Source organism: Pelobates fuscus, chromosome 13, assembly GCF_036172605.1.
Source record: "Pelobates fuscus isolate aPelFus1 chromosome 13, aPelFus1.pri, whole genome shotgun sequence".
In the NCBI taxonomy this organism is placed as follows: domain Eukaryota; kingdom Metazoa; phylum Chordata; class Amphibia; order Anura; family Pelobatidae; genus Pelobates; species Pelobates fuscus.
Genome location: NC_086329.1, coordinates 87,253,614 through 87,325,702, shown reverse-complemented (window position 1 = coordinate 87,325,702; position 72,089 = coordinate 87,253,614). Strand labels below are relative to the sequence as shown.

The 72,089-nt window shown below is 42.7% G+C and overlaps 1 protein-coding gene and 1 pseudogene across 1 annotated transcript; one reads left to right on the top strand and one right to left on the bottom strand.

Moving 5' to 3' along the window:
• Positions 1-10,578: 10,578 nt before the first annotated feature.
• LOC134582640 (eukaryotic translation initiation factor 4 gamma 1-like) lies at positions 10,579-12,721 on the bottom strand (annotated as a pseudogene).
• Positions 12,722-27,897: 15,176 nt separating this feature from the next.
• SELENBP1 (selenium binding protein 1) lies at positions 27,898-60,863 on the top strand. Its single transcript, XM_063440055.1, has 12 exons — positions 27,898-27,980; positions 54,714-54,767; positions 55,140-55,252; positions 55,526-55,711; positions 57,127-57,247; positions 57,411-57,593; positions 57,677-57,858; positions 58,141-58,219; positions 58,387-58,508; positions 60,045-60,137; positions 60,274-60,392; positions 60,591-60,863. Exons 1-12 carry the CDS (start codon positions 27,977-27,979, stop codon positions 60,766-60,768), a joined length of 1,434 nt encoding a protein of 477 aa, XP_063296125.1. The 5' UTR covers positions 27,898-27,976; the 3' UTR covers positions 60,769-60,863.
• Positions 60,864-72,089: the final 11,226 nt, after the last annotated feature.

The following is a 72,089-nucleotide window of genomic DNA, read 5'->3' as shown; positions in this document are numbered from 1 at the left end:
ACAAGTGTCATAACACAAACGTGGATGAGTTTAGTTCATGGATAAATTCAGCTTTCGATCTGATTGAAATCCAGTCCAAATTCTTGCCCATTCGGGGCCTGAATTGCAAAATCTGGACATTGATGTATAGTTTATATAATTTCTGGATTTTACCTTCTGAATGGCCCTTTATATGGGGCTATTGCGACTCTAGTAAATAATCCCAAAATGTTCGACTGAACTGTTTTTGGTTTTGTATAGACAAAATCTTGAAATATAATTTTCTCAAAATTGATAACTTTTTCACATTGACCCCAGTCTACCAAAGCACTATTTCAATTAGTTGCTCCATTACACTTCAGATATGTACTTCTTGTTTAGACAGACAAGATTTCATCCAATGATACATCAGTAGGTTTACCGTCTTTAAAACTCCACCATGAAGACCAACTTAGCACATAACATTTTGACAACTGTTACATAGTTACATAGCTGAAACTGATGGATTTTAAACCGTTTATTTGCCTTATGGCAGTTTCTGAATCCCCTATTGATAAAAAGGACGGTAACAAAATCAAAATGCTGCATAACCTGAAGGGCTAATTATTGTCCACTTATATTTTTCATACGCAGCGGATTGAAAACCTTTTTAATTAATATTATTCCTAGGAAGCATACTCAATTTAAGCTGATAATGACCTTTCGATAATTGAGCCTGGTGTTCTAATCTATTTTTTGTAATTTCGCAGACTGGGTCATGCTTTGGAATGTTTGATGGCATGGAATAAAAACTACATTCAACTGAAACCGCAGGCAAACTTTGTTTCTGTTGGTCATTGTTGCACACTGGAGCTAGTACCAGTAGTATTGTCATTGTCATTGACGCTGTTAACTGAGGAGGCCGAGATATTTATGATACCAGCCCTTCATTGTCATTCTGTTTGTCTGATTTTTCCACTTTACCCACAGATACAAACAGTGACACATACAGATACACAGACATACTGATACATGCAGTGACTCATATACAGATACACACAGTGACACACATACAAATACACAGACGCACAAATTCACATACTGACACATACAGATACACACACTAACACATAGACACACATGCTGGTCAAAATGTACACTTTTTAAGCCACCCTCCAGCTTCCTACCTTCTGGGTGCAGGAGGGTGACTTCCTTGGGGTTCAATCTGCTGGCTGAGGCTGTTGGGTGATAGGGTCTGGCTCTTGCAGTCTGCGCCCCCTCCTGTCTGCTTTCTCCTCTGTCCTCCTGTCTCTGTGGTTACATGTCGGTAAGCTTGGAGGAAGTGATCGGCTCTTATTAAAGTGGCCTGGTCGTGCTGTAAATGCGCTGCAATGCACAACTGGGCCCTGGATGGCACATGCCCACCTGGTGGCACTAAGTGCATGGGTCACCCAATCGGCCCCCTCATGGCCCCCCGGTGCTGCTTCCGCAGCTGTCCAAATATATCCCCCTTTCCTTGGGGGTTATCAAGGCCTGTCGTGATCTCATGATTCCCAGTGTTAAGAGGTATGCTTTTTATTAAGGCCAAGGTACAGTAAGAAATTTCCAAGGACCACCACTTTGCCACTTGCTAGCAGTGAGTGATTTAATAGACTGCCTCTCCATGAAAACAAGGGTTGGAAGAAATCAGAAGCAGCTGAGTAGATTCATTTACAGTGTTAATATGAATTAGAGTGTATTAAGATGATATATTCATACACTTTTAATTTACATATTTATTATAAATTATTAGAGTGCATATGTAATCACAGACACTGAGCCTAGAAGTAAATGGACAGCGGGCATTGATATTTTTAGTTGTAAAATATTCTCCTAATAAAATAAGAAAACAATACTTTAGCAGCTTACAGACGTGAAAAGAGAATACAGGCCAGACTGCCTGCCAATCACGTTGGGTTAGTCCACTGAGGGCATACCCTGCAGGGAGCACTGATTCATCCGAACTTGAATCATAGCTGACTTGGAGAATTTTAACAGTTTCATTATTTGTGCCTTAATTTGAATTCATTTGAATTCATTTTCAGGGTTGTTCACTAAAGTCCGAAAGGCTCCATACCACTTGGGGTAAAATAATCGGGTGATGTACATGACTGGGGTGTCACTAATGAAGAGACCCAAATGTGAGGACTTGAAGCCTCTGATCTTTTTGTCCTGGCAGGCTGCACTGCTCTCCGTGCCCCCTATCATTAGTTAGGAGTTGGCCATGAGCAAGGTTGTACCTGTCTTTGCTTTTCACTGTCTGTGCTTGTTTTCACAATTCTTTCCTGTTTGTATCTGTCTGTCTGACTTGCCTGTGTGTATCTGAGTGTAAGAAATAAATAATTCGTAATAATAATAGTAGTTCTTTCTTAGGGCAGCAGTAATTTTAAAGACGCATAACCCTTTAATCAGTCTTAGAAATGGGAAAGACACAAATTGAAAATTTAAAAAATAAAAAGAAAGAGTTGTGCCCTGATTAGATGCAGCCAATGGGAAAATTGAAAAAATAATTTTAAGATCCTCTTAGTATAGTATTTTATGATATATCTTTTTGGCCCCTAGTCCTAGATGACACGCAAATGCTCAAAGAAATGGGCTGATGGGATATTGGTTCACAGTGCAATATACAGATCTTAAAAATAACCACATGATGGCGCCAAATACTTGCTTAAGTGTCATTGGAGTCTTGTATGATAATCTTGCTATTTGATCTCAAGTTTTAAAGACCCAGAAACAGAAAGCATAGTATAGACCAGGGGTTGTCAACCTGGTCTTCCTAATGTACTGAATACCACAGCTACATATGATTAAATATATCAATCGGGTGGTGCTGCAGTTCACCAGTGCATTGGTTTTGATAGTGATTTTTGACTGTGTCGATGTAGTGGATTTTGAAGGGTGATAAAATTACAAGCCTTGCAGTGGCCACATCTATAAGTGCCCTTGGTGTTTGTAAGCCAGTTGGATTTTGATGGAATAGGAGCCGAATAGCTATGCACTAGAAGATCTTTCAAATTGTTTGATCTTCGAGTTGTAATTGATGGATAAGTAGGTAATGTCTGCTTAAGTGTAGAATTAGGCAGTAATATGGGACAATGTTGGGAAAAGGTCTGTGTCATCGTAGTCCAGCCACTATCAAAAGTGGCTATACATCTGGGAGTCAGAAATTACAAAAACATCGAACATTTCTGACAAAATCTAAAAGTAAAGAAACACACTAAATTCCAAAGGGATTTCAAAGATTTTAAAGACGGTGATATTTTTCGCAATAAACGCAAATTTCGCAGACGTATAAACAATCAAATTGGCTCTACATCTGCAGACACTGAGTGGTTTGACTCAGATACAGGTTCTTCTAAGTCAGGACAAAGACACTACACGAACAGCAACTACAACAGCGATTCTGCCTCTAACCATTCACCTAGTAGGAGCATTCTAAAGAGCACTGATAAATCAGTTTCCTTTTTGACACTCCAATTCCATCTGATACAAACAACTCCATTGCTTCTAAAACTTTTTTAGGACAGGATCCCCCTTGCGAACAGAGGGGGAGATTGAGGGACACAGATCGCTGGGCGTACAAGAGACAGGGAAGAGGTCAGAGATCTTAACGTTAAATAAAATCATCAACCTTTCTGACTATCCTCTTCAACCACGTCACATCTCTTTGCTGAATAAAGGTCTCTCATATGTACCAACCCCTAGGTACAATAAATTAAATTGGTCCAAGGACATAAACCTCTTTGGCAGGAAACTGGCCCTCAATTTAATGCAATCTAAAAAAGATCTCCAAATGGCAAATGAGCTTGGTCTATCTGTGGAGGATTATGAATTCTCTAAAGTATTAACTGATCTATTGGACGAACAGAATCCCTCCAATTTGACCAATTTGAAGTCCCAAAGTTGGTTTACTCCTAATTTTAAGGATAATCCGCATGTTGACCTCTCTGTGGAAATGACCACTAGTGAACTGGAAAATAGTCACTTTTTTTTTTAAATTCTTTATTTTTGTTGCGCAGGTGTGTACAGTATCAATGACAAACGCCACAACAGCGTACATTAGCATATGAAATAGGTTTTACAGTGGCAATGATGAGAGCGCATTTTTTAATTTATGAATACAGGCTTAGTTTAAGGATGCACTTACAACGCTTAGAGGTGCGTCTAGGCATGATGCTAGATGCAGTCGCCATCTGTATAATAACTGACAAACAGGTATATCAGGCATAGTATTGCACAAGATTAAACAAAACTTTTTAGGTAGTTAAGAGGGCGTCATACCTGTGGGTTAGATATCACATAGGACACTAAAGTTTAGTAGCATATTGCATGAGCAACCACTTGTGTTAAAGGAAAAGATCTATGCAACATGTTGTACGTTATACAAAGAGTAACATAGGCAGCATCAAATATATACAAAGGCTTTGTTTAAATGAAAGAGTCAACATACATATACCATCACTAGTGTGTCGTATAAACTAGCCTGGCATGTAAACGTTATGGCAAGCAATGTGGTAGGCTCTCTGTGGTCGTGCAGGTAATGGCAGGTGACACCAAGGTCGGATTGTAAGTCCAGCCTCATGATCAGCCGATCCCCGTCAGCGGTGGTGATGGTATTTGGCAGGTTAAGGTGCTCCGTGTGTGCGGCTGATGGAGGGAAGCAATACTCTTGGGGACCCCCACCTCGAGCGGGTAATTAGCGTGGGAAGCAGGCATATCCAGCTTAGTGAGTCCATGCTGCGAGGCCACTTCTCTGCGGGGCAGGGGATTACCGGTGTTCCCATTGCGACGTCGCCGCCGGCGGTGTTTTCCCTGCCAGCGCGGCCATTGTCGGGTCGGTGGCTTGAAGGCTGTAGATCTGCCCGGTGCAGAGCGTCCCTTCTCCCTGCTCTCGCCTCCTCTCTTGCACCCTGCCCGCTCGTATTGTGGAGCCTTACTTGTTTCCCCATGAGGGTGTCGCGTCTTACTCGAATCTGACAGGATTCGCTGGGGTGCGTGCATCCGCTCATACAGGTTGCGCCAGAACAGATTGAAGGCAGCCTCAATACGTTGCAGAGCTGCATCGTGGGTCTCAGCTGTGGGCGCACTGTGTAGCTTGCATGGTGTGTCCGCTGCCGCCATTTTGGGTGCTCCACGTGCTCTGCTGCCCTTGAGTTGAGGCATAGCAAGCTGAATGGTCCGCTTGTGGCTGCCCCTCTTGTTACTAGTTGTGGACCGAGATGACCCCCATCGGTCCAGAGGGGGGGAGGGGTAGGAGATGGTGACCCCAAGGAATCCGTGTCCAGGTCAGTCAGCGCAGGGAGCGGCCGTCTCCCCGCTGCTCGATCTCCGGCAGGCCTCAGGGTGCGTTGTCGGGTCCCCAGGGGGTCACAGGCTCCGTTTTGGTGTCGGGTGATTCCCCCGGGTGGCCCTGTCATTGTGGCTCTGCTCCAGTGGGCGATTGTGCCAGTTTTGGGGGAATTACCCCCCGAAAATGTCGATTAGAGCAGGAGCTGAAGTACAGCACAACCGCTCAGTCTGGATGTCAGGCTCCGCCCCCGAAAATAGTCACTTTGAATATCCACTCACTAATAATCTCACCTACAATGAACATAAAGCCCTTAACAAATTGAAAATGCTGGATAATGTTATTATAAAACCAGTGGATAAGGGAGGAAATATTGTTTTACTGAATCGTGACAGATACATAGAAATGTGCATGTCATGTCTCAATGACCAGTCCTGTTACAGTGTCCTCCCCTCTGATCCCAAATTACATTCAGCACCACACAATTGATATATTTAATCACATGAAGCTGTGGTATTCAGTACATTGGGAAGACTTTTCAACAATTACGCCGTAGGATCCTTCAACATGTGGGCTCTATTAAAAACACTTTAACACCAACACCAGTATTTCGAAGATCTTTTAACAAAAACACTAGAAAAAAAGGTAATCAACTCTGACGAGTTCAAGTATCTATTGCCTCACAAACATCCAACAATAGCTATTCTCTATTGTTTGCCAAAAGTGCATAAAAATATAAGGGCACCCCCTGGGAGACCGATCATTTCTGGGAACAACTGCTTAACAGAAAGCACAAGCAAATGTGAAACTGTTTGAAATGACAAGTGAAGATAAAATATAGTAAACATAAAGATAACGAAAATGACGTCAAAATAGCCACCAGGAAAAGTTAACTCTTTCCTGGATAGGTATGTTTATTGGGACAAGACTGCCATCTAGAGTCCAAATACTAAAATGGTTATCTAGAAAGGAACCACACCCACAGTGTTCCCATTGGGTTATTAGCCAGTGACGAACAGAGAATCTGTCCCTTTAAAAGTTAAGACAAAGGGAAGAAAGGGAGATTCAAAGAAATTCAATCAGTAATCAAGGATCGGCATTCAAAGGGTATGCAAAGGACAATGCAGAGAGGCCTATGACACTCAGAAACTCTTACACTCCATGCAGAGAAAGAGACCCATGACAAACAAGTTCCTGAGACTACCTACCAATCTTCATTTAAATGAATTAATATTTTCTAGTAGCATGATATATGACTGGATAAATCACGTTCAGATCTCGATATTTAGAAATCTTAGTTAATAAGAAATACATTATTGAACTTTTATTCTGCAGATAAAAGCAATAATTCTGTATTTATGTGACATATCACATGTTAGCATATCGTGACATTTATCCAGCTGTATTGATTTGCTATAAAATAAGATTAAATATCTGCTCTTTAAGCCTAAGAGAATATTTCTCCCTCCTGTTTAGCGATAACTATCCTGCAACTTAATGCATACCTGTGTCTAAAACCTGCTCAACTAAATGACCACTGCTAAATGAAGATATCTTGCTGCACTGAGTGCTCAAAATCTAGCCTGTAAGACACGTGCATTCAAGGGGTTCTGATTTGTCTGTACAGCTCCCGTTATATATAAGCATGATCTGTGCTGCCCACAATCTAGTTCTCCTGTTGAGCAATATAGAAGTACTCAGAGATAAGCAACAACATTATACAAAACATGGTTTGGAACTAGCTACTCTCACTAGTATTACATTATGCCTGCTATTAACCTGTTGTAACGTAAAGAATGTTTAACTAAGCATGTATACACTCTTATTAGCCATAGCATACATGAATGTAGAGCGCCTAGACAAAGCGTACTGTCTAAACTTTATTATATATAAAATGAGGTTGATAATCATAGGAGACTTTGACAATATCTTAAAAAGACAGGACAATCATATCCTACAGAAAACAAACCAAATCAAACTCTACATTCAGCCCCCTTGGTTGCATAGTTTGCAAGTGTGTATCCAATAATCCTCTCTTTTCCTCAACAGTAGTCCAAGTTCACCACCCCTTTCATCCAGAGCCACTTGTTCAATAAATAGTGCACTGAAGGGTATTAAAATTAAAAAAGGCCATTTATTGCAGTGCACTGGCACTGAGTGTGTTGCCATGTTCTTGTTAATATTATTTCTATGTTCTTGGAATCTAATTTTGGCCTTCCTTCCCGTCCTCCCCACATATTGCAACCCACATCCACATGTGATAAGGTATACAACATGTGTTGAGGAACAGGAAACCAGACTTTTGATTTTAAACTTCTTTTTGGTTTGCATACTGCTAAAATTCAAAACGACTTTATACTGATGATTACAACTAATACAGTTCCCGCACGTATGGAAACCTACTTTATTCATGACCTTTTTATTTTCTGATCGAAAAATGCTTGGTGCCAAAATTTGCTTAAAATTCGTTCCTTTCCTGAAAATAATTTTCGGAACTTGGGGAATCTGCGTGTTTAAATAATCATCTTCAATTAATAACCCCCAGTGCTTTTTAATAATTGTCTGTACGTCAAAGGCCTTTGAACTGTATTGTGTATTGAAAGAGAAATCAAACATAGGGTTTCTAATGTCCGTCTTTCTCTTATTCATTAGAAGGTAATTTCTGTTAATACTTCCCACTCTTATAATCTCTGCGTCCAAAAGTTCCGGACAGTATCCCTTTTCCAAAAAGCGGTTCTTCAAAATATCTGCTTGTGAATAAAACACATCCTAATAAACTGGCTCTTAGGAACCCCCTTGAGCCAGTTTGGATGGTGTCCACTTGCAGTATCAATAAAACTGTTTGAGTCGGTAGCCTTAAAGAATGTTTTGGTCTTAATTGCTCCACCCTCAATGAAGATAGATAGATCAAGAAAATCTATATTGGAGATGCCTACCTTCGGTGTAAAAATTAAAGATAGGGAGTTATGATTAACATACAGAAATAACTTTTCAAGTTCAACCATCAGGCCACGCCAAATCATCAGAACGTCATCTATGTAACGCCTCCAGAGCACCAAGTTTGCACCATATGGGTTATTGGACCAAATTGACGATCTTTCCCAATAGTCCGTAAACACATTGGCGTATCTTGGTGCAAACTTGGTGCCCATCGCCGTGCCCTTTACTTGAAGGAAAAACTCCTTATTAAAGCTAAAAAAGTTGTGGGTTAAAATAAAACGAATAGCATCCTCCAGAAAGGATCGAAAGGCAGGTACAAGATTGGCATCTTTTTCTAAATTGTTTCTGACTGCCTCCACACCGAGATCATGATCAATCACGGTGTAGAGAGAAGTCACATCCAGGGTAGCCCAAACATAATCATCCGCCCACTCTATCGACTCCAACTCCTGGATAAGATGCTTAGTGTCCCTGAGATAGGATTTAGCTCCCTGGGCATACTGTTGTAGATGGAAATCAATATACCCAGAGAGCTTAGAAGTCAGAGAATCTATGACACTAATGATTGGCCTGCCAGGGGGTCTTTCTTTACACTTATGTATTTTTGGGAGAAAATAAAAAGTGGGTACCTTGGGAAATTCCGAAAAAATAAAGGAATAAGTAGATTCATCTAGAGTGCCTGATGCTTTAGCAGTATTTAAAAGGGTTTTAAGCTCTCCATTAAACTTAAAGTTTGGATTGTATGCTAGTTTTTTGTAAGTGAGGTGATCGTCGAGTAATCTGTATACCTCTGTCACATAATATTCTGTAGACATAATGACGACACCTCCTCCCTTATCTGCACTCTTAATGGTTAACTCTTTTCTATTTCTTAAATCCATGAGAATCTTACTTTCTGTGCTGGTAAGATTCTTATGTTTCGTCTCCCAGTTCGGGTTCTTCCCTAGTCTCTCGAAATCTCTGATTATCATTTTGTTAAAAGCTTCAATCTAACTACCCTTCTCATTGGGACAGAATCTGGATCTGGGCTTGAATCTTTGTATTGGTTTATTGATATTAGGAACATCATCAGTATAACCCTCTATGTTTTTCTTTATAAAGAATCTCTTAATTGACATTTTCCTAATGAATTTTTGAGCATCTATATGCAACTGAAAAAGATTTGGAGGTTCCTCCGGAACAAATTTTAAACCTTTATTTTAAACTTTATTGCAACATTTACCAGCTATTCAGTCCAGCCCCACTTCTATATCTATAGTAAGACATATATATTTTCCTTAGGTCTGTCTACATAGACATTTTGTCTTAGCACATTAATGTCTATTAGTTTAATACTTTTTTTTTCATGTATTATCTCCTCTCTATTCCTTTATCTCGTATTCGGGTTCTTTTGAGACTAATCATCTCTTTACACATTGATTATTTTTATCTATATCTGTTTCATTATTTAAAGTTCTGTTTTAATTATCAATCCCAACTTAGGACAGTGTTTCTTTCCTTCTTGTTTCATATTCCTAAATCAGGGTTAACCCCTTCACTGCCCTAATGATCGATGCTATAGTAGGCTTCCACTCTGTTTAATTCTGTATACTTATCCTGTGAGGGGAACAGGGCGTTCGAGGCACCATGACCACTACAGACTGCTGGTTCTTGGAGGATTCCTTTAAGGGACTGGGTACTATACAGCTACAGAGAAACCAAGGGACGAGGCCTTAGGATGGAGTCTGTGAGATATAGTATGGACTGAATCGATAGGTATATTTGAAACCTAGCAACGGCCACGGAAATAAAACACTCCAAAGAAGAAAACATCATCAGTATAACAGGATAAATGTGAAAAAATACTTTATTGTTTTAATAAAATTAACAATATACAAAATATATATGTGTGTAGGAACATGTGTGTAGTGGTTCTGACAAGTGTGAATCCTGCAGGTTCAGGCCAGTGAACCCTGCATGTTGTTAATGTGAGTTTCACTGTGTATTTTATTTGGCATTGATGAAACTACCAAGGGCAATTCTAAATCATGTTTTTATGCCACCATTAATGTGTTTGTTTCCTAACATGGGGTTGCCTTTTTATCTGAATAAATATTTTGTTTGCTCACGTGTTAAAGCTGCCGATAGGCAGTGCATGACTGTATGTGTTTGACTTTGCAGGATTGTCTGAATTTGTCTTTGAATAAATGTTTGTGCTTGTGCAAATGTGTTTCTTTGTGCATAAAAGTTGGTGTCGCTGCCTGAATGATTTTGAATGTATTTATGTGAATGAATCTACAGCCTTGTCCCTGTGCATACGTAGTGTTTATCCATGTGTCCTTGCAATGAGTAGTGCTTTTTTGTTTTTGTTTGTTTCATTGCTCTTTTCGTCTAGATTCCAGTTCTACCTCTTTATGGATTTGATCTATTGTTTTCGGTCCTTGAGGTTTATGTCGAGGTACCCAGTTATTTTTTCTTAATTTCATCACATCCTGGACCAAAAATCGAATCCGCGAAGATGTTTTCTGTTTTTTAATAAAGATGTCAATCTTGCTGATATAGTTGTCCAAGCGGCACTGTCCATTTTCCAAGGATTTTCCAATTGTAGTGAGCAAAAGACAGATACATTCCATGGACTCCTCGCTGTTCCTGTTCAGTAGTTTCATTAGACAATCTTTCATGGTCTCTTTAGACAGTAATTTTAATTTAAATAGCTCCCCAATAAATTTGATATTCCCTTAGTATCGCCTGCGTGCTTTATTACAAGCATCACTCAATTCCTCTTTTAGTTGAGTCTTTTCTTTCGGTGACGTGGCTTCATCCAGTTCCTTTTGCAGCTTCTCAGTTCTTTCATTCCCATTTTCACCTCTCTCAAACTCCTTCTGGCAGAGCCTTATTAGCAGCCTACGGAACATAATGCTTTCTTCAGGGTTGTCTTCTGTTGGGACCTCAAGCATCCTTAGCCAGTTGCACATGTTTGCATATACAACTGCGAAATGTGACTCTGCGATTGCTTTTTCAAAGATGACTTCTACAACAGCTTTCAGTTGATACTCTGTGTGTATAGAGAGGTCTTTAACTTGCTTGATTAAATTCTGGAATGTCTGAGGTGTGATTTTATTCAGTATACTGCATACTTTGCGAACCAATTCTTGAGCCTTGGCAATAGTGGGATCTTCAGTTGCTCTTTTCATGGGAGGTTTCCAAGCCTTTTCAGATGTATGCTGTTTTACATTCTCAGTTACTTGAAGGATTTTGCAAGGTTCCTTACCAGGAGCTTGCTGAGACCTCATTTGGACCATTCCAGATGGCAGTGTGTAATTATCCTTAGCAAGATGGGAGAAATTTGCAGTTAGAGGTTTACATTTCCTGATGGTCAATCGTGATGGATCCACTGGTCGAAGGTGAGGTCTAATGAGCATACCTTGATAGATTTTAGCAATTTCAGACAAGTCCTTTGGCTCCTGTGTGATAGATTTAAATCTAAGTAACGATTCCCTGTCATAGCGTATCCTTTCTACCTTGGATTTAATATTTGTCCTCTCTTGGAGTAAAGGTACTGCAAGGTTTTGGCTTTTCTTTCGTACTATATCAGCCTCAAGAGGTGGTTCTTCTTCTTTGTCTTCTTGCAATGGCTGCTTTTCGTGGTCACTGCTCAGACTCGCATGTGTTCCTGGCTGATTATTCTGTATCTCAGTTTGTTCTTGCTCAGGGGTGCCCTCTTGATTGATTAGAAGCAACTCCTCTGGCTGTACAGTGGGGAAATCCAAAGTAGTCTCCGAGTGATAAATGACAGTGTCAGAGCTTACTAGCAGCTTCTCTAACATTTCACCAGTGCTCGATTTGGCAGGACAAACTGGGCCCACTAGAAGAATACCTGGATCTTGATCTTTGACAGCCTCCCGAAAATCTAGATTCATAGACTCAGGTTGACAATCCAAAGTGAACTGTGGCTGACCAAGGTTTACTGGCAACTCCACTGTCAATCCACTTGTATGAGGTTCGATAGTAGAATAATTGGTGTCTTCTAGATGTGTGATAACCTCTGTAGGCTCTAAAGTGATAGGCTGTAGTAAAAAAGATGTAACTGGGTTCTGAGAATCTAGATTTGCAAGCTCAGGTGGACAATCTAAACTGGACTGTGGCTGACCAAGGTTTACTGGCAACTCCTCTGTCAATCCACTTGTATGAGGTTGGATAGTAGAAACAGGGCATTCTAGAGAAGTGTTGTCTTCTAGATGTGTGATAATCTCTGTAGGGTCTAGATAGGTAGGCTGTAGTAAAATAGCTGTAACTGGGTTCTGAGAATCTAGATTTGCAGGCTCAGGTGGACAATCTAAAGTGAACTGTGACTGACTAAGGTTTACTGGCAACTCCTCTGTCATTCCACTGGGATAAGGTTTGATAGTAGAAACAGGGCATTCTATAGAACTGTTGTGTTCTAGATGTGTGATAACCTCTGTAGGCTCTAGAGACCTAGTCTGCAGCAAGTGACAGGGAATATCATCTAGACTTGTGATAGGTTCACACAGAGAAAACAATAACCATCCCTTACTGAGATAGTGAGTGATATACTAAAGTGCCTGAATAAAAGCAGCTCAACACAAAAAGTGGAATACCTTATTCCACAATACAGTGCAAAATATAAGAATAAAACGGTATAAACAATATACAGCGAGTGGAGCGCTATAATGAATATTAATATAAATAATGAGGGGGTATACTCACCCCTCAAACATAGTGATACAATGTGTCCAAATGTACATACAAATTAAAACAACAAAAAGAGAGAATATAGTGCAGATGGTTTACAAAAATAAAAAATGAATATTAGTAGCAATTGGTTGAAACCACTCACGTGGGTTGGAGCCTATAAGCTATTGGCTCCGTAAGTGACTCCTTTTTGCTCTTGAGGCAGCAACACACCCCTTTATCCCAAACGATGTTCTCCCGAAGATATGGAACAAGCAGAGAGAGAGAACCTCATAGGTGGTATTGTACAGATAGTGTATACAAAATAGTGAGATAGTAATGGTTATGCTCACCTTAGACAGAGCCTTGAATTCCTGGCTCTGAGGTTTGTTGGCAATATGCTAATTTATTGGGATAGTATTCCCCACATAGTGTTCCTGGAGGCTAGAAAGGACTATATGGACTGATATAAAAAAATAACGATTTATTGTAGAGATAAAAAATAATAAAAACAATATTAAGACTTCTCAAAAGCATATAAGCTAAATGGTAGAAAGTCCAAGTATAAAAGTCCAAACTCCAGCTAAACGCGTTTCACTCTTGTATGAGCTTCCTCAGTAGCTGTCACAGCTCTCAAGAGCAAAAAGGAGTCACTTACGGAGCCAATAGCTTATAGGCTCCTACCCACGTGAGTGGTTTCAACCAATTGCTACTATTATTCATTTTTTATTTTTGTAAACCATCTGCACTATTATCTACTTGAAGAAGCCCTTGCGGCGAAACGCGTTTAGATATTAATTTTATTACTTTACAATAAAGAAAATACTTTGGCATAAAACATTTTATAGCCATTTTGATTTCTTTTTCACCGGACTATACATATACTATCTACCTGACGAGAAGCCTAAAGAATCCTTAGGTGGGGATGATACCACCCAAGCGCCTACATTGAGCAGTACAAGCCTGCTCTATATACTGTGAGTAGTATATTTATTCTCTTTATATACCTTTTAATTACTATACAGAGAGCACTATATACTTTATTTTTCCTCCCTGGGTCGAATAATACCAACTTGGACGTTGAATCTGAGCCAGATACTCGCCAATCAATATTACTCCGCATATCCTTGAGTGGGGATTATTCCACTTCACGTGCGTTATATCAGAGCTAGGTTCTAGCTCTGAAAAGTGTGAGTAAGACTACTTTTATTTTATTTACCATTTTATTCATCTATATACTGTGCCATTGGAGTTCCTCTTGTTTTTTTCTTCACATATTACTTCACTGGATTTCAAGGACACCTTTGTGAAGACACACCCCATTTTACGCCTCAGGATCCCTGTTCTTATACACGGCATCTACCATTATGGACTTATGATAAGTGTTTTGGACTATTGCCAATTATCCATTTATATTTCATTTAATATTTAATATTAAATTGTATTATTTTATATTATTTATTATATACACTCATATGTTTTACTGTATATTTTAGGCGCAACCTTTTTTTGTTCTACTTTGCATCATTTCTTATCATTAGGGGCTTATAGGGGACCCTTTAAGGATTGTAGCCTTACTATTATTTTCTTGTGTGGCAATCTAGCGCTGATTTTTTCTCTTTCCATCTGCACTATATTCTCTCTTTTTGTTGTGATAGGTTCAGGCTGTAGAATAATATTGTGTTTATAATGCTCTGCAGAATACGTTGTTTCATTTTCCAGTTCTTTTTTGACTACTTCTTTTTCTTGGACATTTGTGGCCTTTTTAGTTTTAGATTGCTTTGGAGGTAATGCAGGCTTTACCATAGAGAAAATGAATGGGTCCCTGCAATAAAAAAATAGGAAAAGTTAAAATACAGTTGTTGTAATAATTGTTCTTTCCTCTCCCTTTCCATCCATCAGCCCATTTTGTCACTTATCTTATTCCTCGTCAGCTTTCCTCTCGCTTTCAGTCCGTCAGCTACCCTATCACTCGTTATCTATCAGTCATTATTGCACAGCTTGACACTATCAGATCATTTATGATACATACATTACATTCTGGTTACAGTAATTTCAGTAAATAGTCTAATTTGTACCATTAAAGCTTCTGTTTATATTAAAATACATATCTTACGGAAATTAGGTAATGCCTGGTAAGTCACTTGCTGCAGTACTCCCCAGTGATTTGTAATGTTGGCTCAGAAAGAGCATTGGCATCTTTCTCTATCTGTGGCTCTTCCCTCATTGGTTTTCTGTGTACACAGTCCCGGTATTCATTCCACCCAGATCAGGTATTTAAACCCTGGGCGTACTGCATGTATTTGTCTTGATAAAGTTCCACAGTTGGGACGAAACGTGTCGATCTATGCACACATCCCTGCTGGCTGGTGCCCTGCTCCATCTGGCTGATTACCGCCGTCTTTTGTGAAGATCTTGACCGTGGTAATCCTACGAAGGCACTTGCCTCCTGTGCAGCTTTGTTGTGTGTTTGTCCCCCTACACCCTTACTTCTATAGCCTCTTATTAATACCGCATTCTTTTGTGAAGATCCCGACGGCGGTATGAGGGTGTAGGTGTGTTTTGATCAAGCTGCATTTGGCTGCTCTTGTGAAGATTGCTGCCGTTTATTATCGATCTATGTAGGTGGCGTTTGGTATTTTCTGGATACCCTTGCTTTGTGATTTTTAGTATTTTACACCTCAGGTGGGGGCCCACACCAATGGTCAGGTACTTTTTATTTTAATTTTTATTTCCATCTGTGTTTTATTTTTATACATATTGTGTATGTTTTTTGTTTATATTGCCTCTGTCATTTATCTATCCGGGAATTGTATTTGATATACTTGTTACTTAGTGTATGGTTTGGCAATTTCTGTATTTGGATATCTGGTGGAGATTATCATTGTTACATATTGTTGTAACCTTTGTATTTATTTATTTGATTTAATTAAGAGTATCTCAGTCTGGGTAGATTTACCATTGAGAAAGTGAAACAGCCTGATTTTTTTTTTTTTTTTTTTTATTCTTTATTTTCTTAGTGCATGGCATAACATTCAGGCTTGTGCTGCCACCACAGCATTGACAAGCTTATTGCAATATCACACGTTAATACAGTGTTCTGGCGAGTTAGAAACTGCACATTTTTATGGTTTGAATAGACAGGCTGAATCATAAGGTCTGTGCTCAGGACTAGAGAGAATACAGGGGTAACAATAGAGGTGCTAGCACATAATAAACAAGCTAGCTCAATCTTTGGAGACACAGGCATTTTGTCTAGGCACAATCTTATACTTTTCACATGTAAGCTAATCTAAAGGTCTACGCTTAAGACCTGAGAGAGTGTATGGGTGAGTGAAACATTACTAACGATCATGAGTGTTAACTATATGATAGCAGGTTTACATCCTTGAACATTGGGCTGAACAGGATAGGTGGACTAGTAACCTGTCTTGTTATAATATTGTGAGTAATCATGCATTAGGTAGAAACAGTAGCAAGCTGTAGTTAATGTTAAGTCCTCTTTATGACCACTGGGCACTGATCGCACCATGGGGACTCTTAGATAACAGTTTAGATGTCTCTGCAAGAGAACTGGTGTACATTACATGTTGTCCCTTCATCCTATTCCGCGTGAGGGCCATCGGAGATTGGCAGGCTGCATGTTCAGTGGTATAGCGGTGTTCTGCCTCCGGGGGGGCTGTGTGTTAAGAAGCAGTCGCAGCCTAGGCCCTCTGTCGCAAATGAAAACCCCGACAAGGACCGGAGCGCGGTGCCACAACACAGGCCGCGACATTCACCAACACCTCCGGCTGAATCTCCGGAATCATCCGACGACTCCGCACCGACCACCAAGAAGGACCTAAAACTAATGCTGGCAGAAATCCACAAAATGCTGGCGGCTGATTCGGCCATCCTCAAAAAAGAAGTGAGAGCAGTGTCGGAAAGAGTCCGAACAAATGAAGCCACCTTAACAGAGGTACAGACCCAGCTCACGGAGATGGCAGACTCCATAAAAGCACTGCAAAATCAGCAACAGTCCACCTCTCTTAAGCTTGCCACCCTGGAGGACCGCCAAAGACGCACTCATATTAAGATAAGGGGCATTCCTGCAACAATAACAGCAGAGGAACTCATTACGTTAGGAGGTTACTGGCCACGATTCTGCCACATGCAATGGCCAAGAAAATAGCCATTGACAGTGTATACCGCCTCCCGAATCACCCTCACCTACGGTCTACCACGGGGCGAGACGTTATCCTCCGCTGCACCTCCCTACCTGACAAACTCCAAATACTTGCAGCGCTAAAGAACAAAACGCCACTTACCTTCGAAAACTCAAACCTGGCCTTCTTCCAAGACCTGACAAGATCCACGCTCATGCTCCGCAAATCATTCAAACCGGTCACGACACTGCTACAAACCGCAGGGCTGACCTACCGCTGGGGATGGAACGGCTCTCTATCAGTGTCACAAGACGGAAAGACACACACGATATCGTCTATGTTAGAGGCGGCAACCCTCCTGGAAACCCTGGGGCTGACACCCGCGGATACACCCGCTACTGAAGGAACAACTGCGGCAAGATGGGACCCGGCCTCCATACAACCGTTCGTCCCCAGAGCAGCGAACCAACGAGAGACTGATACCCCCGAATGAAGAGCCCAGATAGGACATTTGAAACCACACTACCACTGAAAGTTTCCACTTTTGTTTGTTTCACTACATGTCCATCATATACTCACCTACCTAAGCTCCACTGGGCACAGGCTTAGAACACGATCACGCCGGCAAGACGGCAGACACCAGAACCGCACTAAGCGATGGAAAATAATACTCTCCCCCCCCCCCCCGTAGCCCCCCTGGTCAGGGGCTTCAAACCCGCTTGCATACCCTAGACCACACAAAACACGAACCAGGCTTATAGGCCCAGACCTTGCACACTATGCAAACGCTCACTTAACTTGAGATATCTCGAAACCATTTATATTTTATTAAACCCGCGCACACGAGTACCGGCAGATCAAGGGAATAAATCATAACATGCAACTCTCAGGCACGCAACCCCCAACTGCCCATCCCACCCTCGTGAAGCACCTCAGCATTAACACACTCATTACCAGTCTCTTGTCTAGAGATCAACGCACCATTACAACCCGCACTTAGCACCTAGACAGACTGCCTCCACACAACATTGTACAATAGTACACTTGACACAGCTTGTTACACCTTAAAAAATTGTGCTTATGGTATCATGCTTTATGCCTTTGTATCCAATGTACTTGCACTGGCTGTTGTGGCCACGCAAGATGCTCTGTTAAGAACTGCACGCAAAAATAAAGAATTCAAAAAAAAAAAAGAAGGCGGGGCAAGGGAAGGGTTGGGTGTGGGTGGCGCGGGAGGGGGGCACCTGAGTTTTGTCCTGCCTAAGGCAGCACAAAACCAGGATACACCACTGAGTTAAGGCTATATAGGTATTATGGCCGCTACTTGACTGGTAGGACGGTGTGTCAGCATGTACATGAATTAATTTGAGGAATATGATCATAAGAAATATAGAAATGTAATATTGATTGGGATGAAGTTGAGGATTATGACCATTACAGGAGTGAACTGGGTGGCCATGACAATGCGGAGATAAATTGGGAAAACTATCTCTATTACAATGACAGTTATTAATTGGGGATTTAATTAACAGAAGATGAGTTGGGGGAATAAAACAATGATAAATTAATCTTCAGTATTATTTGTCATGTTACCCAAAGTTAATTTAAATGTGGGAATATAGTGATGGGCAGGGCCGGCCTTAGGGGTGTGCGAGCTGTGCGGCCGCACAGGGCGCCATGGAGCAGGGGGCGCCGTGGATTTAAAAAAAAAAAAAAAAATTTTTTTTTTTTTTTTTAAATTTGCAGCGGGGGCGGAGCTTACCGTGCGGCGGGGGCGGAGCTAAAAGCGCCGGAAAACTGCTGCAGGGGAAGCAGGAAGGAGTCCCTGCTTCCCCACCAAACAGTCACCAGGAGCTGCACTGCCTCCACAATGAACTCCACAGGTAACTGTGGGATTGTCAGGTGAGTGTGACTCTTTGCCTGTGTTTATTACTGTCTGTGTGTGTATGACTGTCTGCCTGTGTGTGTGTGTCTGTGTATGACTGTCTGCCTGTGTGTGTGTCTGTGTGTATTACTGTCTGTGTCTGTGTGTATGACTGACTGTCTGCCTGTGTGTCTGTGTGTGTGAGACTGTCTGCCTGTGTGTGTGTGTATCTGACTGTCTGCCACTGTGTGTCTGTGTGTATTACTGTCTGCCTCTGTGTGTGTGCGTCTGTGTGTATTACTGTCTGCCTCTGTGTGTGTGCGTCTGTGTGTATTACTGTCTGCCTCTGTGTGTGTGCGTCTGTGTGTACGACTGTCTGCCTCTGTGTGTATGACTGTCTACCTCTGTGTGTGTGATTGTGTGTATGACTGTCTGCCTCTGTGTGTATGGCTGTCTGCCTCTGTGTGTATGGCTGTCTGCCTCTGTGTGTATGGCTGTCTGCCTCTGTGTGTATGGCTGTCTGCCTCTGTGTGTATGGCTGTCTGCCTCTGTGTGTCTGTGTGTATGGCTGTCTGCCTGTGTGTGTCTGTGTGTATGACTGTCTGCGTGTTTGTCTGTGTGTATTACTGTCTGCCTCTGTGTGTGTCTGTGTGTGTTACTGTCTGTGTCTGCGTGTATGACTGACTGTCTGCCTGTGTGTGTCTGTGTGTGTGTGTGTGTGTGAGACTGTCTGCCTTTGTGTGTCTGTGTGTGTGTGTGTGTCACATACAACCAATACACGCATATCACACACTGTTAATACACCCATTACAAATATCACACATAGCATACATATCACACACAGTCATCACACCTACTATCACATACACAGACAACACAAACATTACAGCATACATGGATGACGGGAGGGGAGGGGGGGGCGCTGTGAAGATTTTTCGCACAGGGCGTCAAAATGCCTAAGGCCGGCCCTGGTGATGGGGGCATGGATTGAAGGAATGTGACGGGCGAGGAGATAAATTAAATCTTGGGAAACTGGCATTTGTGGGAAGATCACTAGACATGACGTATAAGAAAAGGCATGACGTGATGCTAAGGAAAAGCTACAGATATAAAAAGTAACAAAGTTAATAGCACATGGGAAAGAGGTCAGAAGATGGACATAGGGTATGAGGAAATGGCACATAGGAGATCATAGCAAACTGTAATAAAGACAAAGGGTGCAAGGAAAGGGCACATGGGAAAAATGGGGTGGGGACACAGTGCAATTGGAAAGGGTCTCCTGCTTGGGCACAAGGACATGGTAAATGACACTAATACGAATTAGAAAACAATAAACACTGCTGTAAAAAAATGCACACAGAGGATTAGACAAGACTAGAACTGCAGGAAAGTTGGCCGCAAGAGGGCAGTGGAGGGAGGTTACAGCCACAGAAAAGACAGACTGAAGGAACAGGGAGAGCAAAAACAAGTACCAAGAGGAGAGACTGGAAGTAAACAAACAAAACCAATCCCAACTAAAATGCTAATATATTGACCATTATGATATAGAAACATAGAATGTGACGGCCCCATATATACTTCAAGACTGCATAATATAGTAACAGTAATTTTAGTTTTAAAGATAATTAACTTAACCAATGGAATTTATGGTTGGAGTTCAGGTTAGGGGTTGAGGATTAGGTGGACATAGATTTGGAGTGGCTTAGCATTAATGGTGTTAGGGTTAGGGTAAACCACCCTGAAAAATAGTGTGAACAGTAATGCACATGTTTGTCCGGACAATCATTAAATCTGATACTCTCTAACCCCGCCTAACCTTATGCCCCTAATCTTGCTGTTATGACCTTGGATCACTGCTTCGGAATATAGTCTTCCATTATAATGCCAGTTGTAAGGTTCAAAATACAGCACATGAGATATCCAGGCTGATTGCGCTTGCAAATGCTGCAAGTTTTTGGTAATTTGGAAACTGTGAGCAACTTAAATGTCTTAAAATGCAGCCCAAACCCAGGGTCAATGTTCTACGCTTGAACATTCTGAAATGGCCAGATCTCTTGTTTGGACCTAAAGTGTAGAATGCTGGACCATAAGCCTGCCTCTTTGGCCACACATCCTTATGCCACAAGAAGACTTCCTTCTGACGGAGGGGAGTATGAACTGACTCTTAGAGGCTCTGATTCTCACATCCACACCAGTGCTGGGCTGGCATAGTCCTGACTCCTGCTCTGCTCCTGGCTTTCGATTCCTGCATCAAGGAGCTCTGTGTCCTGAAAGTTTGCCTGTGCTGCCCTGTGGAGGCTAGCTGCACCACGCATTTCTGCAGCTTCGACCTAGGAGGCACCTGAGCCAGCCCGCAGCACTGCTGCAAGAACTTTTGGTGTGCCGGAACCTCAGGAGAAATGTGTGCATAACCCTGGGACAACCGTCCAATCCCAGGACTTGAGACTCAGGGCATGGGTCGGCTCTGGGTGCTGCAATTTGTAAAACATTATTTGTTTTCCCCAAAAATTATTAAGATTTCAGTATGCAAAATAATTTAGCATATTAATAAGGCCAAAATCTATCAAATAAATTAAAGTTGGATTAGTTTCTTTGAGGAGTAGATCCTGTTCCTGCGCTCTTGCAAACGAAAACAGTGCTTTTTCTGAGAAACAGTCCTTTTTACATTTTGCAGTCTTATTTAGACTTGTAAAAAAAATAGTTTTTAGCGTATTCATCCAAATCAAAATCTTTTTTATCGACACCCAAACGAATTAGCCCAGAGTTTATCTGTGGAGTCTTATTCATTTTATTGATTCGTTCGGGTGTGAAATAACAGGATTTTAATTCAGACGAACTGGCTAAAACAAATTTTTGCGCGAGTCTAGTTTCCATGTCTGAGCAGTAATTTAGAAAACCTAATGTGTGGCGCATATTATGCCTCAATCACGCAGAGCGTCCATAGGAAAGCATTGAAAAATGCTTTCCTACGGACACATTGAACGCGCACGCATTCGGCGCTGATGACGTCAGACAAGGATGCTGATGTTGGCGGGGGAGGAGAGGTAAGGGAGCCCGGCAGGGGAAAAGCGTGAGTAGCTGAAGGGGCTTTAACCCATTCAGTGCCGCGGGAGGGGGACCCTGAGGGTGGGGGCACCCTCAGGGTACTATAGTGTCAGGAAAACCAAGCGGTTTTCCTGACCCTATAGTGTCCCTTTAACCAACTTTCAGTGGGGTGATTGGGGTCAGTGTCCTTCTGCACCATAACCTTGTACCATAATTGTTTTAATGTTCTGTGTGCTGAAATAAAATGACAATAAACTGGCTATATCGTCATTTTATAGTTTCACCTTTCACACACATTACATACAGTATTCCAGTGTGCACCCGGCAACCTCATTCCCGACTGGAACCTCTTTAAAAAAATTAATGAAAAAAAAATAACACTCACTCAGGAATTGGCAAGTATACTTGTAGCGGACTAGCCGCTGTACAAGAATCTGCCCTGGTTTCCCGGAGGGGGCTGCTTGCTCGCCGCCTGCCCAGTGATTATGGTCCCGGGAAGATGGGACCCTTTAAATAATATGGCTGGGCTTAATGGGAGTTTTGGTAGGGCACTACTGGACCTTTAAGAACCCGCCAGGGTCATATAAAATAACATTGCAAAGACTTCAGACTATATAAGTTATGCAGCAAAGAACATTGAGCTGTCTGCAAGACTGGGTTGCAAAATGCTTTCGGTACTTTGTCCCGTATATGAAGCATTCGTTTGATTGTTCACCTAACACTGTACTGTCTCCCTGCATTCGGTATACAAACTTAATCTACTGAACACCGGACCACCCTGGTGTGAAGTGTGGCTGTAATTTACCTCCCTGATTGCTTGTTACATTCCCTTGAACGCATGAACACTCTGCTATATTCCCTGGGTGGACGCAATTTCGGCAGCCGAACACGTGGCGGCGGCCATCTTAAACCCGCGAACAGCGGTGTTTGGTCGTCGAGTGTCTGGAACTAAAAACAGACACTCGACTAGCCGAACACCGCTAAGACCTCCAGGGCTTCAGAAAGTACAGATGGAAACACACGAACGGCCCGTCGTTCGGTAGGATGAATCCCACAAACTAGGGGATTCATCCGGTTACAAACATAACTATGGATGGCATAGCCTTTAACCCCTTAAGGACACATGACATGTGTGACATGTCATGATTCCCTTTTATTCCAGAAGTTTGGTCCTTAAGGGGTTAAGGACTTTTGACGCACAAACAGAGACTGACCGCAGGAACTATCATGGAACTATTTTCGGCTACTTTACCCATGCGGTCAGTGAAATCTTTACCTTCTCATAACTCCCGAACCCCTGGTCTGATCTGGGTGATTTTTGGATATGTTCCTCACCCTGATCAGGGCTACCAGGGGGTACATCCAAGAATTGAGGAAAAGTATGCACTGTATAATTATGTTAACTGTTAATCTAAGGGGAGGAGATGTGTGGGAGGTAACGTCTATGGGATTGGTTATTGTACTAATTATGGTGAGTCCCTCCCTTGCATGGGAGAATCTCATAAAAGCAGGAATGTTGCCATTAAACTTGAGTTCTACTCCTGATACTGTGTGTCGTCCAGTGATTGGGAAAGGTGATGGGATATGTGACAAACTGCCATTTGCCACTGGGCATTGGAGAGGACTTATCGCTGTATTGCCCTTTAAGAATTATATTTGGGCATAATGGATTTTTGAATGCTGTTCCTGGCCCTTTAAATGCTTTGGAGCAGGGTTACAACTTTTAAACTGGCACTTCGAATGCAGTCGAAGTGCCGAAGTCGTCAAAGTGCCGAAGTCGTCGAAGTGGCCGCCATTCGACAAACGAACACGTGGCGGCGGCCATTTTAACTTATTCGAACGCGGTCAGCGGTGTGTGCAGCCAAATCTATGGAACTGTTTGCGGCTACCCAATTGCACAAACACCGCTGACCCGTACCTTCTTCGACACCGCGGCTGGAGACTAAGTCCCGTTCGAAGATTTGAACGCTCGTTCGAATGGGACTTAGTCATTTTCTTGGTGCAAAATAGACCGACCGCACAGCCCAAATCCATGGAACTGGTTTGGGCATGAAAATGTGCTTGCGGTCGGTCATAAAGGACTTATACCTGTCTCCCGAACGGCTGAACGGATTCAAATGATTTTTGGGTATGTTTATATTTGGAATGTGCTGATTAATAATATGTAACTGTTATTATATTGGATGTATGGTTTTAGAGTTATGGAAGTTGGGTAAAAAGTATGTTTAAATTGTACGGATAATTGGGTTACCTCTCAGGCTAAGGGGAGGGAATCTGTGGGATGTAACCATAGTGTGATTGGGTAATGCATAATTGTATGTGGGCGTCTCCCTTGCAGGGGAGAATTGCATAAAAGCAGAGTGTGTGCCATTAAACCAGAGTTCTTCTTGACCCTCAACACGTAGTCTCGTCTCGTGATTGGAGGGTACCGCTATATTCACACTGGGGATTGCTATGCGCTGCATATTCCCTTGAGCTTTAATCACTTAGCTCTTTTGAGAGCTTGATCCTGTTACGCTCTCCTTGGAGGAGAGGTCTTCCCCACACGGTCCTGGATGCTGGAGGTTCATACAGGGTGGAAGGAAGACGGTGCGGCTCCAGTTAAGCTACTGCGGGTGTGGAGTCTGTGGTGGTTGTGGAGTCGTCTGCAGTGCTTGGAGTCCTCAGGAAGCGCTAGGAGCATCCGTCAACGGAAGGTGTCCGTTACAGGATACTATTGGATTTTATTGCTGATGGTGATTACTATGCTATTGGATTATACGCTCAGTGTGGCTATTGTGCCTGGGGTGATTGCTGGTTCCTGAGCCACACCTGGACTACCAGCGGAAATAGTCTGTGAGAGACCAGTGTTCCGCTACAATACTGGTTATAGGTATTGTTTAAGTTTTTATTTTTTAGAAGATCACCCCCCCCCCCCTTTTTATTTTTTAAAATAAGAAATAAACTCAAGGAAACACAAATACCATAATATTTTTTTTTCCAGGGTTTGAGAACTTACCTGGGTCCCACAGATGCTTTGCTTCCTCGCCATTTAATATATACAGTCTTCTTCAGCAGGTGAAACCAGATGTAGACCTGTGTTCACGGATAAGTTGGCAAAACAGTTTGACATCTTACTGTGGGATGATGTTCCTTTATACTCCCCTCAAAGAGGATTGTGGACCTAAGGTGCTGTGCTCCACCATTCAGATGCTTCTTAGAGAGAAGTACTAAACCTAGTGCTTTTTTATGAGACAAATTCACAGTGTTCACGTTTAGCATCATGACTGTGATGACACTGAAGACCTTTGATTTTGTTTAACGTCTTCATGAGTAATTATTTCTGGTGGCTGTCAGTCTGACAGCCACTAGTTGTAAGTTTATAAAGGTCTCTGAAATGTCACGGTTATACACTGCCAGAATGCAGGGACATTTGGATGAAGTGGTTTGGTTGGATGAAGACTGTCCCTTTAAAGAGCTTTGTGACAGAGTGGTTGAATACATTTCTTAATCATCTTATAAAATATGAAACAACGTATAGACATTTTTTTTTTTTCATTTTTCATTCAGTCATGTAAAGATTCACTTGGGGACTTGCCAGTATTAAGAATTGTATCTTTAGCTCCCAGACAGCAACATTTGAAGGTAAAATTGAGGGAATGAATCAGGTCTCATGCATCATTGGCCATGAGGTAATGAGTGGGTAATCACAGTTGTAATCAAAATTATTCATTGAAAATCAGGTTTATTGTCAACATTTATAGACTTTCAGTTGTTTGCAATGAACAAATCAAACAAAAGCAATTAGAATTGATCAACATAATGAATGATTCAAGTGGATTCTCCAAATTCAACTGAAAATGTTACTTATGACTTTTCTAGTCTCAAAATTATTCTACCCCTTCATGGCAAGCATCTGTAGTACTTAGTAGAGCACCCTTTTGCTGTTACGACCTGCTGCAAACGAGATGCGTAGCCAGACACCAGCTTCTGCCAGCGTTCCTGAGGAATCCAAGCCCATTGCTCATGAGTAATATTCTTGGGTTTGCATGTTTCAACCACCTTTTTCAAATCCCACCAGAGATTTTCTATGGGGTTCAAGTCAGGTGACTGTGGTGGCCACTGTAGAATTTTCCAGGACTTTTTATACAAACAAGCATTTGTGGAATTTGAGGTATGCTTGGGATCACCTTTTTGTTAGAAGGTCCAGTGACATCCAAGCTTCAACTTCCTCACAGACGGCATGACATTTTCTCATAGGATTTCCTGATACTTCAATGAATCCATCTTAACTTCCATACGTTGCAGGTTTCCAGCCGAGCATCACCGAGCCACCACCATGCTTTAATGTAGACATCCTTCTTCCTCAAGAGATACCACTGATCCATTGGGCCGAAAAGTTCCAGTTTTGTTTCATTGCTCCACAGAACAGAATCACAAAACTTCTGTGGCTTATATATATGATTTAGAGCAGATTGGAGACACATTTTCTTGTGCTTTTGGGTCAGTAGTGGCGTACGTCTTGGAGTTCTGGCATGGAAACCTTCTGCGTTTAGTACGTGCCTTACTATGCTCACTGAATTTTCAATGCCTGTTGCCACCACGTCTTGCTGCAGGCCTTCTGCAGTCCCTCACGGGTTTTTCACAACCTGCATTCTCAGAAATCTGGCTGCAGCCATTCATAGCTCCTTTTTTCTGCCCGTCCAAGTAGTGTAACCAATGTTACTTCAACTATGAACTTGCAAACTATTCTTCCAACAGCTAGAAACATTCAGCACACATTAGAGAGAACTAATGAAGCCCTTGATTAGTTGCATCAGGTGTGCTTGTGACATCTGTTTTGCATACTTGTGCTGTTATGAGGGATTCTGTTCAGGGGGTTGAATAATTCTGAGGCTGGAGAAGTCATTATAAATTGCATTTTCAGCTACATTTGTGGAAACCACTTGAAGCATCCATATGCTTCTTTGCATCCAAATGCTCTCTGTCTCTGTGCGGAGAGTGGCACTGCTATCTGTCTCTGTGCTGAGAGTGGCACTGCTATCTGTCTCTGTGCTGAGAGTGGCACTGCTCTCTGTCTCTGTGCTGAGAGTGACACTGCCTTCTGTCTCTGTGCTGTGTGTGGCACTACTCTCTGTCTCTGTGCTGAGAGTGGCACTGCTCTCTGTCTCTGTGCTGAGAGTGACACTGCCTTCTGTCTCTGTGCTGTGTGTGGCACTACTCTCTGTCTCTGTGCTGAGAGTGGCACTGTCTCTGTGCTGTTAGTGGCACTGCTCTCTGTCTCTGTGCTGAGAGTGGCACTGTCTCTGTGCTGTTAGTGGCACTGCTATCTGTCTCTGTGCTAAGAGTGACACTGCTCTCTGTCTCTGTGCTGTGTGTGGCACTGCTCTCTGTCTCTGTGCTGAGAGTGACACTGCTCTCTGTCTCTGTGTGGCACTGCTCTCTGCCTCTGTGCTGAGAGTGGCACTGTCTCTGTGCTGTTAGTGGCACTGCTATCTGTCTCTGTGCTGAGAGTGGCACTGTCTCTGTGCTGTTAGTGGCACTGCTATCTGTCTCTGTGCTAAGAGTGACACTGCTCTCTGTCTCTGTGCTGTGTGTGGCACTGCTCTCTGTCTCTGTGCTGAGAGTGACACTGCTCTCTGTCTCTGTGTGGCACTGCTCTCTGCCTCTGTGCTGATAGTGGCACTGCTGTCTGTCTCTGTGCTGTGAGACACGTTTCTTAGTTTGCTCAGTTAGACTGTCACTGGACAGATTCCTGCTAGTGAAAAATATCTATATATAATTAATGATTTCCTACATTCTAACCCATGGCCCTATTCTCCCCCTCCCCATTTTATGTCCCGTTGCCAGGCCTCTCCTCCTTATATTTGTGAGCCCAGCCCCTTGTCCTCCCCATATCCCTGAGCCGAGCCTCCCGCCCTCCCCATGTAACTGAGCCCTGCCTCCCCTTCACCCTGTGTACGTCCCCCAGAGCATAAAAGAGAGCAGTGTAGGGTGCAGAGTCTGCTGACCTGCAGAGACAGAGCTACTCTAACACGCCTCTTCAATATGGGTGAGATCGCAGTGTCTTCTTCCTCCCTCCACTTTATACACAGCAGACACATTAATCATTGACCCTGCAGGCAACAGCACTCTGCATACTTCCTATACAGAGGCATTCATTACAAAATATATAACACATTGCACGTTTTCTATAGGGATAGGTAAATAAGAACTACTTAATAGGGAATAGTAAACCTTCTACACCTTATATAGGGACTTCCCAGTAGGGAACAGCACACTGCATAAACTTTATATGAGGAGAGGCAGGAAATAGGCAATAACACTCCCCACACACATTCTATAGGGGCAGAAAATAGAACACTCCAAAAGACAAAAATACCCTATAACACCCAATACAAGGAAAGTGAGGGGTGAGCCACCCTAGTACAGCATAGCACTCTGCATGTACCTTATATAATGGAACAGAACACCCCTAAACAGGACTCTGTTATACCTAATTACACCTAATACAAGGGACCTGAGGGGTGAGCCACCCCAATACAGCATAGCACTCTGCATGTACCTTATATAAGGGAACAGAACACCCCTAAACAGGACTCTGTTATACCTAATTACACCTAATACAAGGGAAGTGAGGGGTGAGCCACCCCAATACAGCATAGCACTCTGCATGTACCTTATATAAGGGAACAGAACACCCCTAAACAGGACTCTATTATACCTAATTACACCTAATACAAGGAAAGTGAGGGGTGAGCCACCCCAATACAGCATAGCACTCTGCATGTACCTTATATAAGGGAACAGAACACCCCTAAACAGGACTCTATTATACCTAATTACACCTAATACAAGGAAAGTGAGGGGTGAGCCACCCCAATACAGCATAGCACTCTGCATGTACCTTATATAAGGGAACAGAACACCCCTAAACAGGACTCTATTATACCTAATTACACCTAATACAAGGAAAGTGAGGGGTGAGCCACCCTAGTACAGCATAGCACTCTGCATGTACCTTATATAATGGAACAGAACGCCCCTAAACAGGACTCTGTTATACCTAATTACACCTAATACAAGGGACCTGAGGGGTGAGCCACCCCAATACAGCATAGCACTCTGCATGTACCTTATATAAGGGAACAGAACGCCCCTAAACAGGACTCTGTTATACCTAATTACACCTAATACAAGGGAAGTGAGGGGTGAGCCACCCCAATACAGCATAGCACTCTGCATGTACCTTATATAAGGGAACAGAACGCCCCTAAACAGGACTCTATTATACCTAATTACACCTAATACAAGGAAAGTGAGGGGTGAGCCACCCCAATACAGCATAGCACTCTGCATGTACCTTATATAAGGGCACAGAACACCCCTAAACAGGACTCTGTTATACCTAATTACACCTAATACAAGGGAAGTGAGGGGTGAGCCACCCCAATACAGCATAGCACTCTGCATGTACCTTATATAAGGGCACAGAACACCCCTAAACAGGACTCTATTATACCTAATTACACCTAATACAAGGGAAGTGAGGGGTGAGCCACCCCAATACAGCATAGCACTCTGCATGTACCTTATATAATGGAACAGAACGCCCCTAAACAGGACTCTATTATACCTAATTACACCTAATACAAGGGAAGTGAGGGGTGAGCCACCCCAATACAGCATAGCACTCTGCATGTACCTTATATAATGGAACAGAACGCCCCTAAACAGGACTCTATTATACCTAATTACACCTAATACAAGGGACCTGAGGGGTGAGCCTCCCCAATACAGCATAGCACTCTGCATGTACCTTATATAAGGGAACAGAACACCCCTAAACAGGACTCTGTTATACCTAATTACACCTAATACAAGGAAAGTGAGGGGTGAGCCACCCTAGTACAGCATAGCACTCTGCATGTACCTTATATAATGGAACAGAACACCCCTAAACAGGACTCTGTTATACCTAATTATACCTAATACAAGGGAAGTGAGGGGTGAGCCACCCTAGTACAGCATAGCACTCTGCATGTACCTTATATAATGGAACAGAACACCCCTAAACAGGACTCTGTTATACCTAATTACACCTAATACAAGGGAAGTGAGGGGTGAGCCACCCCAATACAGCATAGCACTCTGCATGTACCTTATATAAGGGAACAGAACGCCCCTAAACAGGACTCTGTTATACCTAATTACACCTAATACAAGGGAAGTGAGGGGTGAGCCACCCCAATACAGCATAGCACTCTGCATGTACCTTATATAAGGGCACAGAACACCCCTAAACAGGACTCTATTATACCTAATTACACCTAATACAAGGAAAGTGAGGGGTGAGCCACCCCAATACAGCATAGCACTCTGCATGTACCTTATATAAGGGAACAGAACGCCCCTAAACAGGACTCTATTATACCTAATTACACCTAATACAAGGAAAGTGAGGGGTGAGCCACCCCAATACAGCATAGCACTCTGCATGTACCTTATATAAGGGCACAGAACACCCCTAAACAGGACTCTGTTATACCTAATTACACCTAATACAAGGGAAGTGAGGGGTGAGCCACCCCAATACAGCATAGCACTCTGCATGTACCTTATATAAGGGCACAGAACACCCCTAAACAGGACTCTATTATACCTAATTACACCTAATACAAGGAAAGTGAGGGGTGAGCCACCCTAGTACAGCATAGCACTCTGCATGTACCTTATATAATGGAACAGAACACCCCTAAACAGGACTCTGTTATACCTAATTACACCTAATACAAGGGAAGTGAGGGGTGAGCCACCCCAATACAGCATAGCACTCTGCATGTACCTTATATAATGGAACAGAACACCCCTAAACAGGACTCTATTATACCTAATTACACCTAATACAAGGGAAGTGAGGGGTGAGCCACCCCAATACAGCATAGCACTCTGCATGTACCTTATATAATGGAACAGAACGCCCCTAAACAGGACTCTATTATACCTAATTACACCTAATACAAGGGACCTGAGGGGTGAGCCTCCCCAATACAGCATAGCACTCTGCATGTACCTTATATAAGGGAACAGAACACCCCTAAACAGGACTCTGTTATACCTAATTACACCTAATACAAGGAAAGTGAGGGGTGAGCCACCCTAGTACAGCATAGCACTCTGCATGTACCTTATATAATGGAACAGAACACCCCTAAACAGGACTCTGTTATACCTAATTATACCTAATACAAGGGAAGTGAGGGGTGAGCCACCCCAATACAGCATAGCACTCTGCATGTACCTTATATAATGGAACAGAACACCCCTAAACAGGACTCTGTTATACCTAATTACACCTAATACAAGGGAAGTGAGGGGTGAGCCACCCCAATACAGCATAGCACTCTGCATGTACCTTATATAAGGGCACAGAACACCCCTAAACAGGACTCTATTATACCTAATTACACCTAATACAAGGGACCTGAGGGGTGAGCCACCCCAATACAGCATAGCACTCTGCATGTACCTTATATAAGGGAACAGAACGCCCCTAAACAGGACTCTATTATACCTAATTACACCTAATACAAGGAAAGTGAGGGGTGAGCCACCCCAATACAGCATAGCACTCTGCATGTACCTTATATAATGGAACAGAACACCCCTAAACAGGACTCTATTATACCTAATTACACCTAATACAAGGGACCTGAGGGGTGAGCCACCCCAATACAGCATAGCACTCTGCATGTACCTTATATAAGGGAACAGAACGCCCCTAAACAGGACTCTATTATACCTAATTACACCTAATACAAGGGAAGTGAGGGGTGAGCCACCCCAATACAGCATAGCACTCTGCATGTACCTTATATAAGGGCACAGAACACCCCTAAACAGGACTCTATTATACCTAATTACACCTAATACAAGGGACCTGAGGGGTGAGCCACCCCAATACAGCATAGCACTCTGCATGTACCTTATATAAGGGAACAGAACGCCCCTAAACAGGACTCTGTTATACCTAATTACACCTAATACAAGGGAAGTGAGGGGTGAGCCACCCCAATACAGCATAGCACTCTGCATGTACCTTATATAAGGGCACAGAACACCCCTAAACAGGACTCTATTATACCTAATTACACCTAATACAAGGGACCTGAGGGGTGAGCCACCCCAATACAGCATAGCACTCTGCATGTACCTTATATAAGGGAACAGAACGCCCCTAAACAGGACTCTATTATACCTAATTACACCTAATACAAGGGAAGTGAGGGGTGAGCCACCCTAGTACAGCATAGCACTCTGCATGCACCTTATATAAGGGAACAGAACACCCCTAAACAGGACTCTGTTATACCTAATTACACCTAATACAAGGGAAGTGAGGGGTGAGCCACCCCAATACAGCATAGCACTCTGCATGTACCTTATATAAGGGAACAGAACGCCCCTAAACAGGACTCTATTATACCTAATTACACCTAATACAAGGGACCTGAGGTGTCAGCCACCCCAGTACAGCATAGCACTCTGCATGCACCTTATATAAGGGAACAGAACGCCCCTAAACAGGACTCTGTTATACCTAATTACACCTAATACAAGGGAAGTGAGGGGTGAGCCACCCCAATACAGCATAGCACTCTGCATGTACCTTATATAAGGGCACAGAACACCCCTAAACAGGACTCTATTATACCTAATTACACCTAATACAAGGAAAGTGAGGGGTGAGCCACCCCAATACAGCATAGCACTCTGCATGTACCTTATATAAGGGAACAGAACGCCCCTAAACAGGACTCTATTATACCTAATTACACCTAATACAAGGGAAGTGAGGGGTGAGCCACCCCAATACAGCATAGCACTCTGCATGTACCTTATATAATGGAACAGAACGCCCCTAAACAGGACTCTATTATACCTAATTACACCTAATACAAGGGACCTGAGGGGTGAGCCTCCCCAATACAGCATAGCACTCTGCATGTACCTTATATAAGGGAACAGAACACCCCTAAACAGGACTCTGTTATACCTAATTACACCTAATTCAAGGAAAGTGAGGGGTGAGCCACCCTAGTACAGCATAGCACTCTGCATGTACCTTATATAATGGAACAGAACACCCCTAAACAGGACTCTGTTATACCTAATTATACCTAATACAAGGGAAGTGAGGGGTGAGCCACCCCAATACAGCATAGCACTCTGCATGTACCTTATATAATGGAACAGAACACCCCTAAACAGGACTCTGTTATACCTAATTACACCTAATACAAGGGAAGTGAGGGGTGAGCCACCCCAATACAGCATAGCACTCTGCATGTACCTTATATAAGGGCACAGAACACCCCTAAACAGGACTCTATTATACCTAATTACACCTAATACAAGGGACCTGAGGGGTGAGCCACCCCAATACAGCATAGCACTCTGCATGTACCTTATATAAGGGAACAGAACGCCCCTAAACAGGACTCTATTATACCTAATTACACCTAATACAAGGAAAGTGAGGGGTGAGCCACCCCAATACAGCATAGCACTCTGCATGTACCTTATATAATGGAACAGAACACCCCTAAACAGGACTCTATTATACCTAATTACACCTAATACAAGGGACCTGAGGGGTGAGCCACCCCAATACAGCATAGCACTCTGCATGTACCTTATATAAGGGAACAGAACGCCCCTAAACAGGACTCTATTATACCTAATTACACCTAATACAAGGGAAGTGAGGGGTGAGCCACCCCAATACAGCATAGCACTCTGCATGTACCTTATATAAGGGCACAGAACACCCCTAAACAGGACTCTATTATACCTAATTACACCTAATACAAGGGACCTGAGGGGTGAGCCACCCCAATACAGCATAGCACTCTGCATGTACCTTATATAAGGGAACAGAACGCCCCTAAACAGGACTCTGTTATACATAATTACACCTAATACAAGGGAAGTGAGGGGTGAGCCACCCCAATACAGCATAGCACTCTGCATGTACCTTATATAAGGGCACAGAACACCCCTAAACAGGACTCTATTATACCTAATTACACCTAATACAAGGGACCTGAGGGGTGAGCCACCCCAATACAGCATAGCACTCTGCATGTACCTTATATAAGGGAACAGAACGCCCCTAAACAGGACTCTATTATACCTAATTACACCTAATACAAGGGAAGTGAGGGGTGAGCCACCCTAGTACAGCATAGCACTCTGCATGCACCTTATATAAGGGAACAGAACACCCCTAAACAGGACTCTGTTATACCTAATTACACCTAATACAAGGGAAGTGAGGGGTGAGCCACCCCAATACAGCATAGCACTCTGCATGTACCTTATATAAGGGAACAGAACGCCCCTAAACAGGACTCTATTATACCTAATTACACCTAATACAAGGGACCTGAGGTGTCAGCCACCCCAGTACAGCATAGCACTCTGCATGCACCTTATATAAGGGAACAGAACGCCCCTAAACAGGACTCTGTTATACCTAATTACACCTAATACAAGGGAAGTGAGGGGTGAGCCACCCCAATACAGCATAGCACTCTGCATGTACCTTATATAAGGGCACAGAACACCCCTAAACAGGACTCTATTATACCTAATTACACCTAATACAAGGAAAGTGAGGGGTGAGCCACCCCAATACAGCATAGCACTCTGCATGTACCTTATATAAGGGAACAGAACGCCCCTAAACAGGACTCTATTATACCTAATTACACCTAATACAAGGAAAGTGAGGGGTGAGCCACCCCAATACAGCATAGCACTCTGCATGTACCTTATATAAGGGCACAGAACACCCCTAAACAGGACTCTGTTATACCTAATTACACCTAATACAAGGGAAGTGAGGGGTGAGCCACCCCAATACAGCATAGCACTCTGCATGTACCTTATATAAGGGCACAGAACACCCCTAAACAGGACTCTATTATACCTAATTACACCTAATACAAGGAAAGTGAGGGGTGAGCCACCCTAGTACAGCATAGCACTCTGCATGTACCTTATATAATGGAACAGAACACCCCTAAACAGGACTCTGTTATACCTAATTACACCTAATACAAGGGAAGTGAGGGGTGAGCCACCCCAATACAGCATAGCACTCTGCATGTACCTTATATAATGGAACAGAACGCCCCTAAACAGGACTCTATTATACCTAATTACACCTAATACAAGGGAAGTGAGGGGTGAGCCACCCCAATACAGCATAGCACTCTGCATGTACCTTATATAAGGGAACAGAACACCCCTAAACAGGACTCTGTTATACCTAATTACACCTAATACAAGGAAAGTGAGGGGTGAGCCACCCTAGTACAGCATAGCACTCTGCATGTACCTTATATAATGGAACAGAACACCCCTAAACAGGACTCTGTTATACCTAATTATACCTAATACAAGGGACCTGAGGGGTGAGCCTCCCCAATACAGCATAGCACTCTGCATGTACCTTATATAAGGGAACAGAACACCCCTAAACAGGACTCTGTTATACCTAATTACACCTAATACAAGGAAAGTGAGGGGTGAGCCACCCTAGTACAGCATAGCACTCTGCATGTACCTTATATAATGGAACAGAACACCCCTAAACAGGACTCTGTTATACCTAATTATACCTAATACAAGGGAAGTGAGGGGTGAGCCACCCCAATACAGCATAGCACTCTGCATGTACCTTATATAATGGAACAGAACACCCCTAAACAGGACTCTGTTATACCTAATTACACCTAATACAAGGGAAGTGAGGGGTGAGCCACCCCAATACAGCATAGCACTCTGCATGTACCTTATATAAGGGAACAGAACGCCCCTAAACAGGACTCTGTTATACCTAATTACACCTAATACAAGGGAAGTGAGGGGTGAGCCACCCCAATACAGCATAGCACTCTGCATGTACCTTATATAAGGGCACAGAACACCCCTAAACAGGACTCTATTATACCTAATTACACCTAATACAAGGAAAGTGAGGGGTGAGCCACCCCAATACAGCATAGCACTCTGCATGTACCTTATATAAGGGAACAGAACGCCCCTAAACAGGACTCTGTTATACCTAATTACACCTAATACAAGGGAAGTGAGGGGTGAGCCACCCCAATACAGCATAGCACTCTGCATGTACCTTATATAAGGGCACAGAACACCCCTAAACAGGACTCTATTATACCTAATTACACCTAATACAAGGAAAGTGAGGGGTGAGCCACCCCAATACAGCATAGCACTCTGCATGTACCTTATATAAGGGAACAGAACGCCCCTAAACAGGACTCTATTATACCTAATTACACCTAATACAAGGAAAGTGAGGGGTGAGCCACCCCAATACAGCATAGCACTCTGCATGTACCTTATATAAGGGCACAGAACACCCCTAAACAGGACTCTATTATACCTAATTACACCTAATACAAGGAAAGTGAGGGGTGAGCCACCCTAGTACAGCATAGCACTCTGCATGTACCTTATATAATGGAACAGAACACCCCTAAACAGGACTCTGTTATACCTAATTACACCTAATACAAGGGAAGTGAGGGGTGAGCCACCCCAATACAGCATAGCACTCTGCATGTACCTTATATAAGGGAACAGAACACCCCTAAACAGGACTCTATTATACCTAATTACACCTAATACAAGGGACCTGAGGGGTGAGCCTCCCCAATACAGCATAGCACTGTGCATGCACCTTATATAATGGAACAGAACGCCCCTAAACAGGACTCTATTATACCTAATTACACCTAATACAAGGGAAGTGAGGGGTGAGCCACCCCAATACAGCATAGCACTGTGCATGCACCTTATATAATGGAACAGAACGCCCCTAAACAGGACTCTATTATACCTAATTACACCTAATACAAGGGAAGTGAGGGGTGAGCCACCCCAATACAGCATAGCACTCTGCATGTACCTTATATAATGGAACAGAACGCCCCTAAACAGGACTCTATTATACCTAATTACACCTAATACAAGGGACCTGAGGGGTGAGCCTCCCCAATACAGCATAGCACTCTGCATGTACCTTATATAAGGGAACAGAACACCCCTAAACAGGACTCTGTTATACCTAATTACACCTAATACAAGGAAAGTGAGGGGTGAGCCACCCTAGTACAGCATAGCACTCTGCATGTACCTTATATAATGGAACAGAACACCCCTAAACAGGACTCTGTTATACCTAATTATACCTAATACAAGGGAAGTGAGGGGTGAGCCACCCCAATACAGCATAGCACTCTGCATGTACCTTATATAATGGAACAGAACACCCCTAAACAGGACTCTGTTATACCTAATTACACCTAATACAAGGGAAGTGAGGGGTGAGCCACCCCAATACAGCATAGCACTCTGCATGTACCTTATATAAGGGCACAGAACACCCCTAAACAGGACTCTATTATACCTAATTACACCTAATACAAGGGACCTGAGGGGTGAGCCACCCCAATACAGCATAGCACTCTGCATGTACCTTATATAAGGGAACAGAACGCCCCTAAACAGGACTCTATTATACCTAATTACACCTAATACAAGGAAAGTGAGGGGTGAGCCACCCCAATACAGCATAGCACTCTGCATGTACCTTATATAAGGGCACAGAACACCCCTAAACAGGACTCTATTATACCTAATTACACCTAATACAAGGGACCTGAGGGGTGAGCCACCCCAATACAGCATAGCACTCTGCATGTACCTTATATAAGGGAACAGAACGCCCCTAAACAGGACTCTATTATACCTAATTACACCTAATACAAGGGAAGTGAGGGGTGAGCCACCCCAATACAGCATAGCACTCTGCATGTACCTTATATAAGGGCACAGAACACCCCTAAACAGGACTCTATTATACCTAATTACACCTAATACAAGGGACCTGAGGGGTGAGCCACCCCAATACAGCATAGCACTCTGCATGTACCTTATATAAGGGAACAGAACGCCCCTAAACAGGACTCTGTTATACCTAATTACACCTAATACAAGGGAAGTGAGGGGTGAGCCACCCCAATACAGCATAGCACTCTGCATGTACCTTATATAAGGGAACAGAACGCCCCTAAACAGGACTCTATTATACCTAATTACACCTAATACAAGGGAAGTGAGGGGTGAGCCACCCCAATACAGCATAGCACTCTGCATGTACCTTATATAAGGGAACAGAACGCCCCTAAACAGGACTCTATTATACCTAATTACACCTAATACAAGGGAAGTGAGGGGTGAGCCACCCCAATACAGCATAGCACTCTGCATGTACCTTATATAAGGGAACAGAACGCCCCTAAACAGGACTCTATTATACCTAATTACACCTAATACAAGGGACCTGAGGTGTCAGCCACCCCAGTACAGCATAGCACTCTGCATGCACCTTATATAAGGGAACAGAACACCCCTAAACAGGACTCTGTTATACCTAATTACACCTAATACAAGGGAAGTGAGGGGTGAGCCACCCCAATACAGCATAGCACTCTGCATGTACCTTATATAAGGGAACAGAACGCCCCTAAACAGGACTCTATTATACCTAATTACACCTAATACAAGGGACCTGAGGTGTCAGCCACCCCAGTACAGCATAGCACTCTGCATGCACCTTATATAAGGGAACAGAACGCCCCTAAACAGGACTCTATTATACCTAATTACACCTAATACAAGGAACCTGAGGGGTGAGCCACCCCAATACAGCATAGCACTCTGCATGTACCTTATATAAGGGAACAGAACGCCCCTAAACAGGACTCTATTATACCTAATTACACCTAATACAAGGGACCTGAGGGGTGAGCCACCCCAAAACAGCATAGCACTCTGCATGTACCTTATATAATGGAACAGAACGCCCCTAAACAGGACTCTATTATACCTAATTACACCTAATACAAGGAAAGTGAGGGGTGAGCCACCCCAATACAGCATAGCACTCTGCATGTACCTTATATAAGGGCACAGAACACCCCTAAACAGGACTCTATTATACCTAATTACACCTAATACAAGGGACCTGAGGGGTGAGCCACCCCAATACAGCATAGCACTCTGCATGTACCTTATATAAGGGAACAGAACGCCCCTAAACAGGACTCTATTATACCTAATTACACCTAATACAAGGGACCTGAGGTGTCAGCCACCCCAGTACAGCATAGCACTCTGCATGCACCTTATATAAGGGAACAGAACGCCCCTAAACAGGACTCTATTATACCTAATTACACCTAATACAAGGAACCTGAGGGGTGAGCCACCCCAATACAGCATAGCACTCTGCATGTACCTTATATAAGGGAACAGAACGCCCCTAAACAGGACTCTATTATACCTAATTACACCTAATACAAGGGACCTGAGGGGTGAGCCACCCCAAAACAGCATAGCACTCTGCATGTACCTTATATAATGGAACAGAACGCCCCTAAACAGGACTCTATTATACCTAATTACACCTAATACAAGGGACCTGAGGGGTGAGCCACCCCAAAACAGCATAGCACTCTGCATGTACCTTATATAATGGAACAGAACGCCCCTAAACAGGACTCTATTATACCTAATTACACCTAATACAAGGAAAGTGAGGGGTGAGCCACCCCAATACAGCATAGCACTCTGCATGTACCTTATATAAGGGAACAGAACGCCCCTAAACAGGACTCTATTATACCTAATTACACCTAATACAAGGGACCTGAGGTGTCAGCCACCCCAGTACAGCATAGCACTCTGCATGCACCTTATATAAGGGAACAGAACGCCCCTAAACAGGACTCTATTATACCTAATTACACCTAATACAAGGAACCTGAGGGGTGAGCCACCCCAATACAGCATAGCACTCTGCATGTACCTTATATAAGGGAACAGAACGCCCCTAAACAGGACTCTATTATACCTAATTACACCTAATACAAGGGACCTGAGGGGTGAGCCACCCCAAAACAGCATAGCACTCTGCATGTACCTTATATAATGGAACAGAACGCCCCTAAACAGGACTCTATTATACCTAATTACACCTAATACAAGGGACCTGAGGGGTGAGCCACCCCAATACAGCATAGCACTCTGCATGTACCTTATATAAGGGAACAGAACACCCCTAAACAGGATTCTATTATACCTAATTACACCTAATACAAGGGAAGTGAGGGGTGAGCCACCCCAATACAGCATAGCACTCTGCATGTACCTTATATAATGGAACAGAACGCCCCTAAACAGGACTCTGTTATACCTAATTACACCTAATACAAGGGACCTGAGGGGTGAGCCACCCCAATACAGCATAGCACTCTGCATGTACCTTATATAAGGGAAGGGAAGAGAAAACCCCTAAATAGGACTCTGTTATACCTAATTTAAGGGACCTGAGGGGTGAGCCACCCCAATATGATGTAGCCTTCTCCTTACACCTGATGTAGATATCAGGAGATTTTTGTTTACATAGTCTTTTTGGTATTTATTCACTAAAAGCCATAATGAATTACATTTGTTGACTGTATGAGTTGGGGAAAAAATCAGCCATTTTGCTGAAATTTTACAATTCTGCTAATTACCTTTTGATAAATCACCCCAATAGAGAATAGATCTCCATAGGAGTGCCCAGGGGGTGTGTCGGGTGTTCCCTGGCGCTCCCTAATACTGAGCTAAATTATTTGCCATGTCCCTTGTTTTTGTACTTACGGACACTTTTGTATAAATTTGGGTTACTTGATATATTTTTATTTCAAGAAGCAATAATAATGACTAGTTCTGTATACATCTGGTAACTAGTGCAAATATGTATTTCTCAATTATTAAAATTAGCATTTTAAGTGGTTTAAATGGTACACCCTAATGTAATGTATTGCTGCATATACTTTATGTAGAGATAGGTAAAGGGCTTGTAAATTAGAGCCACTCATTAAAGATATATATATATATATGTATAGTGGAACCTCGGAACTCGAACGTGATCCGCTCCTGAAGGCTGTTCGAGCTCCGAATTGTTTGAGAACCGAATCAACATTTCCCATAAGAATTAATGTAAATTTGATTAATCCGTTCCAGACCCCCAAAATTACAGCATTTTAACACAAATTTGACTGTTTCAAAATGCCTTCCATGCATACAAACATAAAGGAAAATAATATAATAAACACAATGTACAGTAAATTAAATGAAAATGTAATTTCACTATACCTGTAATGGTGAGAGTGGATGGCGTAAGTGGAAAGGAGAAGAGATATTATTGTTTGGGTTGGGATAGGTAACTGTTCTTCTGGCATTTAAAATGTGTCTAAAGTGTGTCTTATTGAACATGTTTGTGGCATGATTTGTTCGGGTACCGAGGATCGTTCACGTACCAAGACCATTTTTACTCTAAATTTCTGTTCAACTTCCGAATTTTTGAAAAAGGGACAGTTCAAGTTCCGAGGTTCCACTCTAGATATAGTTGTATATTACATTGAAAGAGTCAGTAGAAGCTGCAGTTTTGGTATTAGACTCGTGGGTAAAGGTTCAGAGTGAGGAAGTAAGTTTGTCCCCCAGCACAGAATGCGTGTATCATGAATGAATTATAGGATGAGATACATAATATTGTTTTTTTCCCACATGTAAATCTGACCTCCTCCTTAAAAGGCGTCTCTGTATTGTAACTGTTATTATAATCTTAGTAAAATGTTAATAACTTGTCTAATGTTATCACAGGGCTATTAACTATATAGTGCTTTGTTGAGTATTCAAAGTGGATTTCATATCTTAGGCAAAAACAGACCAACTGGACATATTTGCAGTGTTTTTGTTTAGTTTTTTGCCTAAAAATAGTAATTCACTTTGAATTCCTGACAGTTTACAATATAGTGAATAACCCAAACAGGGGTATTCTCATTGAAGGTTAATCACTAAAGTGAGAATTAAAATGAATTTAAATCCAAGGTAAAAATAGCCGAATTGGAAACACTCTCCTTAAAATTCACCTTGAATCCACACTTTACTGAATAGCGACACTGTAGCAAGTGTAACTGCTTCGTCTCATTGAAGTGGTTATAGTGTTTGGAGTCCTCTGGTGCCGTCCTTCCTTTTAGTGTTAACGCCTTAAGAATGGCGGGCGGGCTATGCCGTCCTTGAGGACCCGGCTCCACACCGTCCTATGTACTTACCTGCTCGCTGGCGATCCCCCGCCGGTGATCGCAATGGGAGGACTTGCCTGGCATCCCAGGGAGTCCCCCTGCTGCTGATCTGGCCCTCCTGGGCCAGCCGTCCATAGCACTGCCAGCAGTGGGTATATATAAATATATATATATGTACATACACTTATATGTATAGTGGAACCTCGGAACTCGAACGTGATCCGCTCCTGAAGGCTGTTCGAGCTCCGAATTGTTTGAGAACCGAATCAACATTTCCCATAAGAATTAATGTAAATTTGATTAATCCGTTCCAGACCCCCAAAATTACAGCATTTTAACACAAATTTGACTGTTTCAAAATGCCTTCCATGCATACAAACATATAGGAAAATAATATAATAAACACAATGTACAGTAAATTAAATGAAAATGTAATTTCACTATACCTGTAATGGTGAGAGTGGATGGCGTAAGTGGAAAGGAGAAGAGATATTATTGTTTGGGTTGGGATAGGTAACTGTTCTTCTGGCATTTAAAATGTGTCTAAAGTGTGTCTTATTGAACATGTTTGTGGCATGATTTGTTCGGGTACCGAGGATCGTTCACGTACCAAGACCATTTTTACTCTAAATTTCTGTTCAACTTCCGAATTTTTGAAAAAGGGACAGTTCAAGTTCCGAGGTTCCACTCTAGATATAGTTGTATATTACATTGAAAGAGTCAGTAGAAGCTGCAGTTTTGGTATTAGACTCGTGGGTAAAGGTTCAGAGTGAGGAAGTAAGTTTGTCCCCCAGCACAGAATGCGTGTATCATGAATGAATTATAGGATGAGATACATAATATTGTTTTTTTCCCACATGTAAATCTGACCTCCTCCTTAAAAGGCGTCTCTGTATTGTAACTGTTATTATAATCTTAGTAAAATGTTAATAACTTGTCTAATGTTATCACAGGGCTATTAACTATATAGTGCTTTGTTGAGTATTCAAAGTGGATTTCATATCTTAGGCAAAAACAGACCAACTGGACATATTTGCAGTGTTTTTGTTTAGTTTTTTGCCTAAAAATAGTAATTCACTTTGAATTCCTGACAGTTTACAATATAGTGAATAACCCAAACAGGGGTATTCTCATTGAAGGTTAATCACTAAAGTGAGAATTAAAATGAATTTAAATCCAAGGTAAAAATAGCCGAATTGGAAACACTCTCCTTAAAATTCACCTTGAATCCACACTTTACTGAATAGCGACACTGTAGCAAGTGTAACTGCTTCGTCTCATTGAAGTGGTTATAGTGTTTGGAGTCCTCTGGTGCCGTCCTTCCTTTTAGTGTTAACGCCTTAAGAATGGCGGGCGGGCTATGCCGTCCTTGAGGACCCGGCTCCACACCGTCCTATGTACTTACCTGCTCGCTGGCGATCCCCCGCCGGTGATCGCAATGGGAGGACTTGCCTGGCATCCCAGGGAGTCCCCCTGCTGCTGATCTGGCCCTCCTGGGCCAGCCGTCCATAGCACTGCCAGCAGTGGGTATATATAAATATATATATGTACATACACTTACACATACACTAAGTGTATTTAAATATTAATACATATAATTATATATATATATATAAATTAATATCAAAACACACGTAGAATGATATTAATTAAATATATATATATATATAATTATAATTATATACATGTAAATATAATATAAAATAAATAAATATATAAATACGTTCAAAATGAAAAATAACTGGATATATATTGATATCAAAATACACTTAGAATGAAACAATATATATATCTATATGCATAAATATATAATTGATGATATAATTGATACGTTTTACGGTTTTGAAACACTAATATTTGTGTTCAGTGAAGTCTCCCGAGTATAACAGTACCCCCCCCCCCCCCCCATGTACAGGTTTTATGGGGTTTTAAAAAGTTAGAGTAAAATATAAGGCTTGTGTTTCAGTTTTTTCACATTGAAATTTGCCAGATTGGTTATGTGGCCTTTGAGGCCATATGGTAGCCCCGGAATGAGAATTACCCCTATGATGGCATACCATTTACAAAAGTAGACAGCCCAAGGTATTGCAAATGGGATATGTCCAGTTTTGTTTAGTAGCCACTTAGTCACAAACACTGGCCAAAATTGCCGTTCAAATTCGTTTTTTGCATTTTTCACACACAAACAAATATTAACACTAACTTTGGCCAGTGTTTGTGACCAAGTTGCTACTAAAAAAGACTGGACATACCCCATTTGCAATACCTTGGGTTGCCTACTACTGCAAATGGTATGCCATCATAGGGGTAATTCTCATTCCTGGGCTACCATACGGTCTCAAAGGCAACGTAACAAATTTGGTGAATTTCAATGTGAAAAAACTGAAAGATGTAACATGCTATATTTGACCCTGTAACTTCCCAAAACACCGTAAAACCTGTGCATAGTACAGGTACTGTTTTACACGTGAGACATCGATGAATACAAATATGTGTATTTTATTGCAGTAAAAGCAAACAGTAATATGACATTCACAGTTAAAATGTCACATAGAACTAAAAAAACGAAATTTCTTAATTTCTCCCATTGTTTTATATTTTATTCAAATTAAATTGTTTAATAGTTAAATATTTGATGTTAAATGAAAGCCCTATTTCTCCTGAATAAAATTGATATATAATAAGTGTGGGTGCACTTAATATGAAAGAGGTGAATTCCGGTTGAACAGACATATAGTCAAATACCAAGTTTTGTTTTATTTTGATCAAAACGTGTACAATTAGCTCAGTCCTTAACGGGTTAAACTGTTTTTAATGTTTGTATGCTAGACAAGAGTCCCCATCATCCAACCTTCTCTGTGCAGCCTGTGGTAATGAAGTAGTATTAGCCTGAGCAGCAATGGGTGGCTGTGATTGACGTGACAGTGTCATCTGACTGCTGTCAGCCTAGTACATCACCCATTACTGGTATGAAGCAGTATGGCTGGAAGAACGTGTGTAATCTCTGCCTTTAAGGGATGGGCTGTAGGTGGTCATTATTTTAGAGTAAAATAATGACCACCAGAAGACTCCAGACACTAAAACCAATTTAATGAGATGAAATGTTTATAGTGCCTACAGTGTCCCTTTAAATGTGCTACTCCCTGATCAATTATAATAATAAACCTGTTAGTTTTATATAGCTTACCACTTAAACATATACCAGAACTTAAAAGTAAATAATCAGGTAATGTCTTATTAAATGTAAAAATATTTACCGATATCCTGCATTTATCCATCCAATGTTTTCAAATGTAGACCTAAAAAATGTGAGTTTAAAAACCTGTTGCTGGTAATTGCTTTGTTTGGAACTTGAGGCCCCTAGCCATTGTTGAGCCTTTAAACAGTAGGAGCTGTGCTGTAATGCCATGCGATCTCAGCGTTGTTCAAATGACGCCCGGCATTTAAATCTCACTGTCTGCATGGAGTTGTTTTAAATGCATACTGCAGCCATAGACTATTCAGCCACAGTTTGCTTACTGTTACTGCTGCTTTGTGTTCCCCAATTACATTAACAGTTTGGAAAACCCCTATAAAAGACCATTGTGCCATCTGTATATTTATTATGAAGGGCAGTGGCTTCAACGTGAGTGCTAGGTGCAGGACAAAACTGGGAATGGTGAGGAAATTGGCAATTTTAAGCCAGAATAACTAAACAGGAAAGAAATCTGTAACCAATGTTTTGGAATAAAATGTGCAACTCTTGTTGTAGTTTTCCTCAATTTTTGGTTTAATAAATAACAAAGAGAGAGAATTTCACAAGTCAGTTCCATCTTTATAAAACTACACGGACCTTTTTCTTTTTTTTCTTTTTTCTTTTTTTTTAATAGTCACATTTTGGCTATTTTAGATCAAAAAAGCCGATAAGAAACGTTTTCCTACTTCATTTGCAAACATTTCTTGGTCAGTTCTCCATGATTCCCATTTTAGTAAATACCTCTGTATCTCTACTTTATAAGTATATTTATTGTCTTTCCATGTAGTTATAGATCACTATCTGCCAGCTGATTCCCATAATATAATTTCCTCTCTTATCCCTGTTTCAGCAGTTATATGATACGTGTAAAATATTTGTTTATATCTGAATCGTAGCCAGCTGCATTCTTCACAGTCCCGAGGAATTGTTAGTAAATGGTAATAAATAATATTGCTGGAGACATTAAATCTCTCAATATCGCGTCCCTATGCATCACCCCCTCTGGTTGCGCAAACCATTGCATAAGTAATAACCCAATCGCGTGGCTTTTATAGGTCATGAATTTCATAATTACAGATTTGTTTTGTGTAACGTTGTCAATACATATCCATATAGTTATTGTTTGTTAAGCAGATAATAAATTATGAATTGATGATAGTTCAGAAGATAGTTTCTTTTGATTTATCCACTTTTTGAACTTTGGACAAGAATTAGTCTTCATAGATAATTCCTATTGAATCTGCTATGTTTTCCATACTGCTCCTTTAAATGGTGATTATGTTGGGCTACCTTATATATAATCGAAGATGTAGCCACGCTTCCTGTTTGTGACAGCATTTAGCTTACTGATACACAACACTATGTGACCGATTATGACTCTCAAAAAGTAAGGGCTAATATTCACACTTCAAAGTCTGATATGAGGCTATCCTGCTCCCTACCTTGAAATGTTTGTGTTAAGTGGTAACACCGTGCGTGCCATGTCGACTGGTTTTCCGAAACAAATATCACTTCATTCTGAAGGCCCTGTACAATTGCAATGCTGCAAAATAAGCATAAACTAACTTTACTTAACTTTAGTTGAATGTGCTTATTTCTATATCTGGACATAACCAAAATGTGCAAGCATACATACACTGTAACTGGCTGCAAATAAAGGGACACTTCACTGACCAAATAAAAAAATAAATAGTAAGAAGATATACCCCCAGTAAAAACATGCCTGCATTTATTTATGCTTTTTTATTTGGGGTATGTCTTAAACAGCTTGCAAAAGCTGCAGATCTCTTCTCTGCAGCCTTTGCAAGCCCTCCCCTTCTAACCCCGCCCAGACTTTATGTTGCTGTCCAATCACAGATTTCTCAATGCAGTTCAATGAGAAGTATTTGCATCACAGATGATCTGAGCAATTTCTGCCTCTTGAGTTTAGCTCCACTGAGCAAACCAAAACAGGACATGTTGTCTGATTGACAGTCGGTGAGTGTAAAAAGGTTACTTTAGAAAAATGCCAATTTCTCTTGAAATTTGCTTTTTTTATTAAAGGAAAAAAAAGAGCACGCACTCTTCTCACTTAAAGCATTTCAACAAACTAATGTGCTCAAAGCCATTCACGTACCTCCAGAAAGTATACTGAACTTGTCTAAAGTGCAAACTGGTTTTTTTTTTTTTTTTTTTAAAGAGTAATAAAAAAAGGAATGGAACATATCAGCTATGAAGAAAGGTTAACAAATTTAAACTTATTTAGTTTAGAAAAACGTCGCCTGAGAGGGGATATGATAACATTATACAAATATATTCAGGGCCAATAGAAACTGTTGTGTGGAAATCTATTCACAAACCGGACTTTACATAGGACACGAGGCCATGCGTTTAGACTAGAAGAAAGAAGATTTCGTCTAAGGCAAAGGAAAGGTTTTTTTTACTGTAAGAACAATCAGGATGTGGAATTCTCTGCCTGAAGAAGTGGTTTTATCAGAGTCCATACAGATGTTTAAACAGCTACTAGATGCATACTTGCAAAAACAGAATATTCAAGGATATAATCTTTCAATGTAGGGCAATAACTGCTTGATCCAAGGATAAATCTGACTGCCATTCTGGGGTCAAGAAGGAATTTTTTTACTAGCTTGTTGCAAAATTGTGCTTCGAACTGGGTTTTTTTGCCTTCTTTTGGATCAACAGCAAAAAAAAAAACAAATGTGAGGAAGGCTGAACTTGATGGACGCAAGTCTCTTTTCAGCTATGTAACTATGTAACTTTATATAACTATGTAAATAGTACATGTTTACAGAAACATTGTAATCACAAACCTCTTTAATTAGTGCAGTAATTAAAACGTTGTTTGGCATACACAGTTCACACACAATCCAAATAAATACCAATTTCATCCCTGAGGGTCTCACTGAGCAGGAAATCTTTCTTAACTCAGCCTTGTTCTGGTAATCTTTCTTTTTTTTTTTTTGTTTTGTTTTTTAATTCTTTATTTTGTTTGTGCATATGATTAACAAGCATGTTTGCCGTGCCACAATAGCTGGAGCAAACTGGACTGTATACATAAGAAAACATCATTATGGCATTTAAAACATTGCACATTTTTAAGTAAGTAATCAGGATGAACAAATATAGCATGTCACTGTGGAGTATGTGGTTATAATAGATTAATTAGTGGGTAAACTTGCAAGGCAGATTGCGCTTAGTGGTATATGCTAGCTATCATCCTTGCTATTTGTTCTACTCCTTGTTGATGGTAGAAATGTATAGCACAATGTGTGATGAGAGACAGAGAATGAAATATTGCAATACTAATAAGATATCAACATTGTGAAGGTTACCAATTCGCTTGCGTGATGTGTGTAGCTGCTAGCAGTTGTTACTCTCGTGAACTATGTTCGCTGGGTGTGTGAGATGCGTGTAGAGAGTGTGTTTTCTGAACGCTAGTGTGCTAGTCTGCAAAATGTGAGTTAAGAGGTACATGGTCACATGTTTAGTGTTTGCTAGTCAAACGGGTAACCGCCTGGATACACTATGGAGGCATATACATAGCAAGTACATTTTGTTTAGTCACTTCAGCTTAGTCAGTGAGCTCGATAGGAAACAAAACACAAAAAGAAAAAGCAGTGAATATCTAAAAGGAAATCATAGTAGGTTATCCAAAGCAAGTGTAGTCGCCCTGGGGCTTGTTGTTAAAGCATAGTACATGTCAAACACGCACTTCACCATCCGCTCCTTCCCCTCATTGACACCTCTCCCAGACCGCGCCGGGCGGGCCTGAGTCAAGCAGTCACTTTTTCCAAGCCTGTTGCTGCAGTCGCTGAAAGCCGTCTTGATGTCTGGAATCGATAGGTAGCCCAAATCCCTGATGCACGTGAGTGTCGCTGGTGAGGGAGAGCCGGCTTAAGGACTGTGCCATCAAGGTTGTTGCTCGGGTTGCGCCGTCCGTCCGTGTCTACACCTCGGCGGTATCGCCCGAGGGACACACATCCGGGGTTGCTCCCTGCCTCGTTCTCTAGTAAGTCGGCATTATTGTTTTAAAAAGTGTCCGCACGTTATTGACAGGCGGTAATGCTCCTGGGCAGGTTGTCATGATGGTCGGTCAAAGTTAGGTAATCTCTCCTGTGTACCGCTTGTTTGCGCTCGCTGGTCGCGCACATGGTTAACGTGCGGCGGCCATCTTGAGGACCCCTGCTCTGCAAGCTCTCTTCGATGGGGTGGTTGTTTAGGCCCTGTTGGTATATCCGTAGCGGCCCACAGGGACCGGGATAACCCCCCGGTCCAGAGGGGGGGGAAGGCAAGACGCCGGCCGGAGACCCGGGAGAGCGGCCGTCTCTGCCCGGCTCAAGCTCCAGCGAGCTTCGGGCCTCGTCGGGTTACATTGGGCGCCAGTTAGGGTCATGAGAGGTATCCCCGTGTGCCCCATCAGTTGGGGGTCCCGGTGGGCACCAGTATGGACCTGTGGTTGCCTTTAGCTCCTAGTTGGCTCCGATTCTTCAGGCCCTGAAGCGGGAGCTCAGACAGAGCACGTCTGATCCCGCCGGCGGTCAGGCCCCGCCCCCCTGGTAATCTTTCTTAACTCAGCCTTGTTCTGGTATGGGGGGGTACTCTTACTGTGTTGTAGGGCTGAGGTTGCAAATTAATAAATCCTTAAACATTAAGGGACACTATAGTCACCTGAACAAGTACAGCTTATTGTATTTGCTCTGATGAGTAGAATCATTCCCTTCAGGCTAGGTAAATCGACCAATATTGATTTTTTTTTTAGAGCCGATACTGATAATCTGTGAACTTTCAGGTCAATAGCCGATAGCTTACCGATATTCTGTACATTTACCGTTTTGAGAAAAAAAATTTTTTTTGCAAATCTTTTTTTACAGTGTTTACATTACAGCCTAGGTATACCTCCTCTGGCCACTCGTTAGATTCCTGCTAGAGGTGCTTCCTGATGCATTGCTGCACATTGTGACTGACATTCTTTGTCTCCACCCTCTCCATGCAGACACTGAACTTTCCTCTTAGAAATGCATTGATTCCATGCATCTCTATGAGGAGATGCTGATTGGCCTGGATTGGTTTGACTTGTGCTGGCTCTGCCCCTGATCTGTCTCCTTGACAGTCTTAGCCAATCCTATAGAAAAGCATTCTGATTTGCTCAGAGAATCACTTCTGATGATGTCAGCCAAGCAGGCAGATCAGGGACAGAGCCAGCAGCTGCAGACTTGAATACAAGTAAGATTTTACTATATTTAGGAAGGCAAGGAATGGTCAGGGGGGCTAGATAGTGGTTTAAACACTATAGTGTCAGGAATCCATGTTTGTGTTCCTGACCCTATAGCGCTCCTTTTAATTGTTGTGCATTGAAACCATGCTTGCAAAATTCAGGCCTAACTAGCTACATAGAACAATAAAAACTAATTGGACATTTTCTCCAGTTTAGGTACTTTGTCTTGAAGTTGTATAATTAGATTTTCAATTCACCGTTTAGTCAAAAACTCCTTTTTAAAGTATCCTGTGCCTATCTCACTGAGGTACGCACCCTGCCTGGCGCTTGTCCTGCAGCAGCCCTAATCAGTCTTAGCCCAGCTGTAATCTGTTGTTTTGTGTAAGAAGGTGCAGGGGCCCAATGTGTACGTCTTTTGTCTACCTTCCTTCAGCTGCCCAAGGCTGGCAGCTCCCTTCTCTACCCAGCCCTCCCTGCTATACCATGGATATCTGCCAGCACTGTGTCGAAATCCGACCATCCTAAACATGTTACTGTAATGAGTGTTATTACATGTGACGTTGCAGTATTTCATATCCTATTATTATGCAAAACTGTGGCAGGATGTATACCGGCATGTTGTCCATTTGGCTCCTTTCAGAAGAATTAAAGGAATGCTTTGTTTATGTATCCAAATGCTTCTTGTTGTAACTTTATGGAATATTTGCCAACTAACAAATCATGTGATCTCTGTTTGCTTTGTGGATTCTAAAAACAAGCAGTCGATGCTAATACACTAAGCAGGATGTACTGTGCTGAGATAAAAAGTTACAAACTACCGGCCATAATAGCACGTCTGTGACCAGTGTGAGCTGTCTACTGTGTCAATCCTTTGTTGATTAGGGTCATGATTGCTTTTAAATAACTCCCATTTGACATGTGCCTGTCTGTTAATGTTATGTGTATCGAGGATACGAACCAGTAATGTCTGCTACTTGTTTTTCTTTCTGTTTGCATACGGACATTGCTACAGGGATATCATGCCTGGAGCCAAGCTTCAATACAGGCCCAGCAAGCCATGGGAGTACGGGTTAGCTTAGATCAGGGCTTGACAAATTTGTTTGGAATCCAGCTAAAAAAGTTAGGAGCCAGTTTTTTTTTTAAACTAACAAAGTTTACTTTTCAACAAGAAAAATGCAATTCTTAAAGGGACACTATAGTCAGAAGAACCACTACAGCTTAATGTAGTTTTTCTGGTGTCCGTAGCCTGTCCCTAAAGGCTTTTCACTGCTGCCTAATAACACCTCTAGTGACAGATGACCACTAGAGAGTCCTGGGTCAGTGCTCTACAGTGTGCGTTTTGCTGTGCATGAGCAATATCCTCCCAAAGCTTTCTTATGGGAAAGCATTCGCTTAGCAGAGATCATAAAGATTGATGATCTCAGCGATGGAAGCAGGACCAGCTGCGGCGAAACGGGCACGGCGCAGGGAAAGAAGATGAGTAAAAACACATTTCTAATGCGATCGTAGGGGGCAGGTACTTAAACAGGCACAGAGACACATATACATACACACACTGATAGAAACAGACTGACAGACACACATTCACTCACACAGACACACACACATTTTCTCTCACACTAACAATCACATTTTTATTTAAATCCACTCCGCTCCCTACCTTTGGGAGGGCCATGTGGGGCTACTATCTTATCTTCCTGCAGTTCCTCTCTGCTCCCTGGCGCGCACTGTAGTGGTCGGAGTTAGGGATCGACCGATATGGATTTTTTTTAGAGCCGATACCGATAATCTGTGAACTTTAAGGCCGATAGCCGATAACTTGACGATATTCTGCACATTTACCATTTTGAAAAAATTAACTATTTCTAAAGGTAAATGCTTAAAATATACATGCCACGTGTTGTGAATGCAGTGTGTTTAGACAGGGGAGCTGTGTGTGTTTGTGTAGTGGATGCAGTGTGTGTTTGTGTAGTATATACATAATGAATGTGTAGTGTGTGTATAGTGAATGTGGTGTGTTTAAAGTGAATGCAGGGTGTGCGTAAAGTGAATGAAGTGTGTGTGTAGTGTGCGTAAAGAGAATGCAGTGTGTTTGTGTAGTGTGTGTATATACTAAATGCAAAGTGTGTGTGTTTATGTAGTGACTGTGTATAGTGAATGCAGTGTGTGTATATAATGCAGTGTGTTTGTGTAGTGTGCATTATATAAACACACTACACAAACACACTGCATTTAATACACACTACACAAACACACTGCTTTATATACACACACTGCATTACATATACACTGCATTCACTATACACACACACACTACACAAACACACTGCTTCTTACTTGGCCAGGGAGGGGGGATATAGCATTCCCTGGTGGTCCAGTGGCATGGAAAGTACAGAGGGGACCCACAGCAAGTGCTTACTTACCTTCCCTTCAGCTTCCCTGTGTAAATCTTGCGCCCAGTGTGACATGCGGAGCGTTGCCATGGTAACCCGTGGCAACGCTCTGACGGGTGCAGGACTCGCAAGACTTACACAGGGAAGCTGAAGGGAAGGTAAGTAAGCGCTTGCTGCGGGCCCCCAGGACCACCGGGCTTGTAATGGGCCCGGCGGACCTGGTATGTATTATTGGAAATATCGGCATCTTTATTGGCTGATACCAATATTGCCGAAAATACCGAATATCGGCCGATAATATCGACCAGACTGATAATATCGGCCAGACCGATAATAGGTCGATCCCTAGTCGGAGTGACATCATATTCCGGCTACCAGCACCACTAAACAGCTCGCGAGGGAGCAGAGAGGAACTGGGAAAGGTTACTGCTCCCTCGTGCGCTGGACGGCTCCAATACACCACACGGCAGCTGGCTTCAATGATCCCTCGGACGGCGACCTTAGCTATGGGCTGACAAATCCCCTGGGTTCTGTCAAGCCCTTGCTTAGATGCTTCTCACTGTCCTGATAATTGTGTGCATACTGATCTCATGCATAGCACAGTATGTGCATACATGCTCTGCACTGGCTCAGTAGTTAATTGCGGAACACAGTATTCATTTGTATGCTCTTTACTGACCCAGTAATTCATAGCATCAAATCGGTAATTAATTGAAAATCACAATATAAATTCAGTTGCTCCATACAGACCCAATAACTGTTTACACAGCACAGGATGTATCAGATCCTCTGTGCATTCTAGTAATTCACTGCAGAGCATGGTATTACCCAGGTGCTCTGCACTGATCCTGCAACTAATTGCAGAGCGTGAGGCTGTGATGGAGCACTTTATGTACCAGTAAGTACTTGCTGCCGATGAACCATGTTTAGGCTTTCTACATGCACCGTTTAATTAATTGCAGAGCACACTGCCTGAGGATGCAAGCTGTGCAATTACAAGATTAAATGTTTCAGTTATTACACTATTACACATACATTTCATTATCCTGTTATGTAATCCCGAGGTGTCCTCACGCTGTGGTGTGATTAGAAAAGCTACAGTCCAGCTTATTATATCACCGGGCAATGTTATACAGATATTCTTGTGTGTGTGTGTGTATATAAGGAAACCTTTGCCCACCTAATTATCTCTAAGACTGGCCAACGTGTTATATGGATATTCTTGTGTTTATAGAGAACCACCGTCTTATCTCAAAGGCTGACCAATGTGTTCTAGTATGACTACACTCCTCTCTATATAAAGAAAATGCACATGTTAAGATTTCTTAGGCTGGGCATGAATACTACTCTGATTTTTGTCTATTACTGTCTGTAAGACAGGCCTGGTGTCAATGTGTATATAGGAAATGCATAGAGCAGCATTCTGTCTGTACATGACAATAGGCAAAGCTTTCCAGGTACAATAAATCCATGCATTTTTTATAGATTCAGCAAGGGCTCAGAGAACTTGCTGGCTGTCTTATGGTGTGTCAGGAAGACCTGTGTCATAGTGACCCGCTTGTGCTGTCACTATGCCCCTCTAAAAGTTTTCATGGATTATTAAGGATTTTGTATGTACTCTCATTTCTTTCACTGTTTTGAGACCTGAATCTGGGATCTCAGGGGCACCACTACAGCTAACTGACTGACTCTACTCTCATTTCCCTCTTTCCAGCCAGCTGTAAGTCATGCGGACCTGGGTACAAGACACCCCTGGATGCCATGAAAGGTATGCTGCTAATGTGCCATGTGGAGTGTTGCAAGGCATGCTGGGTAATCAGGATAATACGTGTTGCTGATGTGCTGTTAGTCTATGTCCTTCCAGTCTGGTACATCATTAGAATAAAACGGTACTCCCTGTAGACTGATGCCTGGTATCGGAGTGGTTGTCTGCAGGTTACAGTCATTGACAATTGTTATATGTTGAGTTGCCTTTTCTGTAACAATTGTGTGCTATAGTGTTTTGTATTTTTTGTATACATTTACAGGTTGCTAACTGCCACGTCCCAGGAACACACCGTGCGTAGGATTGCCCTGGCTTGTGTTTTTAAATAGATACTGTGAATTAAGGTTAAGTTTATCTCTTGTATTGTTTCTACAGGTCCCAGAGAGAAGATAGTTTATCTGCCATGCATCTATCGTTCCACTGGCATTAAGAAACCTGATTACTTGGCTACCGTCGATGTGGATCCAGATTCAGCAACATATTCCCAGGTAAAACTAGAACCCCACCGTGAGGTACTATCATCCAGAAATATGTCTTGGGGTAGTATCCTCAGACCCTACAAGCAAACAGAGAGGCTCATTAAATTAGTGTCTAGTTTCAGATAAGCTAAAGGCTAGTTGAAGATGTGTGAGAAGACATTCTGAGCAGCAAGGGCTAAAACTAAAACAAGTAGAAAGGTTGTGAAGCTTAACGTTACCATGTGTAAAATTACTTTCCTTGATAAATACTTTGTCCACCTGAATCTTTGAACAATGTTCCAGGTCATTCACCGTCTGCCGATGCCCTATCTGAATGATGAGATCCACCACTCTGGCTGGAACACCTGCAGCAGCTGCTTTGGGGATCCTACCAAAACCAGGGACAAACTGATCCTGCCTTGCCTCATTTCATCCCGAGTCTATGTGATAGATGTGGGCACAGAGCCACGGGCTCCTCGTATTCACAAGGTGAGTACTGGTCACAAAACCCCGTTGTAGGGTCTGTGTGATGATTTATTAAAGGAAGTATCCTGTAAAAAGAATCCCGTGAGATATCAATATACTACTTTGCAACATATCAGAAGTGGATTATTCACCGTATCTCCATGTAAAGACAAACATACTATTTGAAGTTATATTTGTAGCCTGACATAGAAATTTCTCTTTTTGCTTTATTTCACAGTTCAAATATAGCACTGTTATCGAATTAGGCATAAATGACATAGGTAGGTTGACAGAGAAAGGAATATATAATTAAGCATAGTGATACAAGCTGCAAATCTAACACCTGTGGCAACTCCAACAAAGTGCAATGGAGGACGACCCGTGAGCTTGCAGTCTAGAGGCATATTGTGCGTTAAGACAATAGGTTGTATGGAGAACATGCAGTAGTTAAACTATAAATGCATGCATGAGTATTCTATTACAATGAGTATACAGTAAATCAAGTAGCAGCTACAACACAATAAAATAGAGAGCAAACATGTTTGATAAAAATCAAGGCAGTTGGAGAGACTTATTTTCTGGAAAGCCTACAGTGAAGACAAGGTGTGTGGCGGTACTTACCTTATCTGGGGCCAGCTAGATGTCTTCTTCTGAGCGGGCCATGTGCACTTACCGCAGTGAGCAGTCATGCAGCCCGCCTCGCATTAGAATCGCGGCTCGCGTCACAAGCGCACTCTTAAAGGGGCAGTCGGTTCAGGATCCCATTGGCCCATGTTATTCCGGCACCCCCACACACGCACATTTTGGGGGCGTAGGCATGAGGTTTGCCAATCAAATGTTAAGAAAAGGCTATTTAAACCGTGGTTTCTGTTTCAGTACCCTTTAGTGCAATCCTTGATCTACTGTGTTTATTCTGGTATTGACATTGGCTTTGCTCCTGACTGAATTTATCTTTCCTGCCTTGTTTGCCTATATCTTTGATTATCATGTACCTGACTCTGGCTAGTTCTTGTTTTCGTTATCTCTCCATTACCCTGACCTTGGCTCGTCTCTAACTACGCTTTATCTCTGTCTGATGTTTAGTCCGGCCATTCTAAGGCCCGGTATACGTTATATCCTAGTCTTGTCCCTTGCTATCGTAAACTCTGCGTGTGGGGGTATTACACCGTGACAAGGTGGAGGTGAGTGTAATAGTGTCAGGTGGACAATAGAGGTAAGTGCATGTCTAGCTGGGTGAAGTGTTGGGGGTCATTTTGAATTTGAATGGGGAACAGAAGCATGAAATTGTGGGAGAGTGATGTAGCCAGGTACGTTGAACTTAGATGAAATGACACCGCTTTATAGATGTTTTTATAACCTGGGGATGAGATGGAACAGATTATACTGGAATTTGAAAGGTCACATTCATGGCCTAATATTGCAATCTCTGTCGTCTACAGGTGGTAGAACCAGAGGATGTGCTTAAAAAAACTGGCCTGGCCAATCTGCACACCTCTCACTGTCTGGGCTGTGGGGAAATCATGATCAGTTCATTGGGAGATGCCTGCGGAAATGGAAAAGGTGCTACCACCCTGTTTATATATTTATAGACTCTTGTAACTGTACCTGTAAGGTCCCTTAACGTGGCACTACGCACATTATACTTTAATGGCAGCACTGGTCAGGTATTCTGACTCAGCTCGGTCTCCCCATAATGCTAACCAGGTCTCCTATTCTGTGTCAGGAGGATTTGTGATACTGGATGGGAAGACATTTGAAGTGAAAGGCAACTGGGAGGTGGATGGACATGCTGCACCTTTTGGCTATGATTTTTGGTACCAGCCCTATCACAACGTCATGATTAGCACTGAGTGGGCGTCTCCGAATACAATTCGTGATGGTTTCAAGATAGAAGATGTGATTGCTGGTAAGAGTCGGAAGGATTAACTGGAGACTTGGATTTATTAAATGTAAATTTATCAAATTGCGCTAACTTTCACCTTTTGGCAGGTCATTATGGGAGTAAACTTCACGTATGGGATTGGACCAAACACACTCGCATTCAGACACTAGATTTGGGTCAGGAGGGACTGATCCCATTGGAGATACGCTTCTTACACAATCCCCGCGCTGATCAAGGATTTGTTGGTTGTGCCCTAAGCAGCTCTGTATTTCGTTTCTACAAGACTGAGGTGAGCTGACAATGGGTGATTGGGATATAGTGAGTCAAATCTTCTCTGTTGTTGTCTAGTATTAAAGTATAATATTGGACAAAGTGATAGAGAGGAGCATGGGGAATCGACCAATAACTGCTCTGAGACTTGCTGACCGGATAACTGATCTTTGGTCTGGTCGCCTATTGAGTGAAGGAACATCGTACACAATGTGGCGTAATTCACTTAAGCAAGGGACCCAGTGTCTACCCCTGCCTGGTTGATGTCTAACAGATCCTTTCTTGGATTTCATTACTTCAGGATGGAAAATGGGCAACTGAAAAAGTGATCCAGGTGCCAAGTAAGAAGGTTGCAGGTTGGGCACTGCCTGACATGCCAGGTAAGTGGAAGGACAATAATTATCAGTCATGATTATCTGTAACTAAGCACCACCATAGGGGTAATCACTGCAGCTCTCTATACCTCCAGCTGATACTAGATGCAGTTTTGGGGGATCCCACTCTGCCTCTATGCTTAATTATCCTATTCTCCTTTTTACTTTCAAAGGGCTTATCACTGACATCTTACTCTCACTGGATGATAAATTCCTGTACTTCAGTAACTGGCTTCATGGAGACATCAGACAGTATGACATCACTGACACCCGCAAACCCAAACTGGTGGGACAGGTGAGCTCAAAGTTGGTTCATAGAGAAAAGTCCTTCAAAATGTTAGGTGCATTACTAAAATCAGATGAAATGTGGAAGTCCTCGTAGTATCTGGTAGTCTCTGTGGCTTGCTTGAAGTGACTGAACTATATTTTTCACTTTACTTGGGGTCCAGTAATCTCCCTCGTGCACCCATAATGCTGACTTGTGGTGTGTAATTTACCAGTACTACAATAACTACTGATACAACTTTAAGGTTACTAAGGTGTAATATAAATATAACCGGGTGCATGGTTCTGCAGAAGACGCGCAACATTGGAACACAATCTGATTTCACTCAATGGATTCATTTTAGTATAAGTGGATTTTACACAACACATTAATTGTGGCATTTTCTGGGTTCACCCAATTTGTTAACTGAAGCATAGGCCACTAGGCATTCATTGTAACATTGTCAGGATGGGATATAATCCAACACACAGAATTTGGTCATACCTCACAAGTAAAAATAGAAAACGTAGTTCCATATTACAGGTCCTTAAAGGCGACCAAGGCAAATTCAAGGAACAAGCCGGGGTCAAGTATTACAGAGGAGTATTACAGAAGATAATCAAGGTTAGGGATACAGAAAGCGGAATCGGCGTGATGAGCCTAGATCAGTTAACCAGGAATCTAATATGCAAATTAACAAACTTGGGGATCACCGCAAGGGAAAAGACGACAGGGCAAAGGTCAGGTATCAAGTGGAAGCTAATATAGCCTTAAGTGTATTGTGAGTGATTTGCATTAGATCTGCGACACCGAAAGACGCATGAACGATGTCGCAGGAATAACGCAGGAGTATCGTCTTGGAAATGACGCCGAGCGTCTCTGTGTTATAGATAGATGCAGGTTCAAGTGAGCAGCGTCTGACTTGAAGGATGTATGGCGCGTAGCAGATGCAAGTGGTTCACTCGTGCCTTTTGGTGTGACCAAAATTACATGTGGAAGGCCTGCGTCAAAATGTATTATGTTTTTCTTGCTCTCCCTAAGTGTAATGGGTAATCCAGACGTGGACCCCTTGCCTAGAGAGATATCGGCTATACCTCACTGAAGATGCCTAACAAGGTTGAAACAATCTTCTGGGGTTGCTGTATTTCTTGTGCTTTCCACAGGGCACATGCCAAATTCTCCCAGGACTTTCATTAGGCTCCGGGCAAATTCTCCCAGGACTTTCATTAGGACACAGGCCAAATTCTCCCAGTACTTTCATTAGGCTCAGGGCAGGTTCTCCCAGAGTTTTCAGTAGAGCACAGCCCAGGTTGTCTCAAAGCTTCCATTAGAGCACAAAACAGGTTCCTGCATGTCATTCATTGGACTAAAAGCCAGGTCTCAATGAAACTCTGTATGTATGTTTGAGGAGAAAAATGCCAGATGTTTGCCCAGTAATATGCATATTACCGGTAATAGATTTTCCCAACAAGTTTGGAACTTTAGGTCAATAAAGATTCTGCACTGTGAAGCTCTAATAGTAAATCTCCCATGTTTTTTGTTAACCTCTCTCTAACTACATTGCAGATATTTTTAGGGGGCAGCGTGCTGAAAGGAGGACCAGTGAAGATACTGGAGGACTCAGAGCTTAAATCACCACCTGAGCCTGTGATAGTAAAGGTGAATTCTTCTGTGCCCCCTAACGCTTTTTATCTGCAAGTGCTGTTTTCCGATTTGATCAGCCTTGTACTCGTTGTTCTTCCATTGAAAACCTTCATTGATCATTATTATTTTTTTCCTCCTGGGTTTAATTCAGGGAAGGCAAGTACCTGGGGGCCCGCAGATGATACAGCTCAGTCTAGACGGGAAAAGGCTCTATGTGTCCACTTCGCTTTACAGTGCCTGGGACAAACAGTTCTATCCGGACATGGTGAAGTAAGAGGCTGGTTGTCTGTGATATCCTGTACTGTCTATGCATGTCTGTTGTTTTTACGTATTAATGCCCGACGCCTGCCATCCATATCACCTTCCTGTATGTTATCTGTGCCTGTGTCGCCTGTGTGTCCACCCCACCCTCTTCCTTGCATCTCTTTCTTTTCCCTATACCTCTCTCACACTGTGTATTTGTTTCAGGACAGGGGCTGTCATGTTGCAAATTGACGTAGACACTAAACATGGTGGACTAAAACTGAATCCAAACTACCTGGTGGATTTTGGAAAGGAACCAGATGGACCTGTTCTGGCCCACGAAATCCGTTACCCCGGAGGAGACTCCAGCTCCGACATATGGGTTGTGGAAACAGACAAATAAAGACTCTGTGCCAAGGTCCCCGTGAGCTGCTCTGTGCCTCCAATCCTTCTTTTACAATCACGTGTAACCCTACAATAAAAAGCATATGAAAACTGCTCTGTGCTTGTTGTCTTAACCATAAACACAAGTCTCTATGGTGCATGATTGCACCAATATATTTAATGTTCTCATTAAAGTGACTCTCGTGGTGCGGTGAGAGAATGTTTAATCTTCAGCAAGTTTATATCCTGCTTTATTTGTAGAATATTGCTTATTGTTCAGTTCTATTCTCGGGGAAGAGTAAGGACTTTGTATTTTGTCTTTGTTGTTTGTTGTTAATATTCTTTATAATATAAGGTTAGGATGAAGGGGAAACATTTTGAATAATTTCAGGAAGTATTACTTTACTGAGAGGGTAGTGGATGCATGGAATAGCCTTCCAGCTGAGGTGGTAGAGGTTAACACAGTAAAGGAGTTTAAGCATGCATGGGATAGGCATAAGGCTATCCTAGCTATAAGATAAGGCCAGGGACTAATACAAGTATTTCAAAAATGGGTCTTATCTGCCGTCATATTCTATGTTTCTATGACTCTCCCAATATAGGGCACAAATTGTGACAAGAGGGCCTTTGGTTAACGTTTGTGTATAGAAGCGCTGGTAAATAGAGTATATTACAAGGGAAATAAGTGAGTGATCAGCCCATGTCTCTGATATTAGGGACATGTATTATGGACAGCTGGAGAATTAATAGAGGTTTAAGATGACACATGCAGCACAGACCAACATAGTACCTCCATCCCAGAGTAGACCACTCTCTAAGATCAAGGACCTGACAAATGTGTAGAGTCCAAGGCAGGTTTATTTAACTGTAAAAAGCAAAGTTATGGCTCAACTTTTTTAAATGAACGTCTTGATATCGATATCACATAGAGCAGTAGTTAAATCTTTGCATAGTATCAGTGCGGATATGTACATTCATTGGCATTATAAATGTGATACAGTATACGAACATTCCATCGGGTGATTCCCCTGTCACAAACATATTATACTTTCAGGAACTTGGTTATGTAAAAAGGCAATAAAGTGTGTATTTTCTCAAACTTCTCTTTTGCCCTCTTTTATTTACAGGCCCACTCGTACGTTGGTTTCGGCACACCACAACCAACTTTGCCCTTACAGATACTATCCATTACGTATTAAATTCCGAGCACAAATATATATATATATATATATATACACACGCTATAAATATATTAGGATATATCTGTCGTTTCTTTATGTAGCTTGTCTTGTGTCAAGAAAAAAAGAGCCTTCTTGAGCTGAAACTTTGCTTTTTATATGGAAAGAAGCTAACGGAGATATACCTACCTGACTCTCTCCATCTTCCTTATGGGCAGGGCCGGATTAACATAGGGGCTGATGGAGCTGCAGCTCCAGGCCCAGGCCCATGGAATAGGCCCATTTAAAAAAAATATATATATATATATTTTTTTTTTTTTTACACACACTACTCTGAGGTTTGCAACCTGACTGGTATTTTACTGGTTTGCCACCTGCCTGGTATTTGAGGCTGCCTGTAATTGCAGTAATACGGGCAATACAAATGCAGGTATTTTTCTCAGAATAAATGGAGATTACTCTGCAATACCAGCATCGGCCAGTAGGGGTCACTGTGTGTGGAGAGAGGCAGGGGTAGGAAGTTACAGCATATCCCTGCCTCTCTCCACTACTTACTGATCCGTGGGGGAGCAGCAACACAGCACAGAGTCCAGACAGCAGTTCTACAGCTCAGGTAAGAGAGGGATGGGGGGAAAGGTAGCAGGGACACATGGTGACACTGAGACACTAGGGGACACTGAGACACTAGGGGACAAATGAGGACACAGACACTAGGGGACACTGAGACACTAGGACACATGGGGACACAGACACTGGGAGACCTGGAAACACTGAGACACTTGGGGACACTGGAAAACATCGGGACACTGAGACACTAGGGGACACTGGGACACATGGGGATGCTGTGAGACATAGAGACAGTGGGACACGGAGACTCTATGTCCCCATTTCTCCCAGTGTCCCCATGTTCCCCATCTAGTGTCGCTTGTGTCTGTGTCCCATGTCTCTCAGTGTGTCTAGTGTCCCCATGTGTCCCAGTGTCCCTATATGTCCCAGTGTCCCCATGTCTATGTCCCCAAGTGTCTGTCTCCCAGAGTCGCCTAGTCTCCCAGTGTCCCATAGTCTCCCAGTGTCCCCATGTCTCTGTGTCCCTAGTGTCCCCAAATGTTTCAGTGTCCCCATGTCTCCCAGTGTCTGTGTTCCTAGTGTCTCAGTGTGCCTAGTTTCCCCATGTCTCCTAGTGTCCCTATATGTCCCAGTGTCCCCATGTCTATGTCCACAACTGTCCCCATGTCTCCCAGTGTCCCCAAGTGTCTGTCTCCCAGCCAGTGGCCCCAGTGTCCCCTAGTTTCCCAGTGTCCCCTACTTTCCCAGTGCCCCCTAGTCTCCCATTGTCTGTGTTCTCATGTCTCTGTGTCCCTAGTGTCTTAGTGTCCCCAAATATTTCAGTGTCCCAATGTCTCCCAGTGTCTGTTCCCCTAGTGTCTCAGTGTCCCCATTTCTCCCAGTTTCCCTAAATGTTTCAGTGTCCCCATGTCTCCCAGTGTCCCCATGTCTCTGTGTCCCCCGGTCTCTCAGTGTTCCCATGTCTCACTGTGTCTCCAGTATCCTAGTGACATGGGGACACACTGAGACATTGGGACACAGGGAGAAATGGGGACACTGAGACACTGGGAGACTGGGTGACATGGGGACACTGACACTGTGATACATAGGGACACTGAGACACTGGGTGACTTGCGAGACTGAGACACTGGGAGCAATCCATCTATACAGCAGAATCAAACTGTGAGTAGTTTGTTGGTGATTTTACATAATTTTCTCTGATGTCACTCCTTGTGATTATACAAATGATTAAGGCTGGTATTTTTTTCCAAGAAAGGTGGCAACCCTAACTACTCTTCACATACTCTTGCTTAAAGGAGCACTATAGGGTCAGGAACGCAATCATGTATTTCTGACCATGGCCCCTTCTTGCCTCCCTAAGTATAGTCAAATATAACTTGTATTCAGGTCTGCAGCTGCTGGCTCTGCCTCTGAACTGACTGTCTGCTGACATCATCAGAAGTGGTGGTCTGAGCAAATTACAATACTTCCCCATAGGATTGGCTGAGATTGTCAACTAGGCAGATCAGGGGCAGAGCCAGCACAAGTCCAACATAGCCCTGGCCAATCAGCATCTCCTCATAAACATAAATTGAATCAATGCATCTGTATGAGGAAAGTTCAGTGTCTGCATGCAGAGGGTGGAGACACTGAATGGCAGTGCTGCACACTAGGCAGTACTGTCCCAGGAAGCACCTCTAGCAGCCATCTAAGGAGTGGCCAGTGGAGTTATTTTCTCTGAAAAGACAGTGTTTACTGCAAAAGGCCTGAATGGAATGCTTCTCCTTACCAGAACAAATACAATAAGCTGTAGTTGTTATGGTGACTATAGTGTCCCTTTAAGTTTGGAAGCTTAAGAGGGATGTATGGGAACAAAACTTGTGTGGACTGGCTGACCATAAAATTAGTTTAGGTAATGCAGACGCTGGTCTCTCTAACACTGTGGCATGTCCCCTTTCTTCTACACTCACTACATACACCTTTTCTCTGTTTCAGACTATATACCAGGAACCTCTGTTGCTAGTAAGGAGACAAGTGGACGTGTGAGTGCTAGGGGACAGTCCTTAGAAAGCATGGAGACGCATTTATGTCAAGCCACCATATGTCTATGCTGCCTGCATAGTATGCCCTTAGTTGGACAGCCTGCAGGATTGTCGGGCAGCCTGATATGCATTCATGCCAGGCTGTCCTTCAAATTCTTTGGACAGACATGCCCCCTTTTTGGGCATGTTCTCCCCTTTTGGCAGGTCTGGTCACGTGATTCGCAGTGGCACACCCTTTTACCGTGCCCATTGACTTCCTGCTTCACTGGACACTGCTGTTAGGGGTTATGGATTTACTTGAAATATGAAAGCATAAATTAGAGAGAGATTAGCATAGAGTATGTGTTTTCTTATAGCCACATCCTATGAGTTTCCCTCCAGCACCATCTCCATCAGATACATGGGAGGTATGACTGTTTTAGTGTTTTTGGTCAATAAGATTCCGTAATTAGGCCCATCATAATTGTCAGCACCAGGCCCAGTGTGCTCTTAATCCGGCCCTGCTTATGGGGTAACCTTGTTCAGCTCTTCAGTGTATTATCTGTCAGAAGCCCTGGTCACTGATGTACCCTCATGCATGTACAGAGGTTTATGAAAGATCACAGGATTTTCTATAGAACAATGTGCAAGAAGATGTTTTTGCCCACAGCTATCATTTGCGATGGCTTCTGACAATTGACAAAACTTGACCGTGGAACCCCCATGTTTTTTCAACATTTTAACCCCTTAAGGACGAAGCTTCTGGAATAAAAGGGAATCATGACATGTCACACATATCATGTGTCCTTAAGTTAAATAAGACAAAATAGTCTTTGTTTTGTATTCTATTTTTTCACAATCAATATGTAAAGATTTTATCTTTACAAAATACTGTCTCACCATTATGCTGTCTTTACCTTGTACTTACTTTTTAAATGTAAACCCCACGGATCTTGCATGTCTGGCGGTAATGCAAAAGCAGCTTTGGATCATAACTGCCTTTTAATCCAGAGACTATGCCCATGTATGCTTGTAATGGGGTAATCATTACAGAGTTGGCAGAAACAAGTATCTACCATACTCCGCAATAAACTGGGAGGCCGCTCTTTAATACGGTGGCTGTAAAACTTTTTATACAAGTTTATAGGTTAAAAGCCTTCTTGTGTGATGCAAGCTCTACCAATATGAAAGGTTATAGTTTAATTGAAGACACGTGATTTAATTCTTGGCAGTAACTGGTGTGTTCTTCTTCCAATATTGGTTTTACTACTTAAAGCGTGTTTACATGCCTCCATGTAGGACTCTGCCCCATAAAAGTAAATAATATATATATATGTGTGTGTGTGTGTGTGTATTTGTACCTTTGTAGCAGATAAATCATAAAATCGACCATAGTATTTTGGGTTTGTGTCAAAAGCATTATGGTTACACGCACATGTGCAGTGGTGTATCCTGGTTTTGTGCTGCCGTAGGCAGGACAAAACTCAGACGCCCCCCCCCCCCGCGCCACTCCCACCCAACCCTTCCCCCCACCCGCCTTCTAAATACACACACACACATTCACTGACAGATACGCATACACTAGCTAACAGACACACACACACACACTCACTAACAGACACACACACACAGGCAAACACTCACACTAACAGACACACACACAGTCAGACACACACACTAACAGACACAAACACACACACTAACAAACACACTCACTAACAGACACTCTCACACTCACTAACAGACACACTGACACACACACACACTAACAGACACACACACACACACACTAACAGACACACACACTAACAGACATACACACACTCACTCACATTAACACATTTTTTTTTATTTAACCCCCACAGCCTCCTTACCTTTGGGAATGCTGGGGGGGTTCTTTTTCTCCCTGGGGGTCCAGTGGCTGCTGGGCGGGCGTGCGGCGCTGGCGGGCAGCTGGTGAGGGAGCACTTCCTCTGAGCTGTCTGCTCAGCTCCCTTGCGTGCCGCAGAGTAAGGCTGGGAGCCGGAATATGACATCATATTCCGGCTCCCAGTCTCACTCTGCGGCGCGCGAGGGAACGGAGCAGACAGCTCAGAGGAAGTGCTCCCTCGCCAGTGCCGCCCGCCCGACCGTCATGTCAGTTAGCCGCAAGGCTAACACGACATTTGCCCTGGGCAATTTTTTGCCGCCCCCTGAAAAATGCCGCCCAAGGCAAATGCCTTGTTTGCCTCGCGGCTAAAACGTCCCTGCACATGTGTAGTTTGTATTAGTATCCAGGATTGACATAAAAACTTTGACTTTAAAAAGGAAAGCATTGTTATAGCATTGATTGTGGTGTCATTATTGCTCCATTTATAATACTGGTTTCAATGGGTACATCGCTGATCTCTGTGCTTTAATAATACAGGATAAGACTGTGTCCCTAATGCAGAAACATTGTCAGGGTTATTCAGTAAAGTGGGATTCGGACAAAACCGTTTGGCTGCATATGGGGCCATCGGACAGCAAAATCCAGGCATTGTTAACGCTTTTCAACAATGGCCACAATTTGCTGTTCAGGCCCCAAATTCAGGCACTGATACTAGCGCTGCCAGCAGGCCAATCGTACTTAAAATGATTTTCCCTTTGCACAAATTAAGGTGATCGATAATTTGCGAACGTGCATCCTGCTGGATACATTCTGTCCCTATTCAGTTAAAAATCGGTGCTTTGTGAATATTCCGAATCCTATACTTTGTATCATATTTGGATGTGATATCATGGTGCCTGATCGGTCACTCTGCAGGAGGGAGAGGTTACTCACCTAATCCACATCGCCTCTCCCCCCAAGCAACGTCTGGTGTAGCGACTGGGTCCATGGGTTATGGAGAACGCCAGCCGCTGTAGTCCTGTGCTACTAAATAGCGCCGCCCCCTCATATTTGACGTAAACGTGGTGCATGTTTTGGAGGTCATAGGTCCCATTTTCACCAATGAGCAGGACTTTCGGGTTATTTAAACCCAGACCTGCTAGTGTGCAGTGCCCTGTCGTGGAAAGTGAAAGCGCACTAATTCGTGTAGACGGTAAACTGGCAGACTTCGGTTCAAAAGAACCCAGACCTCAGACACATGGCAGGCTCTTTGGTGAAGTGTCAGGATCGGGACAGGGATCCAACACGCAGAGTACAAAGAGTGGAAAGGTACGTATACCGGGCCTTAGAATGGCCGGACTAACGTACCGAGAGTAATAGAGAATAGTCAGAGACAAGCCGAGGTCGAGGGAACGAGAAGACAGATAAGCGAGAGACAAGCCGGGTCAAGGGATAACAGAGAAACAGGGTAGTACAACAAGCCGAGTCAAAACCAAATAGAGCAAACCAGAATACCAGAGCACTGAGTGACTAGACAAGCTAGAACCACGACAGGGCAATGAGCTGAAGAGAGAAGTAAGCTTAAATACCCTGGCTCCGGATGGTAAGCACGCCTCTGACAAGTACCGATTGGATATCGGACACTTGAGTGACAGGTCGCTCGTGATAGCGTCATGACGTCACGTATTGAGCGTCCTGCTAGAAAAGGACGTGGATTCCTCGCGGCCGGTGTTTAAGTGACTGGATGAACCGCGAGGAACGAAGGAAACAGCTCGCCTGGACGGGCAAACCACCAAGTCTCTACCTCCCTTAGAGGTAGAGGCCTCAGGTACCCTGACAGTACCCCCCCTCTCAGATACGCCCACCGGGCGGAAGGAACCGGGGCGAGATGGGAAGCGGAGATGAAATGCTCTGCGAAGGCGAGGAGCATGAACGTCCTCCTGAGGTACCCAACTCCTCTCCTCAGGACCATATCCCCTCCAGTTGACCAGATATTGCAATTTTCCCCTTGAAATTCTGGAATCAATGATGGAGCTGACCTCGTACTCCTCCCGACCCTCCACCTGAACAGGACGAGGCGAGGAGGCCTTAGAGGAGAATTTGTTGCAAATAAGAGGTTTCAACAAGGAGACATGAAAAGAGTTAGGAATGCGTAAGGCAGGTGGCAGAGCAAGGCGATACGCAACCGGATTGATACGAGTGAGAACCCTGTAAGGACCTATGTAGCGAGGAGCAAATTTCATAGATGGAACTTTTAGGCGAATATTCTTAGTACTCAACCATACCCTATCCCCAGGAACAAAAACAGGAGCCGCTCTTCTATGCTTGTCAGCGTGTTTCTTGAACAACGAGGAACTATGTAACAGAATTTGCCGAGTCTGATCCCATAATTTCTTCAGGTTGGCGACATGATCATCAACCGACGGTATCCCCTGAGAAGAGGAAACCGAAGGAAAAATCGAAGGATGAAAGCCATAGTTCATGAAGAAAGGGCTAGAGCGAGTTGAATCGCAAACAAGGTTATTGTGTGCGAACTCCGCCCAAGGAATCAGACCGACCCAATCGTCCTGGTGTTCGGAAACAAAGCAACGCAGATACTGTTCGATCTTTTGATTGGTACGTTCAGCAGCTCTGTTAGACTGAGGGTGATAGGCAGAGGAGAAGTTCAATTTGATACCCATTTGAGAACAAAAGGATCTCCAGAAACGTGAGACAAATTGAGAGCCTCTATCAGAAACAATCTCCGAAGGAATCCCATGTAGGCGAAAAACCTCTCTCGCAAAAATCTCCGCCAATTCAGGAGAAGTCGGAAGTTTAGGTAATGGCACGAAATGGGCCATCTTAGTAAATCTATCCACCACCGTGAGAATAACAGTCTGTCTCTTGGAAGCAGGCAAATCAACGATAAAGTCTATGGACAAACAGGACCAAGGTTTCTCAGGAATGTCCAAGGGGTGTAACAGGCCACATGGAGATGCATGAGGTAGTTTAGTCTTGGCACAAGTCTCACAAGCTGCGATGAACTCCTCAATATCTTTTCGAAGTGAAGGCCACCAGAAATCCTTGGATATCAGAGAGTATGTCTTGCGAATACCAGGGTGACCAGCTATTTTACTTTCGTGAAAACATTGTAAGAGCTCCAGTTGAAGTTCAGGAGGAACAAAGTTTCTTCCCTCAGGAGTGTTTTCGGGGGCTAGATGTTGTGACTTCAAGATCTGGTCAAGTAGCGGAGAATGAATTTTGAGACTGGTATTAGCAATAATATTGCATTTGGGTACAATGGAGGACAAAAGTGGTTCAACTGAAGCAGAAGGCTCATATTGGCGAGATAGCGCATCGGCTTTAGAATTCTTTGACCCAGGTCTGTAAGTCAGAACGTAATTGAAATGGGTAAGAAACAACGACCAACGAGCCTGCCTGGAGGACAAACGCTTGGCCTCTCCGATATAAGACAAATTTTTGTGGTCTGTTAGAATGGTAACAGGATGTAATGTACCTTCCAATAAATGTCTCCACTCTTTCAAAGCCTTGATAACCGCTAGTAATTCTCTGTCACCAATGTCATATCTGCTTTCAGTACCGGTCAATTTTTTAGAGAAAAATCCACATGGATGTAATGGTTTATCAACACCCAACCTTTGAGATAGGACAGCACCTAAACCAGTCTCTGATGCGTCTACCTCAAGTAGAAAAGGCAGAGAAGTGTCGGGGTGAACTAAAATTGGAGCGGAAGCGAAAAGCTCCTTGAGAGTTTTGAACGCAAGGAGAGCTTCAGTAGTCCAATTCTTAGTATCAGCCCCCTGTTTGGTCATATTAGTGATAGGTGCGATAATGGAAGAATAGCCCTTAATAAAGCGCCTATAATAATTAGAAAAACCAATAAATCTCTGTACGGCTTTAAGACCTTTGGGTAAAGGCCACTCTAGAATGGACTGGAGCTTATCCGGATCCATCTTAAATCCCTCCCCAGAGATCACATAGCCGAGAAAGGTTACCTGGGTTTGATCAAAGCTACATTTCTCCAACTTGCAGTACAAGCCATGCTGGAGAAGCTTGTGCAAAACCCTCCTGACTTGCTTGTGATGAGTCTCAATCTCACTAGAATGAATGAGTATATCATCTAGGTATACAATGACGCAATCTTGCTGAAATTCCCTAAGAACCTCATTTATCAGATCCTGGAATACAGCTGGTGCATTGCATAACCCAAAAGGCATAACAGTATATTCATAGTGGCCATATCGAGTATTGAATGCCGTCATCCACTCATGTCCCTGCTGGATTCTCACCAAGTTATATGCCCCTCTGAGGTCTAACTTGGTGAAAATTGTAGAGCCCTTCAAACGATCGAAGAGTTCGGTGATCAAGGGAATCGGGTAGGCATTTTTAATGGTTATCTTATTTAGGCCTCGATAATCAATACAAGGTCTCAAAGAACCATCCTTCTTTTTAACAAAAAAAAATCCAGCCCCGGCAGGAGAGGAGGACCTCCTAATGAATCCCTTGTCTAAATTTTCGTGAATATACTCCTCTAGAACTGAGTTCTCTTTCGTAGATAACGGGTATACATGACCTCTGGGCGGCATGGTACCAGGGAGTAGGTTAATTTTGCAATCAAAGGACCTGTGTGGGGGTAAGGTATCGGCTTTCTTTTTGTCAAATACAGCCTTTAAATCTAGATACTGAGACGGAATTTGTGTCTCTGTAGGATTGTCAGAGTTAGCCGATGTGTTGGTTAAGCCGAGAGGTGAGACCTTCCGCAAGCATTTCTCTTGACAATTCTGTCCCCACGAAACTATCTCCCCTGACTCCCAATTAATAATAGGGTTATGTCTCCTCAACCAGGAGTACCCCAGGACTATGGGAATAGACGGAGAAGAAATGAGCAGTAAGGATATGTCCTCTCTATGTAGGATGCCAACAGTTAAGTTAATCGGTATGGTCTCATGAAAAATAACAGGCTCAAGTAACGGTCTACCATCGATGGCCTCAACAGCCAGTGGTGTCTCTTTTAACTGGGATGGAATAGCATGCTTGGCAGCAAAACCCTGATCTATAAAGCTCTCAGCAGCTCCAGAATCGATTAGTGCCATAGTCTTAACTACTCCCTTTTCCCACTTTAAAGAAACGGGTAACAGAAGCCTGAGCTCTTTGTAGTTGTGAATAGAGGACAAAGTAGAAACACCCAAGGCCTGTCCTCTAGAGGAACTTAGGTGCGAGCGTTTCCCGAACGATTGGGACAATTTAGGCGTAAATGACCCCTGACTCCACAATACATACATAAACCCTCCCTTCTCCTGTACTGTCTCTCCCTCTCTGTGAGATGAGTACTGCCTATCTGCATAGGTTCAGGAATACGTAAGTCCTCGAACTCAGAATTTTGAAAGGTAGGCGCTAGTTTAAAGGAGGGTCTACGGGTCCTATCTCGAGTGTTCTGCCTCTCTCTTAAGCGTTCATCAATACGAGATAAAAAAGAAATTAAATCCTCCAAATTTTCAGGGAGTTCTCTAGTAGCGACCTCGTCAAGAATTACATCTGATAACCCATTCAGAAACACATCTATATAAGCCTGTTCGTTCCACTTAACTTCTGCCGCCAAGGACCTGAACTCTAGTGCATAATCCACAAGTGTTCGATTGTCCTGTCTAAGGCGCAACAGTAATCTAGCTGCATTGACCTTTCTACCAGGAGGGTCAAAAGTTCTTCTAAACGCAGCTACAAAGGCATTATAATTATAGACTAGTGG

What these genes read in the sequence shown, in the direction of transcription:
- SELENBP1 (XM_063440055.1), top strand. An exon ending in TTCGTTTCTACAAGACTGAG is followed by an intron (nt 57,859 to 58,140) that starts GTGAGCTGACAA and finishes TCATTACTTCAG; the next exon opens with GATGGAAAATGGGCAACTGA. An exon ending in AACCCAAACTGGTGGGACAG is followed by an intron (nt 58,509 to 60,044) that starts GTGAGCTCAAAG and finishes ACTACATTGCAG; the next exon opens with ATATTTTTAGGGGGCAGCGT.